General features: G+C 44.6%; 1 long non-coding RNA gene across 1 annotated transcript; it reads left to right on the forward strand.

The window, feature by feature from the left end:
- The first annotated feature begins 17,224 nt into the window (after positions 1-17,224).
- Positions 17,225-31,690, forward strand: LOC134558115 (uncharacterized). Its single transcript, XR_010082284.1, has 3 exons — positions 17,225-17,534; positions 27,072-27,194; positions 29,706-31,690. It is a non-coding gene; the product is annotated as an uncharacterized LOC134558115 (long non-coding RNA).
- Positions 31,691-72,089: the final 40,399 nt, after the last annotated feature.

Raw genomic sequence — 72,089 nt, forward strand, 5'->3', positions numbered from 1 at the left:
ATTACAAATCCCTGAATTTGAAGTCTTTCCTTTCCAAACTTCTATCAATTTTTCAGTGTTCGTAGGCTGTGCTTAGGCAGACAGATTCTGTGTCCATAGTTTCAATGTTTCATATACTGAAAAGTTTTAGTTCTGCCTTTCACACAGGGAAGAGACTCAAAAGGAAACAGAGCACTTTTAAGTGGCCACTGCATCTGTTCTCCATGAACATCTGAACCAACACCAGGACTAAATCTAGGCAAGGCACAGTATGCTCATTTTCCCTGCAGGCTGCTCCCAACTCCTGCAAAAAATTGCAGTGCCAGCACTTGGAGAGCTGGACCCAGTCTGAGCTTCACACGTGAGCTACTGCCACATTCAATGTACTTGGTAAAATAAAGAATTCATAATGGTACCTCTTCCACCAAAGAAGAAGCAGAAGTGACCTGAAGACTTTGATCCTATAGTCTTTGACAGCTGTTTAGAATCAACAAATATGCCTGGCACTTTGGTCCCTGATAGACTTTATCCAAACTTCAGAAATCGGCTCTGAATATTGATAGGGAGGTTTTAGTGGAAGCAGCTAAAAACAAGCCAGCAAAAGTGAGGGATAGAAGGGAAAGAAGGAAAAGAAAACATTAGAAAGGGTCATGGCTGGATTTGCTGAACAAATGAGCTCTCTGGTGACTATGAGATCTCATCATACTCCTCTCAATTTTGTTGTAGGAAGCAGTATAAGACAATGAGTGACCTTCAAATACAGTGTGGAAATATGCAGGCTGACTCTCAACAAGAAAACCCTCCTAAAAGGGTATAATCAGATTTCCCCACAGGAGATCTTTTTCTATGCTGCTGTTTAATCTCTCCTACCCTATAGCTGTGTGTACTTTTAAAATAGATCGATCATGCATTTAGAAAAAGGAAGGAAAAACAAAAAGGGAGGCTATGTGAGGAGGTTTATGCCTGCAACATCAGCTGGAGTGGAGAAAGGGACTGATCAGAGGCAGGCACAGCTGGCCTATCAATTCCTCGAGCTGTGTGGGACAGGAAATGCAGGTATGAATATCCAGGCAGGCAATAAATGCAGATCCACCTGCTGAACATCCCAGCAGCTCCATGCAGCCAGCCCTCCTCACCCCTTAACGTCTCATTAATGTTGTGCTTGCTGTAACCACACATCGAGGCCACAAGGGACTGGAGGCTGCTCAGGAGGAGGGATGAGGAAATTCCCCTTCTGCTCTCAAAACCAACTGAGCAAGTGACACTGAGAAAGAGGGAATCAGCCCTAGTTTGGAGGGAGATGCTTCACCCTCAGGCTGCAAAGGTGATTTATAAGAAACTACTCAGCCAGTTCCTGTTCACTTCTGCTCGGATTTAACTACTCAGTTTTAAAATGGCTTCAGACACTCAAGTCAGAGCAGGGGACTCATTCCCACTAAAGAGATATGCAGAAGAATTTTGAAGCTAAATTTACCTAAGCCCAAAATCATCTGAGGTCATTTTTCTCCAGGGTTACAATGTCCAACCCCACAAAGCACTTAGAACATCAGGTTCTAACCCTGAGTTCCTTTCCCTCAGCAGGAAGCCTTTTACCTGTGTCGCTTAGGGTTTAACTTTCACCCTGATTTTATAACTAAGGAAGAGTGTGGGCTGAGTCTCTATCAGATCTATTTTATCCACTGTATCCACCCTGACATAAAGACAATATGTCCCTGAACAATTGAAAATTAAATTCCAGACTAGTCAGTGCAGGATCAGACACAGATAGAGTCTAACTTTACTCACAATGGTTTACTTTCTTTTTTTTCTTGTCTTCCTGCAAACAGGTCCCTGGGCTTTTTGATTTATACTTTACTATCTAAAATGCATAAAAGATGTGGTGCTTTTGCTCCTCCATGAATCTACTACCATTTTGTTCAAAATTTTACTGAAGATGACATGACAAATTACTGCCCAAGTCAATTTGTGCTGGAGGAGGGCATCATTAAAAAAAACAGAACACTTGTGACACAAAAAAAAGAGTGAAGGGGGGTGGGAGAAACAATGAGCTCACGACCTCTTTGAATACGCCACACTCTCAAAGCAGTGCTACCAGGATGAGACTGGCAGACTAATTATCCACACAGCAGATTTGCTGATTTAGGGGATGTGGAGAACTCAAAAGCTTATTTGACCCATTCAGTAGGACTGCACTATTTCTTGTTATCAATTTTGGAGAGAGCAGGGGAGCAGAAGGAGGTAGGCTAGTTCAGAGCATCACTCAGGGCTAAGCTTCTACAGCCTTCCCATGTCTCCATTGCTGTAACTGTGCCCTGGTCCCCTCCTCTGGCAGCCCCTTCTTGTTTCCTCACCTGACTCTAACCCCAAACTTCATGGGCAGATAAGAAATCATTTGATTATGGCAGGTACTTCCTTGTTTGCACTATATAAAGAATGTTTTGTCTTTGGTGCAGCTCAGAACAGTCAAGTAACAACAGGTAATTTGATATAAAGAGCAAAATAAATGTATAACATATTCATTTTATTTTCCCAATGAAAAGCACCATGGTAAGCAGTATTATTATGAGTCATGTTGCCACGTGTTCCTTCTCACACATCTTTCAAAGGTGCTGGAAGGAGAGCTTGTTTCTGTAGTGAATAGTGTCCCTGGAGTTTGCTACTGTATCTTGTTTCAACACTTTCTGCAGACAGAAAACTTGTATCCCTGTTGCAATCCTGGGGACACTCTTCTTAATAAACAGCGATTTTCACTACAAATGCCAAGGTATCAGCCAGGATCAAATTCTGAAATGCTTGTGAAAATATCTGATTTCACACATGGCTGCTAGCAAAGTAAATATTAGCTAGGTTACCCACAGACCTGGGTAGCACTTGGATCTGGTATGTCTGGTCTGTATTGGTCCTACAGGATTTTTACCCTATTTATTTTCTGTACTAGATCCATAGCCATTCTGAAGTGCCTAATGTCACATTAATTTAGTATTTCAATTTCTCACCTAGAACTGATTTATTTCAGGAGTGACTTTATACCTTGCTTTTCACTTCCTAAGAAAATCTGTCACAAATGGTGCTTTTACACACAGATTACACACTACAGCAATTAGAAGATCCTGAGTATTATTTCTGTTTACACATGGCTTAGTGGGAAAAGAAAATGCAAAAGAACACATGGGGTTTAGCACAAGCAAAATCCAGTGATCTTTTAAAATCAATGCACTAGGCTTAACAGATGCACCCTGCCTAGATGCACCTGGAGTGCTGCTGAATTTACAATACACAGAATGTTTGGTTTAAAATTCTTCTATTTTGGGTACAGTGACTGCAGGACACAGCTGCTGTGCTGGCAAACATACCAAGTGCACCTTAATGGGCATGGTCTGCTATGCACCCAACCTGTGTCCAGGTTGGCTCACAGCCAGATCCCCTCCAAAGGTGTTAAATTGAAGCATTTACCCAGAGGCTGCTTCCATGGAGGCTCCCTGTGGAAGGCCCTGCAAGGTGTGTTGCATCCTAAGCCCACCTGGAATTCATGTGATCTAAAGGAATTCCCATTAAATTCCTCAGACCTTTCTAGTACACTGCTAATTTTCAGAGGATTTCAGTTGGAAAGGGCTTCCTGAATTGTTGAGTCCCAGACCTCTGTTACTGCCAGCACCATGTCATTCAGCCTCATTGTCCCTTCTGAAGAGGAGGTGGTGACATAACATGGTGGATCTAATGATGAGAACATCTTAGTTGTCACCCTAAATTTACCTGTTGGGACTTGATACCCTTTTTCCTATTTGACAGACATTTCTAGCACCTGTATATTCCTTTACTCAAGACTGTTGATCCCCATTTCAGTGTTCATCTCTCAGACCTCTTTTACCCCTCCTGCAAGAAAAGAGCAGCCCAGCAAACAGAGTCCAATGGGAAATCTGGGACTAATAGGGAGAGATTTTACCCTTCTTTCTTTCACACCTGGAGAGAGACAGGCCCTGGGGACAGAGGTGCTGTCTGGAGAGGAGAACCTTCCCAGAGAAACTGAGCAAGCACAGATGTCAGATCACCCAGACTTTCTGATGGCTGCTCCTCTAAGGGGGATGTTTTGGATGCAGGGAAGAGTTCTGCACCTTAAGGCAGTGCCTGGGAATGCTGGGACAGAAGCTGAGAGAGACATCAATTAAACTGGTCCCCTTTTAAGTAGGAACCACCCATGCTACTGCAAATCACTGTCAGCAAAAGCCAAGTCCAGATGCATGAGTCCAAACAGCTGGAGGAAACAGCAGCATCACAGACCTGCACAGGGCAGCAGAGTCCAGTGAGAAAGCAGAAAGGAGAAATGAGGTCCTTTTGAAATCTGGCCTCAGATGAACTTCTAGATGGCACTTGGGTTAGAGCATTGCCCCCCCTGCATTTGCATCTAACAGCTGGTCTCTGCACATACCTCCACTTGACTTGGTCCTTCCCCTCCCCAATTCACCTTTCTCCATTTTTAGCTGTCTCGCAGCTGAACACAGCATGCAATCCATGCCCTCCCCCTCCATTATTTCAAACAACCCCTTCTCTCAAATTCCTTTTTTTCCATGAGCAGCAGCTGGAGACACAGATTGACTGAAAACTGTGATGCAGTATAAACAATACCATAAATAGACTTCAAATGGCCCAACAGGAGCCTGGTACCCCTGAAAGATCAAAACCACTTTTCTTACTTCTTCACACAGAAAAATCAGAAGCCACCTGCTCTCACATGCCTGCAGCAATCACTGCCTGATGGGGTTCTCTGCAATGACCTCCCCATTTCCTTACTCCAAAGCTTCCCTTCTATCCACCTTCAAGCCCTTGAGACTCGTGCCATGTCCATATCTTTTCTGCTAACCTGGTGATGGACAGCACTGCCTTCAGAATCTTGGATGTGTATTCACTTCCCTTCCCTGCTGTCACTGGAGGGGGCTGTAATTTTCCAGGGTTGCTTTGTTTTACTGGAAGTAATGCTCCCCATATTCCAAACTACTCCTAGCTTGGTTTATCTATTCTACACACATGCTGCTCTCTAATAACAGTAGTGCAAGCCCAGTAGCAGATTTTGTCATCTTTCAGGAGGTAGCTGATAAATTAGATTGGATGTTCAGTCCCATCATGGAACAGCAGACCTGCAGGACCCTGAGTACACAGGCACAGTCCTCATTTAACCCTGAGTCTGTTTATACCTTCCTGTGTAGCAATTCCTGAGCAGAGTAAGCTATCCTGTTAAAACAGCAACAAAATCTGGCATTTGGCAGTTTTGGTTACCCTGAGCCCAGCTGAACTCAGAAGAATTGCCCTTTCCAGTGCCCAGTTTCATACACGTGGAAACTGGGCTTCAGGAAAGGACAATATTTTCAAGTCTTCTCTTAAAACAAGAGATGCTTAACAAGTCATCCACTTCTTTCATCTTTAGCTCCTTTCCTGAAGGAAGACATGGATTCTGTGAATTACAAAGTACCTGGGGGAAAAGGCTGTCCAGGAAGGCTCCTTTTCTTAAGGTTTATACCTGAAGCATCTAAAGAAATTCAACAGTAATAGGACCTAGCCAGCCTGCCAGGAAAGAAAAGCACTTGGCAGACACCACTGCACAGTCCAGATGATCCCATATGCCTGGGCTCAAATTCATGCCCTGCTCCAGAAGTTCAAGGGTATTGAGATCAGATGTTTTGATTGACCTCATTATATATAAAGGGACCATCTGCAAAAGCTCAGATCTGGCTCCAAGCTTCTTCCCAGTCCGGGTTTGGAATTTGGATTTGAACATCTGCCTAACTCATTCAAACTCTGCCAAGGGCACAATGAAAACATGGTGCAAGATACCAAGAATCCTTTCTTGGATCCAAGCTGAGCTCAGCTCCTACTCTAGATCCCTAATTCGGGTCTGCCTTTCATGTGTGCCCACCATCCTATGGCTCCCCTGCAACCCACAGCCTCTCCCTCCTTGCCTATTTTACATCTATCTGCCACACTAAGGAGCCTTTCTGAATGCCTATTAATAGAGTATATAAACCTGAAAAACAATGAGGAGTGAGTAGTGATGCATATACGAACTGTCTCTACTTGCAAAGGTATGTGGCAAGGGATCCCTTCCAAAGCAAATGTGGAAGATCAACAGATTCAGCACACTCCCAGAATCCCTGTAGGTCTCACAGAGGCAAAACATTTCATAAACAGTGAGCAGCTGTGACAAGAGACCTTTTCTCTTTCTTTTATTCCCGAAAAAAGGATTGCATCTTTGAGATCCCATTGACAGCCATTCTCCCTTAACAATCTGCTTGACTCAACACAGGCCATGCTCTTGAGACTTGTTAAGGGAGGGGTGGGAAAGACATCTCTACACTGTTCTCTTCTTTCCTCTTTTCTTTAATCAAAGAAAGAAAAAGGGGGGGGGGGGGGGGGGAGAAAAAAAAAAGGAAAAAAGCAAGGAGGAGGGGAACCAATAGCCCCTCCTCCCAACTCCTTGGCTTTATCCCCTATCTTCCTGGCTGTCAGACACTCTGACATTCCTTGCACGTAAGTGTTTTGCTTCAAAAGTTAGAGGACAGGGAGAAAGCGAAACTGCATTGCACAGTCCCTGTTGATAAGGTTCAAAGCAGACAGAGATGCCTCAGAAGCACATGTGGTCTCTCCCTCTCTCCCTGTTACAAGAAAAAAAAAGAAGAGCTGAATTCCATGGCAGACTTTGCTTCCTCCTGCTGCTGTTATCTTTCCTTGCACACAGGCTGGAGGTAGGGGAAAGATAGAAAAGGTCCTGTTTACCTTGCAATTTCTCTCCACCCCCAGCCCCCTTTGAAATGTCATCTCTAAGCTGCTTTTTCAGTCCAAATTTTTAATGGCATTTGTAAAAAGAAAGAAAAATTTTGGACACGTTTATTTGCCAAGTTGTTGTTTACCCCCACCTCCTCACATTGTTTCACAATTTTCCAGAAGTTAGGGTGAGCCCAGATGAGGTTAGTCAAAGAAAAACTCTGTCAAAAATCTTCCATAGTGTTATTATTTCCCCAACTTCATCATTATCTGACTTTCCCCTTCCCCTACCCCTTGATAAATCCCTCTCATTTTTCCTCCCTGCTTAGCACTGGAGTAGAGAGGAAACACTACAAAGTCACCACCACATTACTCACTTGGGGAATCCAGCCAAAAGTGCTCTGGCCTAGCAAAATCATCACAGCCATCTGTCTGTCTGTTGTGCTGGAGGAGAAACAAGCATGCCCATATACTAAAAAGAAAGAAACCCAAAAGCCATAAAAGTCAGAAACTAGCCACCAGAATCAGCAATCACAGAGAATACTAAAATAGAGTTTCAGTCACTTCACTGGTATTTCAGATGAGCCTGGTGAACTAAAAGCCATCACCTTATGACCTTCAAAGGGGAATTAAGAGAGCTAAGAGATTGGAAGAGGAAAGCCAGTAAAAGTTAAAGAGCTCATCAGGCTGCCCTCTCACTTCCCATCAGTCTAATAGGAGCATCAACCTGCTCAAGGTGGAATATCCCATTCAGGGGCATCTTAGGACAGCCTCAGCTGCCCTGTGAGGTTAATTTATGCTTTCTGGTTGAAGTGGTTTGGGCTTAGGTGTTGGGTGGGTACCTTGGGATCTACAGGTGAATTCCATCAGCTCCTGCCTCTGTCTGGAGCCTCTTCCCTCACAGGTGAGGTATATAGAGACTTTTGAGCTGGTCTTTGTAACCACGATCAAGAAAAGTCCAGCCTGCTCCTCCTTCTCTTTTCCTGATGTTATAAATGCCAATTTTATTCCAATTAATAAAATACAATTTTATTAATTAAAGAATTACAAGGCAGAAATTTAGGCAAAACCAACAATTGGAAGTACAGCGCCGATACCTGGGATCACCACTGGGTGAACCAGTCACAGCCCCTAGTGTGCTGTAGCCCCCTTGTTCACAAATTGGTATGTTTCAAGGTCCTGGTTTTATACAATTTATTTGGCCCGTGGCAGATGTTATAAATGCCAATACAATATTCCAAATAAAATAATAATTTGGTTCATTAACAAAGATGGAATTACAGAATTTCGGTAAACCCACCAACAGCAGAGATACTTGACAGTCTTTTTCCCGGGAAAATGCCAAGGGTGAACCGTGAGACACAGAACCTGGCCGTCTGCTGCCTACCCTTCGGTTCACAAATTTGCCCGGTTCGGGCAAGTTTATATAAATAAATAAAAGTTTATACACTTAAATAAACTTAAATAAAGTTTATACACTTTATTCTGCCCTTGGCAATATTTCCCCATATTTCCCTTTGTTTCCCGGCTAGCTATTCAAATCCAAGGGTGTCTCTGACCTAGGCTGAAAAGAGTTCTTTCTCTCAGTTCGTGTGTTTGTCCAGTTTCTATAGATCTTCCTGGCTGATGAATGGTCATATGAGATATGGATGATGATGCTTGCTGATCTGTGAGGGTGTCAGCAGAGGTGTGGATAGCTTGGCCGCCTTATCTTGATGGGTCTCCTCCCGGTGATTGAGGAGACTGCTGGTTTTCCCGTAAACCTTTTGTCTCTTTCTGAATGTGAGCTCTTGGGGTGGTGCCTGCCTTTTCACGATTTGGTTTTACCATCTGCTACAAGGTATTCTGAAACTTATACATTTATACAACACACACATATATACAGTTTTATAGTTTTTGAATTTATCATTAACTATAAGAACATGAATTAATCATTGCACATTTTTCACAACAGAGGATTTCCCCACAGTTCTTTGTGTTTGAGGTGACTTTCTCAAATTCATCTCTGCCCATCAGGCTGAATGGGGCTTCCCCTTGAAAGGATGGATGTTCATTTCTTTCCTTTGTTGTATGAATGGGAGAAGAATTTCTGAATGGAGAGAGTCCCCCTGATAGTATCTCTGGTGATAACTGAGCAGTTCGAAGTTCTGCTGCCCCGGGAAGGCTGATTTCGACCTTGATTTGCCTTTCATTCTGATGTCAATAGCAGAGTCCCGGTTCCCAGCAAGCCATTGTCCTTCCCTGAATGGTGGTTCCTCGGTGTTGCCCAACTTGAGATTAGCTGGTTTCGTGCCTGACCTGCTTGCAGTTTTATTTTACAGAATATATTTATATTTTACATACATCAAAACATGAATTAATGTACCATATTTATTACACTAAGTAGGAATAAGGCTTTGACTGTCTCATCCCACTATGACTGATGAGGGCAAAGGTTTCATCTCTGGGAGCTGCTCTCAGAAGAAGACGTCTAAGTCTGCATCCTGCATGAGTTCTTGCATGCTCTGCAGATGCATTACATCTGCAGTTGTCAGAGAAAAGGTGGCTGGAGGTAAGAACTCCTGCCTGCAGAGGACTGGACATGGTGAGACAAGAAGGGATTTATCTCTGCAGTAAGTATCAATATATTTATCTTCCTCTCCTGTTGTTGCATTAACTGCCTGAGATGAGTTAGCAACTCGGCAGTGGCATTTGAGGAGCACACAAAATGGTTTTCTCAAAATATGAATGATAAGAAAGGCCCTTAGTGTTATCAGTGTTTACTAGGGAAAGCTGACATGCGAGGAAAAAAAAAAACCTGACTTACCCCAGGATGTTAACTAGATCCAGGTTTTCATTAAGTTAACAATTTATACCAGACATTAAAAATTCTCTTTCCTATACAGTAAGGAATTCAGGCTATAGATGGAGAATTCAGGCAGTCACTCCAGGAAGGTGCTGGAGGCTGCAGACCGTTTTTAGCCTGTTGCAGAGCATGGCAGGGAGGAATTTTGACTGAAAGGAATAAAATAGTCCCTGTTAGCTGGATTTTGTGTCAGTACAGTGGAAAAACTCTTGTCTCCTTTCCTTGGTGTTTTCCTGCCAAAAGACAAGAAATTTGGAAAACTCTGAAAAGTGAAGACACTGTCGAGCTTCTATTTGGTCTGAATGTCCAAAGACAGAAGAGCTCTACTCATTTAAAAGATAACTGGTGTTGATGCTATTGAGCTCTCTTCATCCTTTTGATGAAGAGTGTCACATATTCTGGTTGATATGTAATGCTTCCCTATCCTAAACTGTCCTGGAGGTGCTGCTGAAGGATGACTTTACATGGAAAGCAGCTTCATAATTCTTCATGGAAAATCTTTGCAGGAGAAAGCACTGACCACTCTTCCCCACCAGCCAACTGAACATGCCGCATCAACATGCTTCATGAAGATAACTGGCCCCTATCCATAACTATGCATTTGTCCAGTTTGGCTGGGAAGATTTATCTGACATCTGAATGATGAATTCCTAGTCTGAGGATCAATATCCATAGTTGAGACCTTCAAAAACAGCCCAGGAGTGTGGCAGAGCTGAGTGCTCTGGGGTTTCTTTGTTGCCCCTACACTGAACAGTCCTTACTGTGGGTGAACATTTCACTGCACCTTGTTCAGTCCCTGTGCCAGAAAACATCCTGTTTACTTCATCATCCTCTCTTCCTCATCACACACAGCACATCTTGTTTCCCAGTTCCCAAACATATGTAATGCCAAGGAATTTTTCTGTAAATTACAGTCATCAAGAAACAGAGTAAGTAATTTACCCATGAAGGCAAGACACAGTGGGAAAAGGGACTAGTCTGTGCTAGGGATGGCTCTGTGCAGCCTGTGGTGACAATTCTGCATTGCAGTGAGGACATTTCACTGCCAGAGGAGCACTACTCTAAAGCAGCAGGACCCTTGCTTGGAAAGTGAGTCTGAAATAATTTCATAGCTACCTCCATCACTTCCCTTTTTAGTTCATAGGCACAAGAGTGCAGATGCAAACTTTAAACTGGTAATGGAGCAGTTTGGGAACACCTATATAAGCTGCAATTCAGGACCTAGCTCCCCAAGTGCACATTTCAGACTTTGTTGCTGTAAAAGAAACATTTGGGGCAGAAAACAACTTACCGCAGAATAATAAAAGCCAGAGACTTGGACTTTATAATTTGTTCTGAAGAATGTGAGTTCACTTACCACACAGTGAAGCAGCAATAAACTTCCCAGTAGGTAGGAGAAAACCCATGCTAGTTACCACTGTATATCACAGCTAGCCTCACCTAGCCTATCTTGCTTCAGGGCATGAGATCAGCTTGTTCTGCAAATCACCTGCACTTAATACAAAAAAACTTAAGTTCCTGCCCATAACATCTGAAGCAGACATTTCAAAGTTCCATATCCAGTCTGTTTTCAATTTTTCCTTCAAATACCAGAAGTGATTGCAACACATTATAGACTAATCACCTGTCAAATTTAATTTCTTAAGATGAGGCTGCTTTAGAGCCAAGTGACTGAAAAGGAAAAAATATCCCGTCCCAACCCACCAAGTTGTTATTTTTATGCCTGTATAGTTACCCGAAAATTGGAGCTTTTCTTTAATCTTTTGTTTTAACTATATGGCAAACACGTTGCTGTCAGTCTAGGGCATTATATGCAAAATTTGATCATCCAGTAGGTCTTCATATTTAAACTGTAATGAAATTAATTTCATTGAAGTAGCACAAGGTCCAGCAAGGGGCAAAGCCCCTTTCTGTACTTACTACTGAAGATAAAACATAGACCTTCATTTTCTCTTACTTGAAGTGTCTGCACTTCTGTTGGGACAAAGCTTCTCACTTTATCTATGTTGTGGCCTACCTGAAGGTCTCAGAGCCATAAAGTTTTGCTCTTCAGTCCTAGGAAGGTGCCTCACCTCACCAGCACAATGTGCTGTCCACCATGGGATGATAACCACTGTTGGCACAGAGAAAACTGAGCCCTGTGTGTGGATTTTGGTGCAAACCTAAACCCAAGCTCTCATCCCTCACCCTATTGGAGGACAAATCTCAAATTTTGACAGGAGGTTATGGTCTGATACAAGTTCACACACATGTAGAAAATATCTCAGAGAAGGTCCCATGTGCAGACCTTTGGTGAGAATACCTTGGAGCTCACCTGCTAAAACAGCAAAAGTTTGGTTTTGAGAGTACCTCAATGCCTTGACCCTGAGACTATGAAAGGCAGGACAAGGATGGGGGAAAAGGATAGCAGAGACATTGAGGATCTGGGTGGCAGAAAAGGAGCCTAAAACCATCCAAGGAAACTTTGATAGAACCAGGGCAGAAGTAACAGCAGGGGCTCCCAGTAAAGATTATAACTCTACTGCTGTCAATAGCTAGGACATGCCATCTGTGGAGGCAATCTAAACTTTTCAACTCTCCCAATTAGCCAGGTAGGCTATGCAGTTTTGGTGGAGTTGTTTTGTTTTGTTGTTTTTTGGGGTTTTTTGGTTTGGTTGGGGTTTTTTGTTTGTTGGTTTGGTTTGGTTTTTTTAGAGGCTGCTTAAGAAAACACAAAGCTAGAAAAATACTTGAATGGAAACATCACTGTCTAAAAGAAAGTTACTTTGGACAAATGCCAAAAGGAGAGGTAACCAAAAATTAAGATTGTCTGTGAACCAGTGGAAAACCTTTTGAAGTAACTACAATCATTTTTGATGTATTATCAGAGAGACTAAGTCCAGCTCTGATCTGCTAGTGTTTTTCATCTGCAGCTTCCAGCATGCTTTATAGCCTGCCTCTGCCTCCTTTCTTATAGGAAAGCAGAAGAGAAATTTGTTATGGCTGAGTGCCTCGGGTCACACAGCCAGCCAGTGACTGGCAGAGATACCAAGTCTGCTGCCTCCCAGAAGCAGTGTAATTTATTGATTTTCCTCATGTGGGTGTAGACTGTTGCTAATGAGAAGAAAGAACAGTGAACAAAAATTCCCAGCACCTACTACCTACCAGAAATATCCAACCAATTTTGTCAATGGCTGATTTTCCCCAAAAGTCTCTCTCATTTTCACCTTGCATATCCTGGTTGGCTCAATCCTCTCTCCTCACCAATGATTTCACTGCCCTACATTGTGCTGAGGATAATATCAGCCCTTTCTGTAGCTAGAGGTTGAAATATTTACTGGGGAACAGGGTGTTTCTGAAATGATAAGAAAACTTGTAAAATACATAGTTATTTGTGGAAACTATCATCAGTAAACAAGTTACCAGCCAAGAGTTTCAATTTCTAGTTAAGCCATGTTGAGATGGCCAGAAAGAAAGGTTTGAGGAAATTTTACCAAGCTTCTTCAAACTTTTTAAGTGATAACACAGTGATTTTACAGCACACACATAAACCCACACACGGTGAGATAAAACTTTTGCTCTCATATTGGCACACCAGAGCAAATGGCTGGCAATTCTCCTGAAGTCTCTTGCTAAACCCACACTTTTCCTTGGTTCACATTGATTTTATGTGCAGCTCATCAGCACAGAGGAGCTGAAGGAGGGGAACGTTACTGACCCCTCCTCCAATGCACTGAAAATTTCATTCTCACAGCCTCCAGAGGCTTTAAAGGTGGCTGAAGTGGATTTGGTAGTTGGCTGTGGTAAAGGGGAGAATGGTGTCTGTTCATTTCCATGTTCATTCAGATCTCCCACCTTTGTGGCAGCCAGTATAGTTTTCATGTGGATGGATTGGTGCTGGTACCTAGGGCTTTGAACAGCTGCTGGCAGGATTTGAGACGGAAGGGTTGCAGTAGGAAGGGCAATGAGTGATGGTGAGACATGGCATATCCACAAATAAACGTGACCATTCCCCTCCCCCTGGTCTCTGCCTTTTCTATTTCAATATACACAAGTAATGATGTTAATAGAGCTGACTTCAGAAAGGCAGCAATCACAGCAAGCATGAAGGTCTGGGTATTAGCCTGGAAATAAGATGAACAAATAGCCTTGGGAAACTGCTTACCTGCTATCTCTCCAACCACAGCCCCTTGCTTCTCTAGGGAATTGGTGCTCCTCCTACAGACTGGTTACACTACTGAACTTGTTTTCCCAATCTGTCTCATGTCCATCCTAGTGTCTGTGGTTCTGCAGTGCTCTTCAGGGGCCTGATGTCCAGGGCAGACCTCAGACACCTCTTAAATCTCCACCCAGAGCCATGGTGCTTTCCTCATCCCTGCACCACACTGTTCTTAAGAAGGAAACCAGGGCCACAGGCTGTGCAGGAGCCATGGTTCATTCTGTAGGTCTCCAAGGTGGACAGCCAGGAATGGAGGTCTCACTGTAGGAGATACCTGGCCCTCCTGATGTGAACACATCCAGAGCCTGTTTTCTCTTGGCTGGGTGCCTCTGCAGGTTTAGAGCCAAACACTGGGAAACATGAGATAGTGGGCGCTTGGGTGGAATTTGTCCTGGCTGTATCCAGCCCATTTAATGTGTCCACAGAAGCTCTTTATTTTTTTAGAAGAGACACAGAAAACAAGGGATGATTCTCCATTGTTCTGCACTTTACTGGCAATAGAAATGGAAAATATTTTTGTCCAAGCCAAGAGCTGCTCAACACTTTTGGGAATAGGGAAGTGTAACAGTTGTCTGCCAGCTGCCTTATCCCTTCTTCCTGCTCTTTAGTCAAAGGATGGGATTTATTGTGCAGCCAACAACTGGATGTCTCACCTGCATCTGCTCTCAGCCATGCTGTGCAGTCCTCTCCTCTCCTCTGCACAGCACTGACTTGCCCATGAGCTGCCTTGGGGAGCTAAACAAGCAGAGAGGTATTCACTTCTGCTGGGTTGCTTCTACTGCACTGTGCTGGAAAGTTTACCCCCATAAATCAATAGGCTACAGGAGGTCTCTGATCTGCATGTGTGTGATAAGTGGTCAGCACAGAAGCACTGCCCATCCTGCTCCCCTCTACAACTCCTCTGAGAGGTCTATCCTACTGAAGGGGCTGAGAGTCATGTTGGAAGGCAAAAAGTACAACAGCCTTTAAGACAGTGGCTTAAAAGTTTTCAGGCTCCCAAGCATAGAATCATTAATGTTGGGAAAGGCCTCCAGGGTCATTGAGTCCAACTTTTGACCAAGTATTCAGATAATGGAAATACTGGCAATCAGACAGCATCAGAGAGGAATTGCTCTAGAGAAATCAAAACTTGGAGGGTGGATCAATGGCAACAGCTCCCATCTTCAACAAAGGATAAATCCTCTGAACCAACTTACTCACCTGTGCAGTAAAACTGGTTCTCAAAAGGCTGGTGTAAAAGGATAGGGAGGGTGGGGATGTTCTTTGTATGAACCTAAGCATCCTGCTTGAGGGTAACAGAAACACTTCTTAGCTTCAAAGCCTGGGTTGTTTGTGTCTTCCTTTGAGAAAAGAGAGCCCCAAGGAAGCATTTGTATTTAGAAGGCCCCAGAGAGACATTCTGTACTGAGTACAGAGGAGCAACAGGCCAAAAACCAGCTTCCCTGCTCATGCCAGCACTGTAGTTAGGGGAGGCTGGGTCTTGTGTGGGAAGGAGGTTCCTGGGCCATTTGCTAAGGGATTGGAAAAAGTTGCCACAAATACACTGCAATAAGTAATCCCCTGCTAGATCACAGATGACTGAGGGGGGTGGGGAGACTCAGACATTGAAGTTGATACCTAATAGGTCTTTTCCACCTCTGATTTCTATGATGTGCTATACACAAAACAACAAGCAGCAGCTAAAATCAATGCACAGCGAGAGCCAAGTGTAGAGGTTTTAATCAATCTGAGAAGCCGTTTATTGTGAGGATCCAACAAAGCCACAGAGATTATCATTACTACACATGAAACAGGGACAGGGAAAGCAAAAGGGAAGCATTGAGCTCCTGCTTTGTGGGGACTGAAAATTGTACCTACTGCTTCTGTACCTGTCAGACTTAATAGTGGCATAGCAAGAGTAAATAACTTGGGCAGGGGTGTGGAGAGAGTGGATCATTAAATCCCAGGTATTGATCAATGCTGAGCTTAGAACAGCAATAGCTTTTGACTACCTATGCTTGGGAAGGAAAGCTGAGCCCGCAAGTTAAATTATGTTTTCCACTGACACATCTGGGTGATGCTGTGGGTGAATTAAATTGAATGGGACAGTTGTGGGTTGCTGTTCGGTGGGGTTGTTCGAGCTGGGTTAGTGTTTGGAGTTTGGGTTTTTCACTTTGTGATGAGTGACCACCAGAGTGGTGAGCTAAGAGGGGATAGCATGAGGGAGCTTCGGCCGGAGGAGTCAGGTCATGGAGGGCTGGACTGGCACACTGCAGCAGTCAATCACTCGACAGAGTTGCAAAACGGTTGGACAGAAATACACTGTTGGGTTGGAGCAATCAGGACCCCTAGACAGGAGCCAATTAGAAGAGGGATGATTTGGATGCACCTGGAGGCTCTAAAAGGACTCCCCGGGGAGGGGTAGGGTCCTCCGGAGGTACTTGTGACCAAAGGATCACCCAGCACACGTGCTGTCTCTTTTGGATTCAAGTCTGCTTTGTTGCTGGGGACCTTGGGCTTATCTCAGGTCCCCATTTCCAGTTGTTGTTTTCTTTATAAAAAACAGTTAATCACTGTGACTAGCTCCTTTGTTACAGGTGAAACATTGAGGAGTTGTGAACAGACTGTCTTGTGACTGAAGGGACAATGTATATGAAGGCAGATCTTTGGGACTTGGAAAAATCAGTAAATAAATATCCTGCACACCCATCTCCTTTGCAAGTCAGAACTGGCCATTCCTCTTTCTCTCTGCAGGGTTTTAAGAGGATGGAGTATGTCATGGAAAATGCCAATAACTGGCAGCAAACAGTTGCTGTACATGGTGCAGAGACAGGTGCCATGCCCTCTGAATGCTCTTGCCTGTGGAAAAAAACCACCTGTGACTCCAGAAAGAGGATCTTGTCTTTGTTTCTAGGTACATACTAGATGCCCAGGTCTAAATCTAGCAGATTTAAAGTTAAAATTGGATCCAACTTCCAAGTCTGGACCAGTTTTCTTCTGAATGTAAAACAATAGGAACTTCAGGCTCAGGTAAGAGCAATTGCTGTGTTGTGCTGGTGGTGACAGAAGTCGCCCTGATGTTGAACAGCAAGGCACTGTAGTTCATAAATGATGACCTTATAAAGTATATTCGTACATCTCAATATGATTACCACGTAGATGGTAATTAAACTTCAGCAATTTCAGGAACACAATAATTTTCATTACACAATATTCAGAGGGATTGTACAGGTAACAGAAGGAACTATATAATTGTTGTTGTTTAACGTAGTTTAGTTTTTAATTAAGGAAAAAATCCATGAGCTGCAGAAGTGGTTCATTGTAAGGACCATGGCAGCTTCCTTTGGACCTGACAAAACCAATCAGCTGGCTAGTTTTGACTATTGACACCTTGTTAAACCACTTAAGAAAGCAGAACACACCTCTGTGAGATTCACATTTAAAAACGAGCAACGCCTGGAGAAAGTTGTCTTGCTTCCAGCCTTGAACAGCTGACTGGGCGCTGGCCGGGCCTGCGGGGCTGGGCCGGGCCCTGGGCCAGGCCCTGCTGTGCTGCAGCGGGGCTGGGCATGGTGCAGCTGAAATTCTGAGTTTTGCCAGCAACGGCCAGGCAGGGGGAGAGGAAGCCACCGGCCCACAGTGTGCTGCTGCTGCTGAGTCCTAGCCTGGCTGCTCAGATCCCAGCTGCCCGTCTCGCCTGCAGCGCAGCCGCCAAAAAATCCTCCACTGTGAACAGCTCCGGCCACTGCCCGGCAGGGATGGCGTGACCAGCAGCGACAGGTAAATTCCTGATGCAAGGCCCGGGTAAGATTATCTCTTTCAGCACTCTAAAACTCCCCAAACAGATGAAACTTACACACATCAATCCTCTCCCAGAGAGGAAGATAATCTTAGAGATAGTTGAAGAGAGCCTTTGCTTCTGAACAGCTCATCCTTAAAAGTTGTTGGGGGTTAGATTTGTTTGTTGTTTTCTTTTTTTTCTCTTCACTTACAGAATTTTTTTCCCATAAGTTTCCAAGAAGCCTTAATGACTACTTAATCAGAACAAAAGGGAGGTCCTGCCCCCTTCCTAGCAGATATCTGTCTTTCAAACCAACACAGATTTTTGGTGCCCACGTGGGGCTTGAGGGCATTGAGAGGAAAAGGAATAACAGTTCTTAAGTGACCTTGTGCACTGGGTATAGAAACCTCCCTAAATAGCATCATGTGGTCTAGCTTACCTTGGTTTGGGTGGCATGTGGTTGTGGCTGTGTTTCATCCATTTGCAGGCCCTTATTTAAACATGGGCCCTATAACTAAGGCTACTGTGGCTGTTATCCAGTTTGCACTATGGGTTAATAAGGTGAGGAATTCATGGATTTTTAACTTCCTCTGGAAGGCGGGCACATGGATACATGGCTATCACATTTTAAGTGTTTGTTTGTGGGGTTACTTTAACAATGGTACCTACTGTGAGGAAATGACACCAGGGGAAATTTTTCCCAACACTTCACTCAGCTGTTTGGGTCTATTCCACCAGTTTTTGAAGGGTATAAATCTTCTCTAAATGCTAATGATATCATACAGTGGCGGGTGCTGCTGGTATACCTGTTCTGTTTAGCATTCAGAGACACGGGGAGATTGACCTGGATAACCACCCTGATACCTACCCCAGAGAATAAGGATACTGCCCTAGAGACTGAGGGTGCTGCCATGGAGCCTGACACTGCCCCACAGGCTAAGGATGCTGCCCCACCACCTGACCCTGCCATGAAGCCCACCTCAGAAATGAACCACCCAGATTGTGTGGGAGTTCTGGTGAAGGAGATGGGCCAGATGCTGAAGGAGCACCTTTGCCCAGCTGGTGGCAAACCCTCCCCCTGCCCTGAAGAGGGAGAGTCTGAAGGTGCAGCAGTGGAACCCACAGATGTTACAACTGTCCAGGTTCCAGCTGAACCACAGGGGCAGTCACAGCCAGCAGCAGTTGCCCCTGTGGAAAGGAAGAAATATAATGTGAAATCAGAGCACCCAGGTGATAAGGATAAAAAAAGGAGGGCCCTCACAACTCACAGGAGAGCCAGAGGTTGAGATCATCACTGAGTCCCTGTCATATGAAAATCTCTGTAGTCTGCAAAAAGATGTTGCACAACGGGAATGTGAGCCTTATACAACCTGGTTACTTAGGGTCTGGGACCTTATGGGTAGAGGTGTGCAACTGGATGGTGGTGAGGCAAGGAATATGGGACCCTTGACCAAGACTCAGGTGTGAATCAGGTATTTGTAAAGGAGTAAGGACCCCTTCACCTTTGGGAGCAGCTTTTAATGAGTGTAAGGGAGAGGTTTGTCCACAGAGACAGAATGCAGGAGCACCACATTAGCATGCGCTGGAAGACTGTTGAGGAAGGGATCCAACAGCTGACAGAAATGGCAATACTGGAGGTAGTTTTTGGGAGGGATGGACAGCATAACAATGACCCCGACAAAGTCAGGTGCATAGGGCAAATGTTGTGGAATCTAGAAACGAAAGGGTCATCTGAATACAAAACATTCATGTCGATGATTAATGCTGATACAGACATGGGAAGGTGGGATGGGAAACCCACTTCTGCCCTAGCAGCACGCGTGCGTGAGCTCAAAGAGAGAAACACTAACCGAGGAGGTTCCACTAGAATGAAGGTAGCCTCAGCCTCCCATGACCAGGCTGTCAGGTATTACAGAAATGAGGATGCTCTGTCAGACCCCCTTGAAGGAACCTCTACTGTGATGCACAGGCAGAGAGTAGTAACCGGTGCTAGAGGGGCCCTGCCCCTAGCCAGGAAGAGGCATGGGAAAACCGAGTTTTTTGGACTGTGTGGATTCGATGGCCTGGCACATCAGAGCCACAGAAATATGAAGCTTTGGTCAATACTGGTTCGCAGTGTACCCTAATGCCATCAAGACATGTGGGAACAGAACCCATTTCCATTGCCGGTGTGATCCGGGGGGATTACAAGAATTGACTCTGTTGGAAGCCAAGGTGAGCCTGACTGGAAAGGAGTGGCAGGAACATCCGATTGTGACTGGCCCAGAGGCTCCGAGTCTATGCCCAGAGTACTATCTCAGGAATGGCTATTACAAAGACCCTAAGGGGTTCAGATGGGCTTTTGGAATAGCTGCTGTGGAGGCAGAGGGCATTAAGAAATTGAACACCTTGCCTGGATTATCAGAGAACCCATCTGCAGTAGGACTCCTGAAGGTAGAAGAGCAACGAGTACCTGTTGCCACCTCGACGGTGCATCGCCGGCAGTATCGAACAAATCGAGATGCTGTGATTCCCATTCACAAGATGATCCGAGAGCTGGAGAACCAAGGGGTGGTCAGCAAAACCCACTCACCCTTCAACAGCCCCATTTGGTCTGTGCGCAAGTCTGATGGAGAATGGAGACTGACTGTGGACTATTGTGGCTTGAATGAAGTGACTCCACCGCTGAGCGCCGCTGTGCCAGACATGCTGGAACTCCAGTACGAGCTGGAGTCCAAGGCAGCAAAGTGGTATGCCACAATCAACATCGCTAATGCATTTTTCTCCATTCCTCTGGCTGCAGAATGTAGGCCTCAGTTTGCTTTCACCTGGAGGGGCGTGCAGTACATCTGGAACCGACTGCCCCAGGGGTGGAAGCACAGTCCCACCATCTGCCATGGACTGATCCAGGCTGCACTGTAAAAGGGTGAGGCTTCAGAACACCTACAGTACATTGATGACATCATTGTGTGGGAGAACACAGCAAGGGAAGTATTCGAGAAAGGAGAAGATCATCCAGATTCTCCTGGAAGCTGGTTTTGCCATCAAAAAGAGCAAAGCCAAGAAACCTGCTAAGGAGATCCAGTTCCTGGGAGTAAAGTGGGAAGATGGGCGGCGTCAGATTCCCACTGAGGTCATCAATAAGATCACTGCGATGTCTCCACCGACCAGCAAGAAGGAAACGCAAGCTTTCCTAGGTGCCATAGGCTTTTGGAGAATGCACATTCCTGAGTACAGCCAGATTGTGAGCCCTCTCTACCTGGTTACCCACAAGAAGAATGATTTCCACTGGGGCCCTGAACAGCAACAAGCCTTTGCCCAGATCAAGCAGGAGATTGCTCATGCGGTAGCCCTTAGCCCAGTCAGGACAGGACCAGAGGTGAAGAACGTGCTCTACTCTGCGGCCGGGAACCATGGCCTGTCCTGGAGCCTTTTGCAGAAGGTGCCTGGTGAGACTCGGGGTCAACCACTGGGATTCTGGAGTCAGAGCTACAGAGGGTCTGAAGCCAACTACACCCCAACAGAGAAAGAAATCTTGGCTGCCTATGAAGGAGTCCAGGCTGCCTCAGAAGTGATTCTCATGGAAGCCAAACTCCTCCTGGCACCCCAGCTACCAGTGTTGGCATGGATGTTCAAAGGAAATGTTCCCTCTACCCACCACGCCACCGATGCCACATGGAGCAAATGGACTGCCCTCATCACTCAGCGCGCCCGTATCGGAAACTCAAATTGCACTGGGATTTTGGAGATAATCACAAACTGGTCAGAAGGTGAAAACTTGGGTCTCACTGATGAAGAGCAAGAGCAAGTGACATGTGCCGAAGAAGCTCCACCGTATAATCAGCTGCCAGCAGAAGAAACGCGCTACGCTCTTTTCACTGACGGTTCCTGTTGCATCATAGGGATGAACCGGAAGTGGAAAGCAGCCGTATGGAGCCCCACATGACAGGTTGCCACTGAAGGAGGAGGTAGATCAAGTCAACTTGCAGAACTCAAGGCTGTTCAATTGGTCCTGGACATTGCTGAGAGAGAGAAGTGGCCAAAGCTCTACCTCTACACTAATTCATGGATGGTAGCCAATGCTCTGTGGGGTTGGCTGGAAAGGTGGAAAAAGGCCAACTGGCAGCATGGGGGAAAACCAATCTGGGCTGCTGATGAGTGGAAAGACATTGCTGCTCGGGTAGTCAAGCTACCTGTAAAAGTCCGCCATGTAGACGCCCACGTCCCCAAGAGTCGGGCTAATGAGGAGCACCGAAACAACGAGTAAGTAGATCAAGCTGCCAAGATAGAAGTGTCAAAGATAGACCTAGATTGGCAACACAAGGGAGAGTTGTTCCTAGCTCGATGGGCCCACAACGCCTCAGGTCATCAGGGCAGAGATGCCACCTATAAGTGGGCACGAGACCAAGGGGTGGATCTAACCATGGACAGCATTTCTCAGGTTATCCATGACTGTGAGACGTGTGCTGCAATCAAGCAGGCCAAGCGAGTGAAGCCCCTATGGTATGGCGGGCGGTGGTCCAAATACAGGTATGGGGAAGCCTGGCAAATTGACTACATCACCCTTCCCCAAACCCGCCAAGGCAAGCGCTACGTACTGACCATGGTAGAAGACACCACTGGATGGCTGGAAACCTACCCTGTAGGTTTAGCCTCACGCTACTGCCCGGAACACCATCCTGGGCCTGGAAAAGCAAGTCCTGTGGAGACATGGCACCCCTGAGAGAATCGAGTCAGACAGTGGGACCCATTTCAAGAACAGCCTTATAACAACCTGGGCTAGAGAACATGGCATCAAGTGGGTGTACCATATTCCTTACCATGAACCAGCAGCCGGTGAACAGTGCAATGGCCTGCTGAAAACCACCTTAAAGGCGCTGGGTCGGGGTACTTTCAAGAACTGGGAGATTAATTTAGCAAAGGCCACATGGTTAGTGAACACCCGAGGTTCCACCAACCAAGCAGGCCCTGCCCAATCTGAGCCCCTGAGAACAACAGATGGAGATAAGGTTCCAGCGGTACACATGAGAGGTATGCTGTGAAAAACCATTTGGATTAATTCTGCCTCCAGCAAAGACAATCCCATCCGTGGGGTTGTCTTCGCTCAGGGACCAGGATGCACCTGGTGGGTGATGCAAAAGGATGGAGAGACCAGATGCATACCTCAAGGAGACCTTGTTTTAGGATGAACTACCCACATCATGTGTCTGTACCCATATCTGTATGTATAGATGTATATAATTTAGGTAGTGCATATGTAGTGTATATATTTTTAAAGTTTTAAATGCAATGTAATAGGTTGGTATGGGAAAAAAATCGGGGTGGATAATGTTGGGGGTTAGATTTGGTTTTTTTTTTTCCTCTTCACTTACAGAATTTTTTTCCCATAAGTTTCCAAGAAGCCTTAATGACTACTTAATCAGAACAAAAGGGAGGTCCTGCCCCCTTCCTAGCAGCTATCTGTCTTTCAAACCAACACAAAAGTGTACCCCATTAGACAAAGATCGAGCCCTCGAAAACAGTTGTGGGGAAAGCTGTAATTCAAGGGAAGGGATTTTCACATGACAAGCAGGTTTCCATTTCCCAGGTGGCTGATTCACTGTGACATTGAAGCCATGAGAGAACAGTTGCTTGTGGAGAAGTCTCCATGGCATGGCAAGAGAGACTCCTTTCCCTAAGAGAACTGAAGAAAGACTATTTTAGAGGTGGTAAACTGACTGAAAAACCCAGGTTTTGTCTCTTTACACTGTCAGTGGGAAAGAAAAGAGGACGTGGGGGGAAGAAAAGTATTCTGAAGGTTTTTCTGATTTCTTAACTTTTTTCTTTTAATTCTGTTAACAAAGTTTTTCTTTACACTCTTTAAAGTTTTGAGCCTGCTTTTGTTCCCTCCTAATCCTTATCTCACAGCAGAAAATGAGTAAATGATTCTAATGGGTGCACGGGTGTTTCGGCCAGCATTAGACCCACTACATTAATTGGTGCATTTTCCAGGAAACTCAGATTGGTGAACCAAACCCACTACACTTAACTGGTGTTTCTTCCCAGATTCAAACCAAAACCACTACAATCATCTAACAGACTTTTGCAAGACCTTTTCCATCTTCATCTTCTTTGATATTCTAAATGTAGAAACTGAGCAGAACCGTCACTCCAAGCAATAAGGAAAAATACACATTGTAACAGATGTTCACAGCTGCCCAGAAGAAAATGGTAGGATAGCATAGACTTGGCTCAGTTCTCTGTCCCACCAGGAGAAGCCCAGGGTTACCTTCCCTGGCTCCCAATTCCTTCAGACATTTCACTCTCTTCTGTTAGGACACCTAAAGTCTTCCTACTTGCTGCCACACTCAACTCAGGATCAAAGTTGCTGAAGTGGCTGCACAGGGACAGGGGACACTGAACAATGTCACACATGTGACAAGGCCCACAGTCTGGCCTCACTGAGGGTTCTGATCTTCCCATTCCATCCCCACACAACTCAAAGACCACAGCAGTTGTGGCCAACTGAAAGTTGGCTTTCAGTTGACAAAGATCAGCATGGGTTCAGGGCTTTTTCACCATCAGATTTTTTCCAGAAGTCTGCTGTCCCCACAGAGCCTCTTCAGCTCTGGCAGTTGCCATGTCTTTGGTATCCAAGAGATCTGGTTTAAAATCTCACATGGACAAGGCTCTGGGGCAGAGCTACCTCTCAGTGACCACTTCTTTGTATGCCTTACTGCAGAGCAGGTTCTGAATTCCCTGTGCACAAGCTGTTTGAGAAAGCCATGGCTGAGTCCCCATTCATGAAATAGCAAACAATGCAGTACAACAAAAGCCAATTTTTTGCTGCTCTTTAGCTGTGTCACCATATATGTCAGCATCTGTGTATTTTGCATCCCCTTTTCATTCCAAAACTTTCAGTGCCATGGCCATGAGAAACAAACATGTAGAACAAGTGCCCAAGAGCCATACAGAGGAAAACACCCAAACAAAACAAAACATTCATTAAGCTCTCTTTAATATATCTTCTTCCCTTTGCCTCCCCATAAGAGGAGATGGTGAGGGCTAGCAAGGGGGAGGGACAATCCCAGCAGAACAGCCTAACTATAAAAATATGAGTACAGTTGCTAAAAGCCCAATCTATTTTCAAATGATGTGCTCTAATGGAATGTTGCTGTACATCTTTTGATGAGACAGGAGTCTATTTAAAAAGACAGGGGCTTTCGAATGTGCTTTTAAACCCCGTCTGTCAATTAGAACAACATCAAGGGTTCAGTGGCGGGGAAAAAAGATGACAGTAATGAAAAGCTGGGAGCACAGCAGAAGAAAAGAAAGATAAAGACCAAAAAAAGTGGGAGGGGGGAAAAAGACAGGAGGAAAACAAAGAAAGCCATATTAAAAAAAAAAAAAAAAAAAAAAGGAAGTGAAAGTAGGACAGAATAAAGATTTATAAAGAATAGCAGAGAATAAAGATTCATGAAACAAGATTGCACTCTTTTAACCTCCAAATATATATATTTATTGATTGCCAAGAAGGATGCTGAGTACAGAGAAAGCAGAAAATGCAATGTCTCTTAAAATTTGATTCTCTGTGTTACTCAGCATCTTTAAGTAAGGGAGAAGAAAGGGTTGCTCAGCCTTTCCATGGGTGGATCCCATGCAGGGACCTCTTCCTGCAGCTGTGCTACAAACCTGAGCAAATGTAGGAAGGTAATTTAATCTTTGAGAGGCACTAAAGTGAGGATCTACTATAGGAAAAAGTCCATGAAGAAATTTATAACTGGTATTAAGTGCAGGATGCAGAGAGCAGTAAGTCACTAGGCCACAAAGCAAACATGGCAGAAAAAAACCCTTTGGGCTGGGTTCTGCCCAAGGGAATGGTCCCTCATCTGCACACTGGAGGTGTCAAGAAAGGTGAAGGTGGAGGTGGACACCTCCACCTTAGAGGTGAGTACTGTGCAAAGAAAGTAAAAATCGTATGTGGTTTTAGTTTAGTCTCCCAAGCCCGATGCCCAGGATGCAAGACTCAGAGGTCTAAATGCTCCCATAAAAGTCAGTGATAGAGTTTCTGTACCTCAGTCCCATCATGCAGACAACTCTGACATGCAGGGTCTCCTGGTGCTCACCTGTAGCAGGGAGTCCATATCCATGCCACACAGTGGTACCTGAAGCAGCTGCTGTCCTGCAGGCAGAGCAGAGGTTTTCACAGAACAAGATGTGTTTCACCCCTTTTGCCCTGGAAGGAACATAAGCACTTGCCAAGAAGCAGTCCTGAGCTCTCACTCATATTGTTGGGATTTAGAGACTTTTGTTTTGTTCATTTCTACGCCTGCACATTGTTTATGCCCTCTGTTGCAGTGCGCCTTAAAAAGTCATAACATTTAACATATCCAACTCCTCGAGAAACTAAATAAATCCTCTTCTTCAGATTCCTTTGCTGCTTGTGGAGCAGTTCATGAAGGCAGGGCACTATTTCTCCAGGTTTAATTGCAGGCCCTCACTCAGGTTACAGCAGAGCAGGAGGGCAGAGCAGGAAGCCATGGCCAGGGTTAATACTGGATGCCTTGCAGGAGCCCACAGGCATCCTGGGCTGTGCTGGCACTTGCTGTGCAGAGCTGTCTACAAAGGTGGAGAGAAGTTAAACCAGCATGATGAGGAATCCTCTCTCTAGATTAGACCCAAGTGGATTTACACATCTTAATGAGAAAAACTGGAGGTTTTCAGAGTCTTTTCTCACACGATATTTGAAGAAGGGGATGTGCAATCTCTCTCATGTGGCAGTTCAATTAGGCAGTGTAATCTGCAGGGAAGGAGGTAAAAAAAGCAGCAAGCTAACTTGAAATACTTCATATTTTTGCATCATCTGCTGATGTATGGTGACTTGTTGCCTATGCTGGTATTTCCTTTTATATCTCTATCCTATTTCTGGACAAAAAAGTGCTTGTTCAGCCAAGAAAACACTTTACAAGCATCAGCCATGCAAAGACATTAACTGGGGATAAATACTGGAGCTGAAGTTTCCCACATTAGACAAGAGAAACAAAAGCCCCAAAGGCTCTTTTATATAGCTCCCTCAGGCATTACTCCATATATATAACAAAAATACTACAGGGAAACAATTAATGGCAGAGCTGGTTGCTGCAGGAACTTCATGGCCACAAAAATAACAAACCTCTTATCAGGCCTTGGCACCCACAGGCATTCTTCTGAATTCAGTGCAGGCTTCCTTGTCAGCCCTTATATTCCAGTGTGGAGGTACTGGTTTAGCATAACAAAAATAGAACTCCCTTACACAGAGGTTGGTCAATATTTGCTGTCTCTGAAGCGACAAGTCTGTGTCCTTCATCCCTTGAGGACCAGGCTCTTCCTCTCTGTGTAAGGAGAGGCACAGGATACTGCCAGTGCTGGGAGTGCAGAGAGAGTTTGGTGTGGGCATAGGATCACACCAAAGCTCCCATCTGTGCTCAGTTCAGGCAGCAGCACCACAGGAACCATGTCTGAAGGCAAAATAATTAGGGTTTGGGGGCTGGGGTGGGTCAGGGGTCCCCTCTCTGCCAGTTCTGTTTTCCTCCCCACAGAGACACCTAAACTCCACATGCTGAGATAACACCCTTCCCTGTTTGGAGAATAAATGCACTGCAGTGTGTGAGGTGCTTGGAGACTGTGGAAGAGAGGTCTATGCAAGAGCCTCCATCGAGCAGGTATGTTTAAGCAGTCACTACTCAGATCTCCAGTCATCATTACCTAGGGAAACCAGCTGTTCTTCTGCTATTTATGATCTCCCCCTTAAATCTACCCTCCCTATGACTCAACCCACAGGCTTTAAAGTGTGCAGTGTATTGACATTTATATAGTACATTTCATACACTTCCTCTCAAAGCTTTTTACAAAGCCATGAATTACATACCTGTCACCCACTGAATTCATTCATCCAAGAAAGCAGCAGTCATTACGCACTCAGCAATAAGCCTCATAACACTGCCAGCCATTGAGTTTGTATATGTGTGCACCAAAGAGATAACGTTACTTTAATGCCATCTCTTCTTTTAATGCAACAGGGAGCAAGGGAGGGGAAGGATGAGGAGAGGGGGAGTAAATGATGGGTGGGAAGGTCTGGGTCTTTCTCCATACCTAGATGTAGAGATGTAGCATATATTAACTGCCTAAGAGGCTGCAGCTGCAGGAAGGTAATTGTATGAGTGGCAAGGTGCCTCCCTCCTGGTCTATAGGAGAGATATTAAAACAATAGAATGCTTTGCATTTGTTTTGCTCCTTTCATTCTGGGATCCCAAAGTGCTTTTTAGACAGTAATTAATTCTCACTAAAGAAAAATATATATAACACCACCACAACTTTGCAGCGGTTCTCATTTAGGAGATGGAGGCAATGATGAGTTTGCAGATTTTCTGCAGGCTGCAGAGAGAATTATAGCAGAAATAAACCCTACCATCTTGGTTCCCAGCTCACTGGTCCACCTCATACACTCACCTCCTCTTCGTCTATTCCTATCAACCCTGGTTCTTTTTAATCAGTATTCCAGTGGGATGACATTCGTTGCTGAGAAAAGGCTGCTTTAACTTTTGTCTCAATGAACCAAGCATATGCACAGCATCTAATTAATATCTCTGGACTTGATTGCAGGCAGGAAAAAACCTTTCTCCAGATTCCAGTGCTTTTAGCATGTATTTTCCACCAGCCCTGTAAAGCCCATCTGTGTTGAGGGACTGGAAGCAATCAGTTCAAAACAAAAAGACTGAACTCAATCTGCTGCATCCTGTACAACATCCTGTACAAGTCCTGGATTTGCCTCAGAGTAAACCCTGTGCTGCTTCTGAGCCAGCTTTTACCCAAACATTAACCCTAATTCCTCCTCCCCATACAGTGCTGCAATGACATTTTTGATTGCAGGATTCAACAGATTCAGATTTGATAGTCCAAAGCTTACCCCAAACCTCAGTGGAAAAGGGCTACCCTTGCCCAGAGCAGATGAAGAAGAACTGGGAGGGTGCACAGCATAAATCACCTCTTAAGACATTTATTTAGTTGATGGACGGAAATTGAACTGTTGTAAAATGACAGCTTCTGGTCTCACTTGAACTCTCCAATTTCAGAAGAATTCAAAAGCAGGGCTGAATGAGAGAATTCACTAAATGGGGAAAATTAGTTAAATGGGTTTTTTTCTTTTTTGCTAGTCCTAATATGGCTTTTGTAAGAGGAAGTTCCTCTTCAACCCCCAGGACACCAAATGCATTAAAGGTGTTGCTCTGGAAAAATAAAAAGTAGAAAACAAGGTGTGAGAAAAGAAATGCTCTCTTGCTGAAGGCTGCCACCACCTTCATCTTTCCTGTTCCAAGAGAAGCCAAGAGGAAAATGGTCTCCCTTTTTCCCTGATATTGCTATTTCAGACTCATTTCCAACAGATGAATTTCATTCTAGAAGGGTGGTAAGAGATTCACCTTCAGCAAAATTCAGTCTGGAAAAACTCTGAAAAACCACTGACAAAAATATGCTCAGCCCTGATTTCCAGTCCATGAACCATTTTCTGGACTATTCTGTCAGTGGTTGGAAAGGATGAGCTCATGTCAACAGATGCTCATAAAAACTGTCTTTGCCCAAATCCTTCTCAATTCTCTTACCAATTACTGCAGTCACCAATGAGGAAAGTCATCCAGATTATCAAATAACCATGAAAATTTCTAGTCAGGAATGAAGGAACCAAAACAGCTGTTCAGGTTTGTGTTTTCTAAGTGTCTTCTTGCTCAGGACACAACTTGCCAGGCACTGACAGCTTCCAGATGACACCACCACTCAGCCCATGATGAGTGGTTAGAAAGACAGATAGATGGCCAGAGGAACAGAGAATACACTGATACTTATTTGCACCCCATCCAGGGTATTATTGCCTGCAATGAGGTGTCGTCACTCATTTCAGAGGGGTTTCTATCCTCTATGCCAGGTTGATGAAGCAAGTGCAGGTCATTTGAGGCCTTGCTGTGGTAGACACTGACACAGATTGTGTAAAGCTACACTGATGACAGACCCTTTACAGAAAAATCTCCTGCCTCACATAGGGATGACGCAAGCACAGAGTTTATAAACCCATTTGTAAACAGTGTGTGGTTTAGCAATGACAGCCTCTTTCTTATTTCAAGTCATTAATTTAATTGCATATTTGTAACTTAAACACACCTCCCTGTATTCTTTTCCACCAGGCTCTGGCCACAGAACTGAAGGGTGCCACACCAACATGCAGAGTGTGCTTACAAGGCTGGGAAATTCATCAGGGAATCAGACATGTCAATCACCAAATGGCCTCTCTTCAAAACCTGAAGGCCTCCAGGGAACAGGCAGGATCCAAACCACTGAACCTCATGTAACGTTCAGAAGCAACAATACCTGTCTGGAGAAAGAGCTTCCCTCTGTCTGCATTGACTAAAATACACAATAGTGGAATTCTCTTTGCCTCTGTTTTCACCAAATCATAGTTCTCAACGGGGTTTAAATATGTTCTCTCAATTGGAGATACGTTCAAAAATCCCTCTACAAATGGCAAAATAGAATTTAAAGCAACAAAAAGGGCATTGCTTTAAGTCTAGCTAGATTGCAGTTATTATGAAAAAAGATATTTTATATTTCTTTAGTAAATTCCACAGTAAAGCATTTAGCAGCCTACCGCAATATGTTGGATCATATGCTTAAGACCCACTAATTTAAATGAAAAATAGAGATAGGCATTTACATCTCCTACATATTCCATCTCTCTCTTCCTAGCACACATCTTTGCAGACTCTTGAATGCACACAGAAATCCCTTTGGCCACGTTGTGGTTTCTGTAGTTGTACTGCTGAGCTGATTGTTTGGAAAGACCAATGCATTCAACTGGCAGTCAAGAAGAATGAGTTCTCAAACTGCAAATGAAGGGAAAAATGGAGAAGAAATCCCATTTTTACTCACAGGGTGTGGAGTGAGTTATCAACCATGCCGGAAAGGGGAACCACAAATTCCTGGAGTCAAGATGCATCCTATTTTTCATCCTATTAGAGGAAAGTGCTAGAGGAAAAGAGTCCCCATCCTCTGTCAGGACCCTCATCTCAGCCATGACCAGAATTCCAGCTGTTACATCCATGGATGGTGCCACAGAGGTATTCCTCAAAGCCTGTCTCATATTTCAGACCAGGCTAATCTCACCTGTGAGTACACTGTGTATCAAGTGTGTCACAAAGGAGAAGACTGCTACATGAGACTTCGGGTGTTGTAGATGAGGGCAGAGTGGGCTGAAAACTGTAGGAAATTTAAACCTAGTTCCAGTTCACAGTGATGTCAAACCACAGGAAATGAAAGCAGAAAGTGGAGATTTATGAAAAAAGTGGCAGGAGCCATTACTATGTGTGCACTATTGATTGAAGAAGATCGTGTTGCCCCCAAATTGAAATGGCTTTTACGTGTTTGGGCCCATCCTGACAAAAACACTTTCTTCTCTGTTGATGAGGCCATGTTGCCATGGAGATGCAGGGCTGGATGCTTGGCAAAGGCACGTTTCGATAAGGCAGGTCTAATGGATATATTTTTACAACATTCACAGTTCCTTTCTGTTCATTTTCTCCTGAGCAGACTTGTCCACTTCTTCCATTTTGCCACTTGATGAAAAAATATCTTTTTAATCTTTTAATTTAGCTTAGATTTCCCTCCCTCCAGCACCGAATTTGCCAATTAAACTACTTATCTGAGATGCTCCACACCAAGGCCAAGTGCTTGCTTTTCATTATCAGGTTGGGTGGCTTCTTTTCACCCTCCCTGCTCCATGTCTGAACCTCTTTGCTACTTGCTGTATGTTATAGATGTTGTGATACAAGATGTGAGCTTAGAGTTTCATGCTAGAGGAAGAGGCCATAGGTCCAACTTTTCTTTAAGGCAGCCCTTCTGAAGTCCTTAGGACAACAAAACAATGTTGTGGTGGCTGGTACACGTCTTGGAGCACACACTGATGCTGCCTGGCCCAAAAGCAGGGATAATAATACAGCATCACCTAGAAAAGAGGCAGAGTTTACTTAAATGTTTTTAATTCTGGGTGTCTGTTTATCTTTTTACTATAAGCAAATTCAAGTCTCTTTTAAACTAATTTGAATAAAAGAGCAATATCTGTGCTTATGCAGGTACACAAATACAAGCATTCCTACACACAGATAAATAACTTCACATCCAGTTCCATTCAAATATGTTTTCTGGGGTGGGGCGGGGGTGGGGTGCAGTTGTTGGGGTTTTTTTAGTGTCTTTGCTAGAATCTGGGTTTCTTCAGCAGGAATAACCAGCAGGCATATTGACTAGAAGGGATGCTTACAAAAACAGCCTATTTGAATGGAAACAACAATCTGAAAGAATACTTTCAGTCAATGAATTGAAAAAATATATATTCATTCCATAAAATGCATTTATGCCATGTGGCCTCTGTGACCAATTAAAATTAGTGAATTCCTTTTGGTTTGGGGATACTCTTAATGAACTTCTCCTAGAGACTAGAGCCGACCAAGGAGTATTTGCATCAGCAAACAATTTCAAACAACCAATTAGCTGGAGAAATCAACACTGCAAGCATAGAAAATTCACAAAGAGAAAAAGATACAAACTTCATCCAATAAATTATTCATCATGAATTATTTGTCCAGTTTCCTTTAGATCTGGCCAAAGTTATTACTCATTAGTTATGGACACCTTTACCTACTAGGGCAGACTTGGTTGAGAAGTGGAAAAAACCATTATCCATAACAGTGATTTGAAGGCAGCTCCCAGAAGCTGGTAACTCAAAGCTTGCATCACCAAGGGACTCTTACAAGCTCTCTTGTTCCAGCTGACAATAAGAGAGGCTGATTTTCAATTGTGCCAGTTATCAAAGAGAGTATTCATCTCTTTCCCCCCAAGTCAGGGCTAAGGCATGCTGTTGGGTCAATATTTTGGAGGCGTAATGGTTCGGCACATTCAGAAAGTGCCCAAAGGACTGCAGACACCAGGGCTGTCACTCAGACATTTTACAGAGATTGGAATGTTTCTTTGTCCTTTTGTACATGCCAGTGTTCTTGGAAAAAGAAAAGAAGAAATGAGATTTAGTATCACAGGATTCCTTGTTTCTTTGGCTTTGCCTCTGTCTGGGCTGTATGTCACATAATAGGGCTTTGGCCCAGGACGTGGGCTGTGAGATGTGAGGCAAATGGGGCAAGGGAATAATCATCCAATAAGCAAATTCATTTCATCTCCTCATGCTTCAATTTTGCCATCCACAAGACACTGCTAATGACACTTCCCCTACTCTGAGATCTTTGGATGCAAAAACCCAGCATTAACTCTTTAAAAAGGCTAATCCTCTTTGTCTGCTTTAACCACAGAAGCATGCAAAGCTCATGTTAGATGTGCCTCTGCAGTGCAGAGCAGCTATAATTGGGAGCTCAAAAAGGTATGGGGGAGAAGGGGCAAAGACAGCCAGAGCAAGGCACTGCTTCAGTAGGAGGAGACACCAAGCAGGATCTTATGGATCCTGAGAGAGGGATGCGATGAGGTCTGTGGGACCACAAGAGGTGGGAAGGCAGTGAGCAGGAGCAATTTTTCACCATGTTGCATAAAGAGTGATTCGTTAACACATTTAAAACATGTAAAACACAGTCCTTTCCACACCATTCCTAGTGACTCTGGGATTGTACCCAAGAGCTTGTTATCACCACAGATGGAACTGTTTTTTAACAGCATCCCTGACCGATCTACTGACTCTGAGGAGAATCAACAGACTTCCCCAACACCCTTGGTATAACTGTCAAATTTTGCAGGGTTTTGAGGACCTGTGCACAATCCTGTCCTAAGCATCAGAAGATTGCAGCCACATGGATGTAAATGCCCTGAGTGGGAAGATATTACTGAAAGAGAGAAGGTATCCTATCAACAGGATGTCTGCATCTGCACAGAGCCACGTGCAGCCAGTAGACGAGCACAAGGCTTACTTGGTTACCTTGTTCATCTGATTACAGGATGGGAGATCAGAGAGGAGGAGGTCTGAGTACACAATGCCTTCCTTGTAGATTTTCTCTGTGGAGTTTTCACATGGTCACGCTTCATTGATAAAATGAGTCCCAAGAAGGTTTATTCATTTTACTGCTTATTGTTTTCTCTAACAGGTGCAATCACTATAATTAGGTCTGTACAACAGCATTTTCTTGTTACTCAAATTCCTTCTGTCTTTCAGATGTTCCTGGCTATAGCACTACAGTGCTGCTTAGGGAATGAGTAAAAAGCAGTTATTTTCTTTCCCTCCTTTTTCTTTCTTCATCCATATTAAGACACAATAAATACATATAAAGACACACCCTACATTTCTCACAGATAATTTCTTCCTTTCTTTCTCGGGCTCAGCCAAAGATGTTACCAAATGCCCCACCCACTTCTGATACCAGCATCTTCCTTGAAAACACAGCAGAGACCCACACCAGGGACAGATGCAAGCACCAGAGCAGAGCATAGTGTAAGAGGAGAAGGAAAAAAACAAGGCTGTCCCTGGGGAACTGCCCTTGCCTTCAGTTTTGAATGGAGAGAGACCACGCAGCTCAACAACTGACCACTCATGGCTCCTGCAGGAATAATGTTGGGCAAAGACTGATATCCAACAGTTAAACACATGTCCACTACATCTTTTCCTGCTTTATAGGCCATGTTTCTTTCCCTCCAAGTTAATGCACACAAATACATAACCCATCAGAGACATGGTGTAATACTCAGGAGTGTGTGGATGCATCCAGTTTAACCAGGAAAAAAACTACCTTTTGAAGCCACATCAAAAAATGCCTCCTCTCCCAGGAAACATTGAACTTGCCTAGAAAACAAGGGAAAACACATCTCTGTTGGCACTGTACAGAAATGGGATGTTATCCCTGTCATTTTCTTGCCTCATTATATGATGTGCCAAAAATGTAAATTCAAATAGTGCATTGGAGTGGGGTCTTTCTGGAAATGATGGGGTTGCATGTTGGCAGAGGCCTCAAGGCCCAATGGGTTGGAGGCTACAAGAAGCAACATTGCACTCAGAAAATGAGGCTCTCAGGATAACAACTGGGGGGATGTGTGCTGCTTTCAGTCAGTCAAGCCCAAACTCGGTCACAGAGTAATCAAGCTCAATTCAACTGACTTCTGTGTTATTATTGTTATTATTTATCACTTGAATTACTGAAGCACCTTGAGGACCCAACTGAAACGAGAGGAGAGAGCTGCTGCTGCACAAAGATATAATGGGAGTGTGGCTGTAAGGGTGAACACACAGGCTGCAGAGAAAAGGCTGGCAACAAGATGAAGAGAAATAGGATATTTGCAGTGTTCGTCTGCTGACCCTGAGGAGAAGCCTGCACCTCGATTTCAGACAGGCTGCTCAGCATCTGGGAAAAGCTCAAGACTCCCTCCATAGCTGGTGGCAAGAGAGTGCAAAGCTCAAGTCTGACACAGATGTGCAGAGCTGCATGGAGCAGCAGGTTTGGGCTATCATGCCGCAGTAGTCCATCAGAGCTTTCATCTTTCCCATGCTTCCTCAGATAGGAGCTTTCTCATCTCACTGAAGTCATTGGCCACTGCTTGCTTCATCCAGCCCTTCTCTCAGCACCCAGTGCTCTCAGCAGAAAAGCTGACACATCCATTGGCATGTCAGCTGAGATCTGTCCTAATGAGACAGGAGTCAAGTCCTTCCCCTCTGCCTAGCTGCTGAGCTCACACCAACTGTCATCTGTAAGTAATATGCTAGACATGTTTCTTTTTCAGTTAAAAAAAAAGTAATTTATTTTCTAATTACAAAAAAATATAGGATGGGGGGAAAAAATGAAAGAAAAGAAATTATGACTACCAGATGGCAAATCACCATTTAGCAGGAACAGGCAAAGAGAGAACTCAGTCAATCACAGGGTAAGTGATAAGACACCAGAGGGAACTACCGAAAAGAAAGGCAGCTCATTACACAAAGCACTAAATTATTCTTAGTGGGACTTCTCCTCCTTCTTTTCCCCTTTCTATTTTTTATTCTAAGCCATAAGTAATTCCACTGAGGCTCTCTTTTAAATGATTAACATTTCCATTTTAACTTTTGTTTTTGATTGTGTCCCTGCCATTAATCTTCCTGTCTTTTTCTGTGCCCTGTGTTCACCTCATCTTCTAACTTTCTAATTCCCTTGGCCCATCCCGCACACCCACAAACGTATCCATAAGCTTTGCCGCTGTGGGAGCCTTGGATGGATCAAACCAAGTTCGGGGATGTCCCAACACAGCATCACACAAGACCCCAGGAGCATCCTGGCCCATCAGCAGAGTCACCGTCCCTCTAAAGAGACACCTAGTCCAGACTGCCTTATTTGCATGGATGTCCTGGGGCAATTTAGAAATCCCTGGTAAAGAGATAATCCTGAGATATACCTTGCCAGCAATCCCTGCCTGACTGATAATATCTTAAGCTGATGATATCCCAGTCTGGCTGAGATCTCTTTCTGGCTCAATTCTTTTCCACTGAGCAGGTAATTCATCAGTGGGATGAAAAGTTTTGGGCAGCACAGTGTTTTCAGGCAACATCACAGTAACATCTGTCTTTGCTGTTTGAGGAGGCAGCTCCCTTTCCCCAGGGAAGACACTGGGGGAAAAGTGGCAAGTCAAAACAGACTGTTGTCCATTTTTGCACGTTTCTGGGTAAATAGGAAAATTGAGGGAGTGTTCATTATTCACTGGTTGCTCTCACTGTGCCACGTGTCCCAGAAGAGCTGAGAGTTGCTGGGCTGAATTCCTGTCCTGCCTTTGATCCTGGTCTGTGCTGGGACATTCCCAAAATCTCCTCCTCCCCCAGTCTCTCTCTGTTGCCAGAAAGGGAAATATTATTTTCTTCCTTTGCAAATCCCCTGTAAAACACTGCTAATGTGCAGGGAGGGCTCAGGTTTTAACAGCTGCCTCCTGGCACAGACAAAGCCTGTTCCCCTCAGTAGGAGTGAGCCAGACATGGGTGTTGCTATCCCATAAATTCCCTCTCACTATCAGCCTGCTGGCATTGCTGGCATTTAAAGCTTGTTCATGTGTTTTAGGAGTATTAGGCAAAATACTCATAGCCAGGCATTTTATGATTCATATTTCTCTGGCCTTAACAACAGAACACAGTGCTACTTGCTAATGAACTGGGCTGAAGCAAATGTGTTGGTGGCACTAATTGAAGGGAAAGGAGTGAAACTTCACCTGCCTGCCCCCTCTGACCGCCGCCAGGGTGTGGCCATGAGTGTGTTACTGGGAATGGTGGCAGCAGCCAAGGGCTCCCATGCTGGGCCATCAGCTGGGGAATACCCTCTCCTTGGCTATAAAAGCAGCGGGGCTGGAGCTGCACCAGAGAGAACCTGGGGGAAAGGGGCTGAGGAAACTCCAGGGCCTGGCACAAAAGGACTCCCATCGCACTCCAGGCAGCCTCCATCCTAGAGAGGAGCTGTTAAGTGATGCAGTTGATTTTTTCTAGAAACACACAGGCGAAAATGAGAGGTCTCAGTTGATACATGAAGTACTTTTTAGCAAAATGGGAGAACTTCAGCTCTGAGCAGCACAGGGGCTTCCGTTAACTGTGGCAGCTTCAGTATGGGCACTCACTTGTCAATGAAAACCAAATTATGCGCTTGAAGCAAAAACAAATTAAAATTAATTAATCAGTGGAAAACACTTCATTTGAACTGGGAAGAGCAGATGCAACTAGCAGTTCTAGGTGGACAAACAAGATAATCAAATCAATACTCACACTTTTCTCACTGGCTGGCAGCCACAGGCTACTAAGTGAGAGAAGAGGTGTGGTTCTGCCTTGTTTTTATCAGCCATCAGCTGGTTCTGTAATTAACTGGAATTCAGACCTGCTGGGGGAGTTATTACCCCATCCTTGGGTGGATTTGGTCTGCACACGGCAGTCAGCTTTCTCCTGCTGCTGGTGTCTCCTGAATCCCATCTTGCTTCTGCACAAACCTTGCTCCCTCCCTCCAAACCAGCACTGCCTGTGAAATGTGAAGTGTAGGAGGGTGGTGGATACTGGAGGGATAAACCCAGTTCATGGCTGTACCAGCTAATCAGTGCCATTGTCAACAGGAATAGCTGTAAACGAGTAGGGCCAGGTGTAGGGCTCAGTTAATAATGCTGTAATTGAGAGCAGATTATCGGGCCCTGTCACAGGAGCAGGGCTGTGGAGAGATTTTCTTCTCTTTGTTTTTAGCTGTGTTTAACCATTTATGAAAGAAAGGCTGCTTAGATTTTGCAGATGGCAGTGATGTTGTTCGTGTGCCAGGACTGCATGTACCCTCTGTGGGGACAGCCCCCAGTGCAGTTGTGGCTTCTGTGGGTGATTCCATAACGGGTTACCCATGGAAATGACTAGGAAGAGAGCTGGGTCCCCATTCCTATCCACCTGGCCCCGGGGGCAGATTGTGTCCTGAGGGCTGAAAGCAATGCTGGTGCCAGTTAAAGATACCCTGTGAAATTTGGGCTCTAACATTTGAAAAGCAGGAATCAGCAACTGGGAGTTTCCCTGTCTCTTACTAGAGATGGCCCAAGAGCTATCTCAGCTGAAGAGAGGAAGACTTTTATTTTCTTTAATTACATTTGTAATTATTATTTGATATTTTCTTTTTGCTAGAAGAAGCAGTCTTGGTCCTAGAACTGGATAGTGAGAAGTCACATAAATATGCATTTTAAACTGCTCTAAATTAATTCCAGAGCAATTCAGTGTGGTTTTTGCTTCCCACAGACATTCAAGAGAAGAAGTTTTGCTAGGTGAGGCAGTAACCAAAAAAGACAAAATTTCACAGAAGCATTGAGAATATTTGCCAAACTACCCCCTACCCCCTCAAGTTTCTCACTTTGAAATCACAGGCAGTTTCAGTGGTGATCAGAGTAGAGCATGAAGAGTTAGTTTCATCCTGCTGGGGCCAAGAAACATGTGGTAACACCTACATACTCAAGCCAAAAGGGGCACACTGCAGATTTCAAGTAGCACCAATGACTCATAGGTCAAACAAGTGGATTGGAAATTCACTCAAATATAGTATATTCAGTAAAAGGGGGGGGGAAAAAAGACAACTCACTAGCAAAACAGGAATGGTTCTCCCTAGACCCATGCTTCATTGTTAATGAATTCTTAGATCGTCTCTCCTGTACACTCAATACCTTTTTTATTGTCCCTGTTCTTAATTTTGCATTAGTTACACATGAAGCTTTTTGTTTAGGCAACAGAGACATGTATTTACCTGCAGCACTTCTGTGTTCCTGAGATGAACGTGGGTCTGGTTTAGAGGCTGGGAAAAAATCATTACTCTGAGTTTCAGGGTCTGTTTGCTATTCCAAAAGCTCATGAAAGATGAGTCCCAATGATCAAGATTGCCTGTGTGTGTGTGTGTGTTTGCATTCACACCTTAATGTGCATCTCAGTGGTTTTGTTCCTCCCTCACCCCCCTTCATCCACCCAAGGTCTAATTAAAACAAGAATGCACCAGGCTGCCTTTTCCTCTGTTTCATCTCCTGATATTTTTTTGTTAAATCCACCAAGGAAATCTCCTGAAGTCTTTGAAGTCTTGGGGTGTGTGAATAAAGATGTCACAATGGTAGACACAGGGCTTCTTAATGAGGACACAAGGTTTGATGTCAGAACACTTCAGTGCCCAAAGGAAAGAGATGCTCACCAACAGGCCCTCCCTTTCTCTCCTTCCCTCTGTTTTTTTTTGTATTCTTGCTGCAAGGGCCTAACATTTTTTTTTCTCTTTTGTATTTTTTATTCTGTCCTCAGCTTTCAAGGAGGAAAGGGATAAATGAGAGGAAATGTAGGGAAAATGCAGTTTTACAAATCCTATTGTTGTTGATGTCACTGTTTCTTTGTCCTATTTAATCCCAGTATCATCTGAGGTATCAGCCCCATCCAGATTCCTACTGCCTCCTTTCAAGTCTGGCCTGAGGTACCAGACCCTCTCTCCATCTCTGCCTCTCCCCCAGCCAAAATTCTGACTCAGGGAAAGAAAGTTTGGCTTTATCAAGAGGAGAAATCAATTTCATATAACTGAGGGGAACATCTGATCCCTAGAGTAAAAAATTCATTACCACAAGCCCAGTCAGTGTCAACAGCTTCAAATACTCCCTGGGACTTTGACGTGTTTGAGGTAATCTATGTCTGCTTTTAATTCACCTGCTGGACCCTTATCCCTATTGCTTTCCCCTGTTGCATCTGAGAAGTCAGCTTGCAAAATTATGGGCAAATACAAACCAAGGAAACTTATCCCATGATTCTCCCCCACATCTAACCAGCAGAACAACAGGATACCATTAAGGCAGGGCTGAACATCCTCTTGAGCATGTCAGTTTTGTGGTGGAGAAAGCTCCCACATTTCGTGGCAAAAAGATACTCCTTACACATGGGAAATGCCTCAGAGCCAGGTGTTCCCATCCCTTTGCTGTGTGCTTTCTTCTGAGGGAACTGCTGGCTCTCTTGTTGCTAACCTCTCAGGCAGGGTCTGGCAGGACAATGTCCTGTCACAAGTAAGCAATGTCTCATTGTCAAATATGGGATCCCTCCTTTGAACACTGTCCTTAAATCCAGACACAGCATCCTGGCTGATTTGCTCCCCATTTAACTCTCATCACCGTGGGTTTCATGGTGGGCTCCTCCCATGTCCTTCTCTCCTATGGGCTGTTTGAGAATCTCTCCTCTTCTCATCATTCTCATCAGCGGGGTATACACCTCATCCTCCCAGTCTCTGATCACCTTCCACAGTACTCAGCACACTCCAATGCAGAAGTGAGCACATACAATGCAATCCTCCCAGACACAAGGGACCTTCAGTGGTAGGGATGTTGTTTTGGTGCTGTTTAAGTCTGTACAGGCTTCTGCTTTCATGCCCTGGATCAGTGAGCCCCTGAAGGAAAACACTGGAGCCTTGAAGCCTCAGAAGTTCATGTTTTCGTGAGAGGTGGTGGGGAGTACTTTCTGGTTCGTAGCGAGAAAATGAAGTTTGGGGCAATGTTGAAAATCCAACCTGCTGGCTGCAGAAGCCAGTTTGGCTCCTAAGGATACTGCCTGTGTACTTTTTCATTAAGCTCAAGCATAGCTGGAGTTCCTGCTGCAAACCTCTGAATTTCAAGCTCAGCATGAGTCAGCCCTAAAGTGCTGAAATATTTAAGGTTTTTTTCCACTCAGGAGCTAGATTTATTGACACCAAATAAACTGCATCATTTTTCAACTAAGAAAACCCTGAAGTTTGGGGTTGATAGTGATGGCGATTGTTTGAAATGAAACCTTTTGATTGACTGACCACATCTGCTCAGTTCTACCCTTTTCAAATACGACACAATCTTCCTTCACCATCAGGATTCCTCCTCAAAGCCTATTGTCTTCCAGCCCCCTCGGGCGATGTTAATACATTTTAATAGGGACGTGGGAGCACACTCACCTCCTCAGTTTGTACTTTGATTTAATTGTCTAGACCTGTGGGCTTTCGTTCCCACTGCTGAGAGATGTCTGGAAGAGGGAGGTGAACTGTGAGATCCCAGCCTACCTCCAAGGGGCCTGGCACAGCAGCTGAGCTGGAGGGCCCAGGCTGCAAAATACCTGTGCAAGTGCAGGCTGGATGGTCTCATAGCAAGGGGAACATGAGTGTTTTTGCTTTGCAATTTTCTTCAGAAGAAAAGGTGGGAAGTCAGCCCTTTCCTTCCCTCTCTAAGAAAGTCACAGCCATTTCTTATTTCTCTCAATAAAACAAAGTACATAGATCAGGTGATTCATTTTAATAGTATATGTTGCACAAAGAGGGGAACATTTGTGCTGGAAAATAAAAGGGCATGATCTGAGCTCTGGCCCTTATATTTACTGCTCCAACCTGCTACAGCAATCATAGGTGCCCACAGCTCCCCTGCCAAAGGATGTGACCTCCAAGGCTGAGATTTGGGTAAGATGTTTCTGCCTGCACTGTGATGCTCTCCATTCCCCAGACAGTGATTTATTATCAGACTCCACACTGACAGAATAAGTTAACACAGAGGCAGTGAGTGCTTATCCCAAGCAAAGGGGCAGGGAGACAGCTGGGTTGGTAGCCTGTTACAGAGAGCTCTGCCAGAGGCTGCCTGTCAAAATGAAGCCCCTCTCTGCCTGTCGAGCTCAACACTTGTTATAATCTGGTCTTAGACCAGAGCTCTGACTCTGCTGTGCTGGAGACTCTGAAAATTCTGCGGAGTATCAAGTTATTTTCTTGAGGGCTGGCAATTTTTGAGTGTTAACAAATTTGTTATGTGTATGCTAAGAGCTCAGGTTGCCATGTAGTTTTATCTATTTACCATCCGCTTTGCAGGCTATGAGCACACCAAAACCCTGGTCTGTAAACCCAGAAAAATCCCAGAGGAGTGCAGGGCTAAATCCCAGTTTACCAGCACTGGCCAAACCTCATCTCTGGATCTGATCATCCTTCACATCAGAGAGGTGAAGCCACACAGATCCCAAGCACTGTTACAATGATTGCATTGCTTCTGCTGTCAGACAGAGGATTAAGTCCTGTTCAGGTTTAAGGTCACCTCCTTTCCCAGTCTAGGTGAAGCCATCTGGTTTTTGTGTCACTGACCTTTGTCAGTCGCCATTAATTCACAGAGGCTGGCAAAAGTGCTCCAAACTTGCTCTCTGTAGATCCATAGGCCACCTATGGGACCTAGAAGGGTAACAAAATAGCTGCTCAGTTTTGCTGTGATTTCCAGATTATCTTGAAAAATCCCCGCTCAGGTCAAATCAGACTGTTACCTGTAAAATTCCCTGTCTTTGATTCTGTTGGCCTGAGTTTCTAATCTCCATAGCACTGCAAGCCAGCACTACCACAGCCCCAATTACCAGCTGTGGTTTTTGATTTTGTCATCAACCCTCTCTGCTCTGGTGTGCCAGCCTCCTTCCTTGGCTTTTTCCATGTCCTTCTAAACTCTTTGGTATCTTTTTCCAGACACCCAGTTTGCCAGTAGCTCCTGGTCTACCTTATCATAAACCCAGGTAGTCCAGTGTCTTCATTCCACCTCATCCAAATAAAAATTTTTTGGTGAGAAGATGTGTCTGGTTTTCACAACCTGACCTACAGCCAGACTTGTCAGAGTCTGCAGGAGCACATCTGCTCATTTAATGCACCAACAGCTCATGAAAATGATCAATTGGTGCTAATTGGAGACTATAGTAGGCTGACTCTGGCTGGACACCAAGTGCCCAGCAAAGTTGTTTTGTCAGTCTCTTCCTCAGAGCAGGGGAGAGAAAATATAATAAAAGGCTTATGGGCTGGGATAAGGACAGGAGAACATCACTCTCCAGCTGCCATCATGAGCACAACAGACCCAGCTTGGGAAAATTAATTTAACTTACTACCAATCAAATCAGAGTAGGATAACGAGGAACAAAACCAAATCTTAAAACACCTCTCCCTGCTTCCTAGGCTTAATCTACCTCCTCCCTACCAGTGCAGGAGGACAGAGAATGGTACCTCCAGGAAAGAATTCAGGACAGAGTGCAGGTGGAGGGAGCATCCCATTGCACATGCCATGGCCCTATCCTGCATGTTCAGCCAGGAGCTGGGCAGGGAGGGAGTAGTGCTTTACATACCACTTAGCCTTTCTCTTGCCTGGAGCCCTGGGTCACCACAGTGGCACAAATGCCATTAAACTGCTTTAATCTGATTTGCTGAACTTCAGTGGTCCTCTGGTATTCACAAAAGAAAAAAAAGGCAGATTTTTCTTCCACTCATTCTGGAAAGCATTTTCTTTCCTGTTTTGTTGCTCGCATGATTGTTTGGTTTGTGCTGTTATTTTAAAACGTCTGTCAGGCAGCCACAGAGGAGAAAGATTTCCATGTGCCCAGTTGTATGCCATGCAGAAATACCAGTAAATAGTTGAATTAAGCAGTCTTCCAGCTCTCCATAGTGAGGGAGTCAGCCATCTGAGCTGCTCTTTCCATCCTCATGAGTACAATCCCTAGTGACGGGGGACACTTCTCAAATGCAAGGCTCTCTGCTAGTGCAACTTCACTTTGGGAAATCCCATTTGGCATGGTCATTTCTCAGCAGCCTCATACTGTGCTTTCCGCCTTCCCTGAAGTGTTATGCTGTTGAGAGGTGGGAAGGGCACTTCTCCTGGCCAGGCCTGCAGAGCTGTGTGGCTGCAGCCCATCACCTGGGTGCAGGGAGAAAGCTGTCAGAGGTACACATGGGCTGGCAGAAACCAGAGTTCCCTGGACAGTGACCAGCAACCTCTGTTACTGGAAAACAGATATAAATGGAAGGGGCTTGATTGCATAATTTATAATTAGTCAACAAAATTGACATGAAAATAAATAAGGGGAAGGCTTCTAAAGAGATGGGGAAATCCAAGTTATTCAGGGCTGACCATGCTGCTGCCTCCCTTCTCCTTTGTCCCTCTGCAACTGGATAGCTCTCAGCAGGATAGTCTGGGGTCAAAGATTGTGATATCTCACATTCTTTCTTCTATCTTGTCTTATCTTTGCCTTTGTAAGGATAGCTGTGGACTAGTATTTGGGGTTTGACTTGCAAATTTCTTCAAAAATGAAAGATTGTGGCAAAGAGCTGGGGTCTCATATCAAAGAATCTCTCTATGCCTTGTGCACATATTAGGAGATGGAATATAAAAGTAATTAAAGCATCTAAAGGTTGTTTCCTGTCTCCAATGCTCTGTGTGCAGTTCTGTTGCTAGGATTGCACGTGTAACCTTTGCCATGTGGCTCAAATTCCATGTGAACAGACACTCAGACTTCAGACCAAAGCACACCTGCTGTGCTTCCTGAGAGCAGGGATGAACCTACACAGAGACCTCTTTGGTCTTCCCAGGATCCATGAAAACAGGTGAAAGAGAAATATTGAGCAGGCCTTGAAGTGTGTGGAGCAAACCACAAAAGTGGCCCTTATATGCAGAGATTGAGTGTAGCTAAAGCCACTTGTACCCTGTCTGTGGGTGAATGCTTTCAAAACAGCCACAGACTTGGGAGCAGGGGGGATGTGTCCTTGGGCAGCATTTCAGCAGTCATAGGTTGTCCAAGGTCCTTTGGCATTGTGACCAGATGAGTGTCAATGTGCCAAACTCTTTTAGCAAGAGCTTCTCACAAATGGTGACGCTGAGATCGAGCGAGCTGGTAAAAAATGTCTTGTTCAGCAAAATCTAGCTTCCCTTTTTTCCTTTAGAAATTACTGCCATTTGAAGTATGCACAGTGGCACTGCAAGCCAGACCAGCTGTGTCTGGGCAATTAACTCAAAGTTCAGATGAGGTTTGTCCACAGAATTGGGGTTGGAGGTGTGAGTCAAATGTGATTGTCACCACAATTTGAAAAAAAATTGCAGCTCTGTAGAATTTTTATCGAAGTCCCCTTAGAATTCCCCAGCGTGTAACACAAGGAGCAATTTTACCCTCCGGTGTGATCTCAAAGCAAACATCATGCTGACACTGGCATGTGTGCAAGAATTAAAACAAGGAACCTTGCAAAACAATAAACTCACTTCAGTCATCCCCAGCAAGCAGCACAGTGAACTTCCTTGGTTGGTATTGAAGAGGACACCAAGGCCATGAAACATCTGTTCAGTATTTTTTAGAGCTGCGTTACTACTTGTGCCCTACTTGCCTAGAAATACACTTCAAAAATATACTGCCTTTCACTTCCAGCACTTGCATTTGCTTCCACACAGCAACTTCTACAGTTTCCCATTCTTCAGCTTGGCTCTGTTTTACATATCTCATGCCGGGGGTTGACCCAGCTGAAATCTCTGTTTCTAGTTCTTCTGAGTGAATCACAAGCCTTTCATTTTTTAATGTTACTGTTTTTTTCAGGAGCAGAATACTTTCAATATCCTTGGGGTTTTTATAAAACCTCACTAAGTTCAGAAGTGATGAGCTGAGACCCACGAAGTTCAAAATAGCAATACTTTGTGGAGGATGTTCCACTTGTGGGAGTCACTGATTCCCCTGATGTGCAGAACAAGAGTTTGATTGCCTTCCCTATAGCAAATATGCACATTGCCTGCTCCTGATCCTAATTACATCTATGTCAATCTGCTTAAAATACCACTGGCTGCATTGAGAGTGCAGGATGTGGGCCAGATGCTGTGCATGGCACCTGAGAGTTCCTGCTTCCTGCACAGAGATAACCCTGATTCGAACCCCTGCTCTCCATCTTCCTCCTCTTCTCTTTTGGCAGCCTGTGTTTTATGCTTAGCATTTTTCTTGCTTTGTGCTAACCTTTCTGCAACCTCTGGAAGTCTGATTTAGGCTTTCTGCAGTGCACCATTATTCCCCTAAAATTTAAGAGTGAGCTGACCATGTCAGTATGCTTGGCCTTTTGTCTGTATCAGACTGAAATAAGCAACATTCCACATTCCTGCTTCTCCGGTGAGCAAAGTTTCTGATGTCTGCCCTAGGGTTAATCATAGGGTTAACCAAGTCATGAAAATATATTCTGGGAAAATGCAGATTTCTCGCTTGGTTGGACTGAGCAATCTTTCTTTTATAAATTCAGTGTCACGGGGCAGCCAGACAGATCCCTCTTTCACTGTCAGTCTCTTCTGCTGTGGGTCAGCAACATGATGTGCTTCTCCTTCCTTGCTAGTTCAGGGCAGAGCAGAAAGCTGTAATTTGCTCTGGTCCTTTCAGGATGTCAGCTCGGTTTTCCCTTTGCTCCAACTCCAGGTGTGGGGAAGTCAAGCAGCAAGATCCAAAGCACTGCTGTGGCTCATTGGCCCAGAGATATGTATATGTCTTCTCAGAGGGGCAAAAGAGTGTTTCTTTCTGCTTTCATCCCCAATGCAGTAGTGACCAAAGACTGCTTCTCTGGAGCCAGAGTTCTCCCAGCATTTTCTGCCTGTCTTGGTTTGAAAGACAGGTATCTGCTAGGGAGGGGTAGGACCTCCCTAGGGATGGAGAATTCAAATCTCCTCCCTCCAATTTATTATGATTTAGAAAATTAAGGGGGGCTTTCAGGCAGAGGTATGGGGATAGGAATAACAGTTCTTTACTAGTATATATGACAAAGCAAACAAACAGCAACTACAGCATTAATAATAAACAGAACCAGGAACCATGAGGGCTTTCTTTCACAAAAGCCCGGGGCAGTTTGATCTCAGTGCACCTGCGGGACTCCCAGAGACCAAGCTGGAAGGGAGGAAAGTCCCGGGCTGGTGGAAGAGATGACGAGCTCTGCGCTGGCAGCTGGAGCGGCAGGGGTCTCCCGGTAGGGCTGGGCAGTGCAGGGCTACAGAGTATCAGGAGAGCCTCAAAGCCAGGCTGAAGAAGCCACAACGGCGGGACAGCCAGCCCAGTAGGGCAGGAGGAGGTGAGCTCAGAATCCCTGGGCACACAAGCAGATGAGCAGATGATGGTAGATTTCCCAGGACAAGACGGAGTGATGACAGTGAACTCTTCCTCCAGTGAGCAGCAGCCTGACTGTCCTCTCTCCGATGCCAAGAGGAAGAGCGAGCAGCTGCCCCCAGCTCCGTCCTTTACCCCTCCCAAAACTCATGTTTTCTCCCCTCTCTGAGGGAAACTCCCAGAGACCCAAAAACAATAGGTATAGCCTTGTGCAGCCATCTCCTTTGGCCACTTCTTTGTTTTAGTCAAGCGCTAAGTCATTAGTCTTCTAGCAACTTATGGGAAAAAATTCTATAAGTGAAAAAGCAAGATCTAACCCCCAACTCTGCCCCAGTAAGGAGAAAATGGTACCTCCACTGGGCTCCTGTGTCCCAGAGGGAGTCACTGAGGCTTGAGATGGTACATACACAAGTGCCATTGATGCCTCTAGTCTGAGATGTTTATCTCTTTTCCTGTGTGAGAGTCCCTCTGGGAAGATTGATTCCCCCATAAAAGGTAGTTTTAGACTATGTGTGACAGGGCTATCTGGCTCTGTCTCTGAAGTTCACTTACAGCTGCCCAAATTTCCCCTTTGCTAGGCTGTTCTGATTTCTCCTGCCCCAGTCCGATTCCTGCTCCTTCTCATTCCTTCCAACAGTCAGTGCCCATCCACAGTAAAGAGCAGTGCTCAGTCATGCTTAGATGGGCAACCTGTAAGTCTTTGTAAAAGTTTTAGGAATGACTTTTGAAGTTGCTGTTTATTCCCCAAGCCAGCTCATGTCGCATTCAGGAGGGCAGCATTGCCTGTTGCCTTTCACAGCCAGCATCCACATTTTGTTTAAAGTCTGTGTACAGCAAGGGAGTTTTGATGGGAGAGTGCACAGTGCTTGGATAAATTAGCTGGTGCCTGCATGTCACTGGCAGCCTCTGGTCACTGCTCACATGGCTCTGCACTCCTGCAGCCCCTGGCATCAGTGGGGGAGCAGCCACACTGGGTGTCCTGGCTCCAGGCTCACAGGCTCTTCCCTGCACCTTCAGGAGGTGCAAAATGTGCCAGGTGAGGGGGAGTTGAGGAGTCTCCTAAGGTGTGGGTGTCTGATGTGGGCAAGCAGCATTGAACACCAGATGCCCCCAAGAAGCTCATCAGAGTGCTCACAGGAGCTACTTCCCCATCTCCAAGGAGGGAAGAGGAGAAGAATCCTGTAACTTATAATTGTGTTTAGGCTAATATCTATAAGCCCACTTGGAGAATGGGTGAGCCCAGGACTTAAAGCCAAGGGCATGTAGAAGGGTAGAAAAAGTAAGAGGAGTAGTAACAACACTCAAATTATGATTTTGTGCATCCTGATCCCCTAATGACCCAGGGGTCTGGTGTGCTCTGCTGAGTTCCTGGCATATGACACAACTAACCTAGCCACCCTGAAGTTCCTCTGCTCACTGGGGCAGTCTAGAGATATAACAGAAAGCTGCTCCATTCCAAAATGCCTTCTTTTCAAATGGCCTTATAGTATGGTAGGAGTTGATCCTTTATATCGCTTCTTTTAAATTGCCTTCTGCTCATCAGCTGTTCTTTAAGAGATGAACAGACATCTTCATATCCTGTCCTGATCTGCTGGTGGCTCTGAGATGCTGCCAAACAGCTGCTGCCTTGCACAGCAGAGAGGACTCTTTTCTCAGGGAGTGGGGGTGATATCTGAAAACTTACGGTTTAAAAGTGCTTCCTAAATGTCTAGGATAAAAGCCACCGGAGAAATGTAAAATATTAGTAGTATTTTAAGAAAGTGTGTGGGTGTGTAGACACAATTAATTTTCCTTTTTATAGGCCTACGTGGAATATCTCCATCTCTGAGGAAGACGCCTATATCTATGGAGTGTTGGCACCCCAGAGGAGGGCACTGCTCTGTTCATGTTAACAGAAAATGCCACGGAAATTAACAGTGCAAGATCACTGTTGTGGTCAGGCTCTGTCAGCCCAATAAATTATTGTATGTGTGAGAGGAGGCAGGTTCAGAATCTCTCCATCCTTCCTGTGCTGAAACAGCTCTTGTTAAATGCACAGTGTAGCAGTCGTAGGGGATTCTTGTCATGTTAGTCCCCCAAGATCAGAGAGAAGCTGACTTGGAAATGACTGCGTGGGATTAAACAGCAGAGGGGATATGTGCTCACACACACAGGCAGAGTGTCTGCTCTCGTGCTATGCATTGTTATCAACACTCTGCACCTTAATGGCTATAATGTCAATGGCCACTTTGGGACCTTTACTCGCAGATTATTAATGCATTAGACCACAGTTTTTATGGGTTATTGTGTCAAGAGCAGAGGGGAGTGGATGCCTAAAGTACACTGGCAGAACAAGGATATTTTTTAACCAGGGCTGTGGTGTGCACTGTGAGTGCTGCATCTTAGAAATCATGTTTACTGCCCTCTCTTACCTTCTTTCAGCAAGTGGGATCTCACTGCAGCTCAGAGGACAGCATGGAAAAAATGACACTGCCAGAGAGGAAAAGGGACAGTCCAGGGAAAGGAAGAGATCCTGGCACCTGTAGCCAAGCAATTGTACATTGCTATCCCAGGCCATGAGGAGATGATTTCCTGGCACTAGCCACGTATACCCTGAAACATGATGATTAATAGGGTCTTTATTTTATTGTTAGGAGCTGCAGGTGCTCCTTTCATTTATATAAACGTGCGCTGCTTTCCTCACTGTGGGTTCAGCCCAGGATGAATCCTCCTATGGGACTGTGGGAAGGGAAACTTTCTCATGCTGCCTCTCTGCCTGAGAGCAAAAGTCACACCACAGGCTGGAACACGAGTGTGGGGGATGTCACCAGAGCCTTTGAAGGTGATGGAAGCTGCAGGTGCCCAGCACTGATCAAGGGACAGGTCCTGTCATTTTCAAGGACCTTTTTGAACACATCACAATTTGCAGAGGAAAATTATGCAGATGTAACAAGACTTTGGCTGATCTTTTCTATGTAAATAGGATGTATGTGTTTGCCAAAGCCCCGTTTGACAGGACATCATGGTTAAATCTGCAGAGAAGTGAGGAGGGCAGTATAATGTTCAGACACCCTGAATGAAGGCCTTACTACTGTGCTGGAGGAGCAGAGGAAGAAGGGGGATCCTGAAAGCAGGGTGGCAGGAGCAAGGAGAACACGCATGACATTGTAGGGTTGGAAACATCTTACCTGTCATTTAAATAATGCAGTCACTTCCAGGTCAAGCAACTCAAAGGACTGAGAGAAGGGCTCTTAACAAGAGCTTTGAGTTTATTTCTGGCAGAAATTGCCATCTTTCTTGTAATCACTGCTACTCCATTCTGTGGAGAATTGGAGAGCTTATCCTCACAGCCAAACTAGTTATTGGGCAATAAGAAACAGTAATCAGCCAGTTATAGAAACAAAACCCACATCACAGGCCCTTCTTCTAGGCATTAGCTCTAATAGATGGGCTGCAAAGGCATGGAGCAAGAAAAGAGGGATGTGAAAGGCCTGAACCCATAGCAATGCTGATTCTCCAAAATCCTAGAGGGCAAGAAATGGCACTGACCGAGGAGGGAAATTCCTTATTTCAAACGGCTATCACTGCACTTAAGGCATGTCTTTCACTTTCTCAACCTCTCATTCTCTCAGTTTCATAACTGAAGGAGGCCAAGAAATCCCCTGATTTTCCTGACAATGCTGAGTTCAGTTTGACTTTCCTTCATGTCATATCTGGCCTATGGAAAGGCCCCTGCTTTTATTGTATGATGACACAGAAATTACTGAGTAATTACAGGATTATGCGGCACCCTGTAAATTAAATGTTACCTCTTTACCTTTTATAGAACAAAAAATAACCATGTAATTACCTAGTGAATTAAACTGTTAAGGTCTCATGGTAATTATACCTGGAGTCAAAAGCTCTGAGTTCTTCTGCTAGTTACAAGTAAAGAATTATCTTTCATTTTTAAACATATGTTGCAGTTGGATCCCAAAGCCTGCACATTCTCATTTTAATAACACTATGGCCTGCCCAAATGAAAAGAGGCATATGTCTCCCATCTGAGTGTGCAAATAGAGTGAACATGTATATATAAAATAGATTGGACATATGCAAAACTGACCCAGGTTGATACCAGAAAAATGGAATACCAACAGAGGTAAAACATGATTAGCTGGATGATAACATTTAAAATTATGTTCAATTTCCAAGCACTGGAATTTGTTTTCATAGGAAGCAAGTCAGTTTGATCCTATTTTTCACGTGCTTGTGACTATATTTTGAAAACAGACAATCAAGTCCATCAGGAACTTTTGTCTCCTAAAGGAAGGCTCAAGACTTGCTGCTGTAGGTGAGTTCTGTTGTGTGTCAGCAAGGAGGGGATGACTGGGCTGGCACAAGAGCCCATGAAGCCAAATGCATTGATGGTGTGAGTTTGGTGGATGGACCTGCCTCAGGTGAGAAGGTTTTGCTGTTGTGTGCCAGCAGCAAAGGGACAGAGCTCTTGGGGAGACTGGCCTGGGATCCAGGTACTCCACAGCCAGCCACAGAGAGACTTTGTAGTGCAGAGCTGCAAAAGCAGGGGGCTGCAGATGATGGAGGGTTTGCTGCCTTGTGGCACAGCTTATTCCTCTCAAAGCACCTTCAGGAACGTTTTCCTGCTTAAAAAGTGCCACTAGAGACCTGGGTCTCTGCAGAGGTTGCTGAATATGGAATAAGCTGTAGCATAACCACAGACCATCTAGCCTCTATGGGTGGGGAGGGTCAACAAGCATAAAAACCAGTGGATCAGTGATTGCAGATCCTGAAATTCATTGTCAGATTTCTATTAAGTATGAGGATACACAGCACATAGGAATTGCCACTGTTGTCTGTGTATCCTCTGCTCTGGTCTGAGCTGGCTAAAAATGCCTTTCTGTTATTACAAGATTTGCTTTTTTTCTTTTTTTTAACTGTTTGGCATAAATTTTTCTTGTTTGATTTTTAACCAGAAGAAAATCAGACCAAAATGTTGTTTCAGGTTGTCTTCTACTTTCTTCAGGTTTTTATCTCCATTTTTTCCATATTTCAGAAAAAATTCAATGAACTTTAATCATGAAATAATAACCAACTTTGATGTCCTTTCTGTTCTAAACTAACATTTTCATAGGTCCCAAAAACAGATACTTTGTCTTCTTAACTTTAGATCCTTAAATCTGAAAAGCTTGATGTTTACAATCAGTTACAATAAGCCTGACACTGTCTAAAAGGTGCAGTACGTTCACCTCCAGCCCTTCAAATAGGTATTATGTGCATTTACTAGCCAATTTTTAAATTTGTTTTGAAATATGTAGCATGTTATATAAGAACCCGCTTTGGTAATCCTGGGATAAAACGCAGAACCAGGATAGGGAGGTGAGTTTTTATTGTAATGATGCTTAACAGTGACATTTTAACTGTTAAAATTGTCTGGTTTTGCTATCACAGACCTAACTATTAGATCTACAAGTCATCCCTAGTCCAAACAGTAACTGCTCCAGGCACAAAATGAATCAAAGAAATTAACTCCAAGTCTTTTTATTTTGCATGTTTTTATTGTTTTGCTTTCAGTATGATCAGCAATTCTCTGTAGCACTATGTGTTTCACAGTGTTCAAATCCTGCAGTAACGCTGCCTGATGAATGCAGTAATGTGCATTTATTTCAAAGAGTCATTTATATCCCCTGGTGAGCAGGTAGTCTTTGCTTTAGAGATGCTGGGGTGTTTTGATGCAAAGGGGATTTTTTTACATGTGTTTGTTGCATGATTTTTTTCCCCTCATGTCCATCACTTGTATCACTTTGTAGTTGATATCCAGTGAATATTTAAAAGTCCCCATTGGTATTGGATCTGAAAAAGTGGGGGAGGGGATGGGTGGAATTATGCTCCATCTCATTCCTCGTCTCTTGCGTATCATGCCTTCATTCTGACACAGATTACTGCCAGCATTGTGCTCACCCCATTCCTCTGCCCTAATAGCCTTACGTCTGGTTGGAAGTGAGATCAAAGACACAGAAGTACCGAAGGGCTCACATTCAATTAACAGGAAAGGGGCAGGCTTTAGACGTGCTCAGCAGAAGCTCCGATTGCACCAAACTGCTGACTGCAGATCGTGTACCAGAGCTATCAGCGCCTGCAACGCCAGCCTTTCCCTGCCACTCTGAAAGGGGTCGGGAAGGGAAATGGCACTTTCCTGCTCTTCCCGGCTGTGTCAGGATGGAGAAAGCTGGAGAAGCCCGGGCCCCTTCACGGACATGATCAGAAATAAGAGGAGGAGAGGGTGTGGGGGTGTCTACCTCCCACTCTGTTCTTTTTTTTTCTCAGAGTTGCAGCCTGAAAACTCTGTTAGACCTTGACCAATGCATTGGACAACTTGCATTTTTAATGAGGAGTGATTCCCACTGCTCTTCTACACAGATCTCGGAGTTAGAGGATTAGCCTGCGGCAGTCAGAACTCCTAGGGCAAAAGCTGAGACTTTTGACCCTTTCTGTATATTTGGAGTGTATCACAATGAAATAAAGCCCCTTCCAGCGTTCAGAATAAACTATCTGCTTTTCCCTTCTCCAGGTATTTGTGACATTGAGATAAACTGAAAAGCTGTGTATATGAGAGATAGCTTGCAATTAGGAGGTATCTGGACCAGCCACTGCTATGGAAAACACAATACTGGGAAGACAAGAGACTTGGCTTGCTGTGGCAGTCTGGGTTTAAAATTGCTTAATTTCTCTTAATGAAAGGTAGAGGCAAGAGTTGCAAAACTAGGAACTGGACCATAAACCTGGGGAGAAAAAGTAGAGCATAAAAAAAGATGGGGGATCATCATGAGTTTATTTTTTGAGCATTACTGAAGTGAGAGAGCATCCCATCCTCTACACACCCAGTGCTCATTGCCACTAACTCCAGTTATGTTGAAGCCTCACATTTCCTGGGGTTATGCATGTGACGTTTGGAAAAGACATGAGTCCTTAGCTATGCATTATTGGTGGAATTTATTTTAGCATTATTTTTTAGAGCCCTGAGAGAGCATGGATCCCTATTTGTATTAAATCTCTCTCTCCACTGAGCTGATTGCTGAGATAACCTGCAGCCAGAGCTGTCTGAACTTATATGACCTGGTTCCATCTGTGTACAACCCTAGTTTGCATTCTCTTAAATTTACTTCTAATGCAAACCTTGCAGAGCAGGATGTTCCTGCTACACATACACAAAACATTCCCTGTTCCTAGGGACTCAGTACCTGCTCTTGCCAGGAATATTTTCAACTATTTTAATCTTTTAAAATTTTCTGCATTACTATGGGAGATGACCAATCCTCACTCTGCTCACAGGTTAACAGTGCTTTAAAGAGTGCAGCTGGTCAGTGGAATCGGAAATCACTGAAAAGGTCAAAGCATGCAAGTATTGCAGAGGTTTCACTCTAAATGAGAGTAGCCTGTGACCTTCACTTAACCCTTACTTTAAATGATTGCAAATTAAGTTGGGCAACATAGCCTGAGCTCTAAAAATCTAAATGTATTGAAAGATGAAACTACATGAAACAGCTTTCCATCACTGTCAGGCAGTGTTCTCTGACACATGTACACCAGATAGACATTTCTGTCTGTGAGTCTCACTTACCCACTGAGGTGCATTCAAATAAAGCCCCATTAACGTGCCCAGTGCTGAATGACATCCATGCATTTTTACCATCTTGCAGCCACCCCTCTGAACAAAGGCATATCCAACCAAGGATCTTTCCAATAAGGTGTTTTTTAATCTTCTTGGCATATACAGGACTTAGAGATATAATGTACGGTGTTTGCATAGCAGTCAAAACAGAGTTTTCAGCACTGTGAATCCATCACCTGCTTCCCATCAGCCATGCCAGAGCTTCCTTCAACTTCAGCAGGCAGTATCCAGTCTCCTGGGCTCTAGGAACCAAATGCCTGACAAAATGACCAAATGTCAGTGATTAAATACAAAGAGAAGAGCACTGCAGCAAAGCATCCTGTGACACTCCTTGTCTTGACTTCCTCCATGCTGTGACACCAGAGCAAAACCAGAGATGGGGACCGGTGGTCCTCAGGGAGAACCATGCATGGGGGCCCCTGTGGGGTCACAGCTTCTGAGCAATCACCTGTTCCCAGGAGCAGCAGAGCCAGTGACACCTGCCAAGGGCCAGGGGATGGGATCCCCAGCTAAACCATCAATATTCCTTAGTCAAAGGGGGAGCCCTGAAAAAGACTTGGCATTGGACAACACTGTCAGGTCTTTATTGTTGTTCTTTAATTTGGCCTTTTTTTCTTTTATTCCCTGCTTAATTACCTGACCCTTTTTTATTCCACAGCAACAAATGTAGAAGTAAAACCATTTACTAAGCTGCAAACTCAAGAATTTCTATTTTTTGCACCCACATAAATCTTTATCCCAATAACAGGAGCTGAAGACACACCTTCATAGAAGCAACCCACGAAACAAATTCTTTACTTCAGTAAGAACCCAATTCTTCATTAAATTAGTTGACATTGAGAGAGGGAAATAGTGGTGGAGAAATTATATATCCTGGGAGCAGCTCAGATTTGTTCAATGCCATGGCCAAGTAATGGCTGCTCAGTGACTGAATTACTGGCCAAGAGGATACTGTACTTTCTGAATTCCCATGGAGATGGCCTGATTTCCATAGCAACTGGATTCTTTCTCTTCTCTTTCCCTTTAACAGGTAGAAACACACTTGAATCCTGAAACGCTAGATTGTTCTGAGTATTATTGTATTTATGGACACTAGAACACTTCTTGGACAATATGTTGAAATACAGGCTCCTTAATGAAAATTTTTTGTATTCTCCTTTAGAACTGGTGATGTTATCTTCCATCTGCTCTTAAGTGTCCATAAGGCAATCTTTCTTTCTTTCTTTCTTTCTTTCTTTCTTTCTTTCTTTCTTTCTTTCTTTCTTTCTTTCTTTCTTTCTTTCTTTCTTTCTTTCTTTCTTTCTTTCTTTCTTTCTTTCTTTCTTTCTTTCTTTCTTTCTTTCTTTCTTTCTTTCTTTCTTTCTTTCTTTCTTTCTTTCTTTCTTTCTTTCTTTCTTTCTTTCTTTCTTTCTTTCTTTCTTTCTTTCTTTCTTTCTTTCTTTCTTTCTTTCTTTCTTTCTTTCTTTCTTTCTTTCTTTCTTTCTTTCTTTCTTTCTTTCTTTCTTTCTTTCTTTCTTTCTTTCTTTCTTTCTTTCTTTCTTTCTTTCTTTCTTTCTTCTCTTAATCTTTATCATTGTTCCAATTTTTCTATTGGGCAACCTGCAATGCAGGATGATGACTATTGAAGAAAGTTCTTTGGAGAAAGAGAGCACTGATAACACTAACTAATAGCAATATTCATAACATACAAGATATATTTCTAGAGAGAGTTCAACCTCTACCCCAAAGATGGATTAAAAATTGGTGTCATTATTCAGTATGTTGGATAGGAGATCATGCCAGCAGTAAGTAAATACATCATTTTTTGCCTATTTATTGAGACTTTCAATGGTTTTAGGTTTTGATTTTATATGCTAACTTGAAGTGTCTCTTTAGGTCTCTCCTTCCTCAAATGCATCTCTTACTGCTTCTCCTTTCTAGACTACAGCCGAGTAGAAGGACTAAAATCAACCCAGAAGAAGTCGTGGGGTAAACTATGGGGTCCCTTATAACCACTGTGAAGGAAATAAAAGTGGACAGACCCTGCAAACCATCTCCTCAAAGATTTGCAGAAGACACATACAAGATAAAAAGTTGTAGAAATAGGCTTTTGGATAGTAAAAAGACATCAGTCTGGTTCCTTAAGGAAATAAGGACCATGAGCCATGTCTGTGAATTACAGGGTCTGAAAAGGTGCCTAAGGTGCATTTGTGAGGAACCATAGAGGTGATGTTCTCTGGAAAGCACCAGGGTTAGGACAGTCAGGACCACCCCAATGAATGGTACAAAAGCTTCTGCATGGCAAGGGGCGCTGACACAGTCAAAGGAAAGGCAACAGGAGGTGATGAATGCAAATCTTTTGTCTGCTAGGATGGATAGTTGGTGAAAGGTGTTTCTGGCAAGTGAAGCCATTTGGGAATCCAGGAAAAGCTGTAAAGTGCGTGGGTTGCAGAGAAAGTGAGAAGTGTTGTTACAGATGTGCTTTTCCTTTAGTCACAAATCACAGGAATGTGATGCCTGCATTGAGGATGAATTTCACCAATATCCCTTTCAGACAGCAGTCTGGCCCTTGCCCTAGCCCTTCCAGTTCCATCTCTCCCTGAGCACACACTGGCCTCTTTCCCCCGACCTGGCAATTAAACAGTCAATTGTGGTAGCCTGAGATGCCATGAGAGCATCCTGAGGGCTTGACAGCACTTTGCCAATTCACTGACCTCTGTTATGTTCTGAACCACAAGAGGTTACACCCGAAATCAGACTCAAAAATTGACCGACTTTCCTGTAACCCCCAGTCTGACCTTACATCTGAGTTTACATTTTTAAATCTCACCATGAACTGCCAGCTGACTCCTCCCTCTCCCTGCAGCTCCTGCACAGCTGTTCAGTGGCCACTGTCTCCCCTGCATTTTGCAGCCCCTCTTGCCCACACACCCTTGCTCTCAGGGGTTCCCCAGGTCTTCTACCTTGATAGCATCCCTATTCTCTTGCCTGCCCTCCCCTCCTTGCTCTCCTCTCCTCTCCTCCCCCCTAGCTGATGTCACAGAGGAAAGCCTAGCAAATGCAATAGATGAGAGCAGAGGAAGAAAAGGGTGGTTGGAGGGACCTCCAAGGCCACGGGAAGAGAAAGGGAGGGCGGCGCTGGAGCTGGACCTGGTCCTTGGTAGTGGCAGGAGCTTTATCACCTGTGACCTCTAGAGCACTTAGTGCTGATGAGGAACATTCAGACAATCACATTAGGGTTGTTGTGGGGAACATTCAGACCATAAGATTAGGGTTGCTGTGGGAACTGGAACGGCATGTGTGTCCTGGGAGTCAGGGTAGAGCAATGTGGGATGGCGGGCAGCTGCCTGTCACAAGGAAGGGGATCACAGAGGTGAAGGTGCAGTGCTTGGTACTCCCTCCACAGTATCTGTGACTCCCCCTGAGCACCCCAGGAGCAACTGAAAATTGTCCTTTGTGCTTTTTGGGGATATGCCCATAGAGGGCACTGATCTGTCAACAAATTTTAAAGGAAAAAAGTATTTGGGTAAGAAAGACTGACACGGAAGGCTTAGGCATCTTCCTGTGTCTCATGTAGGTGTGTTACTTCTGAGCTAATGATGGACTGCTTCTTTTTTTACTTCCCCTGTCTCTCTTGAAAATGCAAACATTGTTGGGAAGTGGGAGAAGTGGCTTCCCCTTCCATTTGCTAGAGGAGCAGATGGCCCCACAGATGATTTCTCCTTGCTTCCCTCTGTCAGTAAAAGATAGCCTAGCTCTGAGAATACCATTTCTTGGCAAAGATGTCCCTGGGAAATAGCAGGGAAATTCCCAATTCTGTACTTTTAAGCTTCTCTAGCCTCTTTTTTAAAAAAATCTTTAATTCTGCTGGTAATGACAAGGTGCACATCTGCAGCTGTGTTTAGTTACTTCAGAAGACACGTGCAGTGCTCAGCTGGTGCTGCCAGGAGCATAACCTCAGGGAAAACCCAGGAGCTCTGCCCTCCACCGAGGGGACAGCATCCACCTCCCTTGCGGCTGGCCAAGAAAACCTTTCAGGTCAGATCAGTTCACTGTGGGGCTGCTGTGTGTGCAGAGAGGTGTGGTGGAGAGAACAAAAAGCCTTGGCTGCCTTTTCTTTCCCTGTGGCTCTGCTTCCCCTGCTCCCAGCTATTCCCACTCCTCCCTAGCAGACCAGCAGGGAGGAGGCCCATTAGCAGCAGCTCTGCTGCAATGTCTCTTTAAAGGAAATGTCAGGAATAAAGATTTACCTGCAGATTTAGGAATACAATTATTGTACGTTAATTAAATATGAAATGACACTTAAGAGCATATCCATTGCCTTAACAGCAACTCTCTGTAATAATAATAATACTTAGCACTTACATAGCTCTCTCCATCTATACAGAGCTTCACACACATTAACTAATGAATCCTCACAACCTCCCTGCGAAGCTAAAGAGGCTGTTGGCATGATGGGGAGTGGGAAGAGAAGATGTATCAAGGGAATAACCTCCTCTTGGCCTGCTGCTAATGCTGCTGCTTTTCAGGCTGCTGTGGTCTTTGCTCTCCCTCCTTTCTGTCAGCATTTCCCTAATTGTGCTTCCCTCCAGAGCCAAGCAACAGGCAGACCAGCAGTGCAACGAGGTGGTACCTGTGGTCCACTGGAGTAGGCACCGGGCTTCCCTGGCTCCTGGCACTGAGCCCAGATAGCAACAAGTCCATAGCACCCAAAACTGCCTCCCATCCCATCTCCTTTTCCTCAGGGCTCAGCAAGGGAGCCTCAGTGTAGGTTTGCCTGGTGCTGGAGCATTTTGAATGTGGCTGTAAGAACAAGGTTCTAGCTTGGACATAAACATCTGTAAAATGCAGAAGTCCAGTACCAGGACTGAAATAGTCTGGATTTTTGCAAATTGGTTCTGGTGAAGCCATGCCTTTCCTTCAAGTCTCATTGGAGAAGCCAAAAAGTTTCACTTTTATTTCACTTCCCCAGAATGGAATTTTGGAGCTGAAAGCCCAGGTCTCCTGGACAACTCTGTAGGCGTTGACTTTTCTCCTGGTATATGTGCTTGCTTCACCCTCTTTGAGTTCACCACATGATGACCCATCTTTTGAGACTGCCACTTGACCCAGAGGGGATCATAGATGCTACACTAAGTCAGTGTTTCCTGACATATTTACATTTTCCTCACTACAGACACCAGTGATTGTGCAATGTCTCTGCTGGAAAAGCTGAGTTACAAAAAAGAGGATTCATTCTCTCTACAAGAAGAAATGGACCTAACTCTCCAGAAATCCCAGCACCACACTCTGCCCTCCGTTGACAACCCTCTCCTTCCTCCATTTCCTGTGGCAGGCCTGGCTCTGCCTCTGCTCTGGCTTTTAGGCAGCAAAGTCCAGTTTTACCTGTTTTTCCAGGTTTGAAAAGGCACTAGTTTCATGTCCATTCCCTCTTCCACATATGAGCTGCTTCACTCTAGGCAGGAGCCTATGACAACAGGGAGAGAAGGGAGCAGTAGACCAGATCTGTTGGGAGGGAAGAAAGTGATTATTCCTCCCTTTTCAGGGAGGGGTTTTCTGCATAACCTTCTTCCAGACTGTTTTTTTTTTTTCCAGCTCATTCTTCTTAAAAAGGTAATAAATATTCAAAACATAGTTGCTTAGATTACCAGCCATACCCTAACAGCTTCAGCACCTACAAAGCTAATTCATGTGTGTATCCACTAAGCAGTTGTCAAACTGCATTGCTTGTAACATTTAGGATTGGTTTGGAAGGAGATCGCAAGGCTACAATCTACAAAACAGTCTGTATTGGCCAAGGGGAAAAAAAAAAAGACAACATGACCTAGAAAATCTCATCATCTTCAAAGCTCACTGATTCTGCTGTTCTTTATTTAGCACTATAAGCCCACCAGATCAGTTTCTGAGCAATCAGAGAATGTTTTTGTCTTCCAGAAAGGTCTCAAGCAAACCTCTAAGTTTGAACATGCTGGTATTTTCAGATAGTCCTGTCAACACCAGTGATTTCAGCTTTTTTCTCAGCTAACTCATAGGTGGGCTTCTTGGGGTTGCATTTAGTTGTGAAAATGCCACACAGAGATGATGCTCTCTGCAGTTAGGTGCAATATCAAAGGTTACCTCCAAAGTTCAGCAGAATCTGCTCTTCCTGCACAGATCAGTTATCCTGGTTTTATTCATCACAGAGTCCTTAATGAGGCAGTGGGAAAAAAAATTAGTGTGTGAGAGCTCACCTGTCCAGTTCTAAATGTACAGTTCAATGGAAGCCTACCTCAAGTGTTTTGAGGCTTTCAATCATGTCTCAGTATTTCCTGTCTCAAAATTTGTCTTTCCTCTGCTTTTATTTTGCAAATGCAGTTACTTACCCTGGGGCTTTGGGAACTTCAGGTGATACCAGCAATTCTGACTGCCTCCTTCAGCCACAGGCAGATGACAGGTCAATTGTGTTTGAGTTCAGGTCTCCAGCAGCAGGACCACTTAGGTGTTTCCACATGAGTGTTTTCCAGGTATGGAAAGACTCCTGCCCTGTGCATGGAGGAGAACTGCATGGTGCAGACCTGCTTGTTTGCACCTGCACAGCACAGGGAGCAAAGTCCACCAGATCTAATTCACCCAGGACTCATCCTTCAGTCCCCAGGAGATTCCCTCAGGTGAAAAAGCAATTCTCCCACCCATGTGGTCTATAACTGGGATCTTTCTCCTCCTTCACAAGTTAACAAATTGGCCATTCCCTGAGAGCAGATAATTTCTTCTTAATGATAGCCATCTCTCAGCACGTACTTCGGCTGCCAGCTTTCAAAGGTAATTGCATTGTTATTTAGGAAAGTCAAAGGTGCATTCTTCCAGAGAGGCTCTGGCTGCAAGCAGGCATGGGGAGGGCTGGCCAGAAATGGCTTTTCTTGCTCCTGTTAGAGCCAGGTGTCACTGTGGGCAGCCAGGAGACAGGGGTGGATGTATATGCCCTGCCCCACTCCCCACTCTTTCCCTCCCCACAGAAGAATCTGTAAGAAGTCGTTTGCTGAAAAATAAAATTGGGCTGAAAATACAGAACACAAATGTTCCTTTTTCTGATAAGAAAGTGATGTCACAAATGACCTTATTAAAAAAAGGTAAAATGCTTGTTTACTTAAAGCACTTGTTCAAAGAGAGCAAGTGAAAATATAGCTTTGGGGTATTTTTCTTTCTCCTTTCTCTTTCCTCCTAAATGAGATTGAAATACAGTTTCACATTTGCAAGGCCCAGTGCCCTTTCTGCCAAGAAATCCATTGACAGTCCAATCAACAGACATGTTCTGGTTACAGGAATCAGGCATCAGTCAAACACTTGAAAGCTGGATCCAGCAAATGCAGCAGATAATAGTATTGAAAACAGCCAGTGGGGGAGATGAGAAAGTAATTGGAGTGCAGGTAAGAGCTGGTGTAAGCAGGATGGATCGGCATATTGCTGACACGTGGAAGGGAGGAGGCAGAGGGGGAGAGCTAATGAGAGGGGTAATTCTAATGATAGAAGTAGTTCAATGTCAGGCTTTTGTTTTTTTGAAGGCTGAGAGAAGGATTTATTTGTGCAGAGGCAACTCAGCCCATGGGATTTATACATCACTTCCAACACAAGTCCTCGCCAGCTTCCAGAGCTGGCTCAGCCCTGGGATTTTGCAGGTAGATCCACAAATCTGCTCGGCCCACAGATTTGCAGGTTATCCTCCTGTAAAAAGCTATGTCGCATCAGTGGGGAGGACTGTGGTGCTGGGCTGGCCCTGGACCAGGGGCTGGAGCAGATGTAGTGAGGGTTTGCAGGGGGATCAAGGCAAAGGCCGTTGTGTCAGCCCAGGGCAGCTACGAGCACCCTGGGGGGCTCATTACCATGAGCAGAGCAACACTGGTCTCTGCGTGAGCAGGGTCTGCATCACTAAACACAGTCATTTCAATCTCCACAAGCCCTAAAATTTCTGATTTCATCCCAAATGTAGAAATCTAAAGACAGGAGTGAAAATGAACAGAATAGAATTTGATTGTATGGATTATATATCCTAATTTATTCCTGAGTCTTTGCTAGTAAAATACCCAGGCTCTGATTAGAGTGGTGAGCGAAGAGAATTACTCACTTCCTATGGGTAACATGACGAGCAAATTACCTGAATTTCTTGTAAATCTGTGATCCTCTTTTGGGACACAGCACCATGGAAATGGTAGAGAGGGGCTGTTGATCTCATACACTGTGGTATGTACTCTCTCATACTGAGGGTGAGTTCACCCTACATACATCACCCTCCCCGTCTGAGTTATTTCTGCATATTTTTAGATTAACTTTCTCTGTCCCACTGCCCCAAGCACTTCGTTCTGTTTGGTTCAGCCCCCAGGAAGGGCTGTTTTCAGGAGCTGTGCCATTGTGTGCTATGCTGCATTGGAGGTGGCTTGGAGAAAGGGGCAGTGGGGTTGGCAGAAGAACTGAACACTTTGTAGGGACAGCACAAAATATTCCAAAGTAATTCAGATCCAACTTGAGCAAGTGATAAATGAAAACAGCATGGCAGTGACAGGTCAATCAAATATTTATAGAACTCCATCCATTAGCATTGCAGCAGCAGAAAGGAAGCAGAGAAGTCCGGGCGCTGCCAGGGGTACACATGTTGATCGGCTTCCCCAAACTCTTGAGGTGTGTGTGGATCTTCTGACTTATCCTGGAGGGGCCAGGATAGTTGAGGTGGTAGTTGAGCTAAAAAGATGTTTGGATTACACAGTAGTGTGTATTGGAATAAATTTCGGTGATGTCCTTGGGTGGATTAATGTATGTACATACTGGTGAGGAGATTCTTGTGCCAAAATGATAGGAAAGATGAGTGGCATGTGAGGGATGTACATTGGTGTGTACACACTGGGAAAGGGCACGAGGTTTTGCAATACTCTGGAAAAGCAGTTGCTACAATCAGTGAAATGCCAGAAAAGGTTAAACCACAACAGACAAGAAACCTTAAGGAGAGAACAGAGTGGAATTGGAAAGCCTATTTTTAGGATCACATGACATGATTTGATTAATATTTTAGGAGGCAGTTATCATATGCTAAGAAACAGAAGGATTATTACCAGCATCCCAATGTGCCTGCTTTGAGGGTTTTTACAAGGGAGTCCTATACAAATTTCTCCCTCCTCACCTATGACCAATTCCATAAGCCAGGGACATGGAGGAGTGACACATGGATGCACTGGAAGATACAAAGGGCTGTGGAGAAGCTATTCATTTGATTTCAGCACTTAAATGGAAATGCTACAGTGCAGCTTGTGCTGAGGCAGGAGCACACTGCAGACACATGCAGACAGAGAACTGTTTAGCTGGGACCATCTCCACAGAGCTCCCAGACACTCCAAAGCAATCCAACAGAAGGCTGGGGAGGAGAAGGATTAGCCTGGTCTCCCAAGGGGTTAAAGAAATGTCTGACTTCCAGCATAGGAAGGATTGCAGTGAAGTCCAACTTTGACCTGTTGATGACATCTGTGTGACCAGGAACTATGCCATCCTGGCCACATAAATGTGCATCCTGCATCCCTTCTCAGGGTTCACAGGGCCATTCTCATTTCTTTTGTCAGTTTGGGTTTCATTTTTGTGGTCTCCACCTAAGGGCCAGTGTGTTTCACCCCCCCCCCCCACCCCCACCCCGATCTGGGGCTTCTGTGATCACCCACCTGATGCTTTTCACCAAGAGCTGAATTCCTGTGAATAGAGGAGGAATGTGGGAAGGGAATCGAGGTCCTTCTTTTTCATTCACTGTTCTCCTGAAAGTTTCCTTCATCTGGCCTGGGGGCAGTAGGGACACCATGTGTTGGAAGCAACCAGTCAGCCAAAGGGTATGAGGCAGAGCCCAGCACTCACCAAAAGCCCATTTGCTGAAAATTGATGATCCAAAGTTGCATGGGGAATTTGTATGAATGGAAGAAAAGACAGTCAGTAATTGGGATCGGTGGGTGAAGTGTCAGCAAACAGAAGAAAGGGATACTTTGGTGACAGTGATAAATGCTAGCAGCTTTGGGTCTCATCTGGAGGAGCAAATTGCAGCAGAGACTTTGTAAGAGGAGGGAATAAAGAGACAGTGGTCTGATGGATGCTACAGAGGAAAAGGGCTCAGAAAACAAAAAAAGCAGCAGTGTGTTTTAGGGGGATGATCAGAGGCAAGTCACAAGGGTCATTACCCAAAGCTGAGGGGGTCATACTTTTTTACACTCCCAGGAATAAGCCAGCATTGGGCTTGGTGGTACATGGATTCACCAGGCACTAGTCCCTGCAGAATGTGTCATGTGCTGGGCACCATGCATGGAGCTACAAAGCCCTCAGGAGCAGCCCTGGGGTTCTCCTGGGTGAGCAGCACAGATGTGAAGGGTCTGTGCCTCTGGGGGGGTGCAGAAGCCCTGGGATCACCGCTGGGCATCAGGGCTGGAGTGCCAGGGCAGTTCTGCAAGCAGGGACTCTCAGCAGGCACCGGCACACTGACCCCTCGGGGCTGCTTTATTTCCCAGCCAGCCCAGCAGGTTTGTCTCAGGGAGGAATTTGCTTACAAAGTATGTGAAATAACAAGTGGCCATTTCTAGAGTAATTTCTCTGACCCTCACCAGCATTTCAAGACACGTCTCAAATGTAACTGGCACCTCTACACTGCCAATTTTAGAAACGTTTTGCTTTGGAGGAAGGACTGGAGCACAGAGGTGATTATCCATCCCCTCCTGGCAGCTTCAGGAGTCATGCAACTTGCAGGGAATGTCAGAGATGTATAGCATGTAAAAGATCTCCTGCAAACGTTCTTTCCCAGAGCACTGGAGTATGCCTCTGTCCTCCTTTAGACTGTGGAGGATCTTTGCCTCTTACAAGAGAAAAGATCCTGGCTGAGGTAGCTCAGACATCCATCTAACATGCCCTGAGACAGGAACACCAGTGACAGAGAGAGGGACTGATTCTGCTGTCAGCAGTGTAGGAGGGGAGCCAGTGGAGCCAACGGGAGTCTATGTTTACTTCTGTTGTGCTGCCTCACATGGACACTGATAAATGTTATGAATTTTAAAAATTGAGATTCACATTAGTTTTCTTTAACTCATTTTAGATTTTCTGCTGAGCTTTATTAAGTGGCTTTTAAAAGCAGTTTAGGCTCCACAGCTCTTACTGCACCAGCTCTTACCTCACAAACCCTGCCTCCCAGCCTGTCTTGCACCAGGAATAAAATGAATCCATGGAGGCTGGAGAAGAGCAGGAGGGCACTGGGGATGGAGCAGACAGCCCATTGTCTGGGAGAGCCTTGACAGAGCAGGGAGATGAAGGTGCAAGGAGGTGTCAGCTGTGCCTTAAGGCCAGTTTGGACAAAGGTGGCAGATCCTTCTGAGGATTGTGTCCTGAAGCACCATGCAAAGCTGAAGATCCAGAGGTACTTCTGGTCCCTTGAAATACAGATAGGGGAATCTTAATGCAAGGGTTGAGTTTTCTCTGTCCTGCAGAACAATACAGATAGGTAGGTCTAGGCATTTTCAGGCAACAGATCTGAGCTGATCTCCTGCATATTAGTGTAAATCAGGATTAGCTCCAGTGGGCTGAACTCAGCACCCTCCTGAGTTTTAAGGCCTGATCCAGCTTTCTCTGAAGTCAGTGAGAAGATGCCAGCTAACTGTTCTTGGATCAGACTCTAAATGCCTTGTTTTAATATCCACAAGCTGCAGTAAAACAATGCACATCTCCCCTGTTCCATCCTAAACTCTGCTTGCCACCTGCCATTTAATTTTTCATGACACTATTATAATTTTTAATAATACCACTGCATTTTCTTGACTAAAGAGCCTCTGGAGACCCTGTCTGAAAGAAAAGCTTTCCCATCTCCTCTCCTCCATGCCTTTAGGTGTACCTGTATCATAGCAAGCCTTTCCTAAGCATCTCTTCAAAGACATTCACAGCTTTGTCTCCTCTAATCTTAGATGCACATTTGACATCACTAAATATGCAGTTACACAGTAAACTGGTGGTGAGAGATGTGCAAGTGGCAAATCTCTGTTCTGGTGGCTAAAAACCAGTAATCCTGCCTCAGCTTTCACTGATTGACTGGAAAGAGAATCAGGGGGAAAGCAGGCCCAGTATAGACAGAAGAGTAATACTGATTTACAGGAGATAAATCTCTGAGATGGTGATTTATGCCCTTGGGATTTTTTTCTGAGATGACACCACACATCTGCAGGACTGGAACCAGGACAGATAAAAGTCTGAGTTACATAAGCAACCAAAGAGGACCAAGTGCTCTGGAGTGGGGATATGTCTCCAGGGACATAATTCTCCTCCCCTATAGGCAATCCACTTTTTTACTATTGATTATAACAGGAAGGGAGAGATGGAAAACTCATGTAATTCCCTGTCCTTGGGGTTATGGCCTGGGGGAAGTTGATGCTGTCTAATCTAATAAGGATGCGATACAGCCTGGATCATCTGGGCTCTCCTCTCATCCTCTGGGAGCTGTGTGCAAATGAACACTACAGAAAGGAATTAAAAGTCCCCTAAAAAAAAAAAAAAAAAAAAAAAAAAAGCTGATGTTTCTGCTTTCTTTTGAATGGCATCTGACTTTCCATCAATGCTCTTGTGCCATTTTGGAGGGAGATTGCCCAGCAGAAATGTAAGAGGATTAAGCTGCTGCCTTTCCATCAGGGCAGGCTGTGCTCTGGGGAAGGGGGATGGCAGGGAAGGGGTGACAGCCATGGGGGTGAGCAGGGCAGGCTGAGAGCAGGTTTGCAGCAGACAGGTGCTCTCCATGCTGGAGCCATGCAAGGGCCAGCACAGCACACTAAAACAACTTCCCCAACCCGTTGTGTGCACATGCTGTTCCTGGTGCAATGTCACACAGAAGTGAGACAGTGCTGTGACTTTCACTTGCTTCAAGCTAAACCAAGCCTGACATACACCCTTCACTAACTCAGCAAGGAGCAAAATCAGCCAAAGCAGGAGAGTGTCCCAGGAGCTGGGCTGGGTGCAGCTGTGCCCAGCCTTCACTCTGCTTCCCACCTCGCACTGCACAGCATGTTTCCTCAGAGCCCATGTCTGTCAGCATAGGAGAAGTGTGTTGACTGCAAATGTGGGCTGACATGGCAGGCAGCAGTGCCAGGTGGAAAATGGATATATTTCATCCAAAATGTATATATTGCATCCCAAGATGATGCATCTTCCCATTCAAATCAGCTCACCAGCACAGATAGCTTTATGTCTGCAGAGAACACTATTTAGATGGCAGATTTTATTCGAATGACATTTAAAAGTTATTTTTTATTGAATTTAATTTAATTTTAATTAATCCTGTTGCCAAGGGTGGGCTGAAGTGGCCTCTGCTTTTAATTTTTTCTCCCCAGAGTGGATGTCCTTAAACTTCTCCCTATAATGATATGGTTGTAGCTTCCAAAAAGACAGTCTGGATTTATTATTCTGCCTCTCACCTTGTTCCTTCTGATCCTAGAGAGAACATTGCAATGACTGTTGGTTAGAAAATTAGTTAAGTGAACTGTATACTGTATTCTCTTTCTATATAATTTCTTATTAAGGAAAAAAGATTATATAGTTCCCTCTCTCCCCTCCACTCACCCTGCATTTCATCCAGAGCTCATGTAAGGAGCATTTCAATGGACTGCTGCAGCCTGCTTGGAAAAGGACTCATCACATCTAAAAGCCCTTATGATAACTCAACTTCTGGTGCAAAGTGCAGCAAGAAGTGTCATACGTGTGGACAAAGATGGTGCTGAGATACCAAGGCAGAGGTGCTAAAGAAAGAAGCCTGTCGGGGTCGCCTCTGCACTGCACAGCAGCAGCCTGTCACCTGCTGCACGTTTGAGCTCTGCCTCTGCAGCACTCAGGATTTCACATATTTGAAACACAGAGCTGCCATTTCCCTGTGGGTCCAAATAATCAAACTCCTCCAGCTCCTTGTGCTCCATTTGGTGCATCCCAAAGCAGAGTAGTGCAGCAGCACCAGTGAGCTCACCCATATAGAAAGCTCGCATATTAAAAAAAATATATATAAATATATATATATATATATATACTTTCCACCAGCTACAGCCTGGCAACAGGAGGCTGCCCACTCCAGGTGGTCTGTGCATGGTATTTGGAGATCAGAAACATGGGAGGACTGTTAAATGGGGGCACATACAAGGTAGCTGACCTCTTTAGCAAAGCATGGACAAGACATCCTGCAGCCTGGTTAAAAATATTGTCAAAATGAAACTGAATTTGTAGCAGGTAAAAAGCCAGAAATATCTTCGTAAAACTTTATTGCTATACAGTTAATAGTAGATCTTGCTTGTTCGTATGGACTAGGTAAAAGAAGAAATTTTCCCAAATTTAGTCAATTTATTGCACAGGGGCCATTTTGAAAGAATATCTGACAAAGAAATAGATGAGCCTGTTATGAGAATAAACTCCCAGACAACTGAAAGGACAGCCCCAAGGAAGGCCAATCTAATGAGAATGGAGAGCTATTAAATGAAGATACTCTTTGTACTCCAAATCCAAATATATCTCATGCAAGAGCAGAGCTTTCTAAAACAAATCCCTATGATAGATGAAGGATTTAGGCACAGCCAGGTTGTCTGTTTAATGAATTCCCTGCATTTACCCCACTGAGGGAGAAAAACCCAAACACTGCTGTTCAGAACCTTTTTCATGTGGATTAGAGCAGCCACAAATGACAGAAGACTAACTTTGCCTTGTTTCCCTCCTTCGCAGTTCATCTGTCCTACTTTTTACTTTTAAAGAAATGAGTAATTAAAAAAAAAAAAAGCCTCCAATATTTATGGATGCTCTGGTTCTTTTACACTCACTGACTGTATGAATCAAGAGCCTAATTACATATTTTGTATGTAATTCTTTGAATGTATCAGGAAAGCCTTGACTTGGAGGGAAGAAAATGACTTGAAATGAAGTTATATGCTCTTTCCTGTACTGGGCCATGTTCTATTCTGAAGGGACATTTTTGTCAGGAGTTCTGCTCCTTTTGTGGTTCGCTCCTGCATTAAGCCTGGTCTGTTGACAGAACCTTTAGGAATTGCTGGGAAAAGAAGGCTCAGTGGATTATCTGATACATCACAGAAAAGAAGAAAAGTAGAGATCATCCAAGAGGATACCATTTGGACTGTATGGGGTGTCAGCTGCATTTCAGAGGGTAATAAGCTGAAATCCCAAATTTCAGTCATTCTTTCTTTGATTTTATTTGGAAAGTGGATATTGAAGCTCTGTACATGGAGAATTTCACAGCTGACCTCTACTCACAATAAATACCTAGCCTGATAGCTAACCCCAAGCAGTTTGTGAGGAACAAGACTCACAGGCAATTTTATTTAATGAACAGGGTTTTATTTAATGAACTGATCCACCTGGCAGTTGAAAGAGAAGCCCTTTCATCTTAAAGAGAAATTGAAAGCCTCTGTGGCTGTGTCTCTAGAAGCAGCCACAAGATGATGCTGGGTGCCTGTACCAACCCTGGTGTCTGAGCTGCCCATCTGGCCAGGCTGTGCAAAAGACACTGCAAAGAGAGTGATGTGGCTTGAGAGCTAGAGCAAATGCTGAAGAATTCCCAAATGGAGAAGTTTCCATGAATACTCAGTATTGTGCAGCCCAGACTTCTGCAGCATTTTCTGTTACAAAGGAATGCCCTCCAGCTTATCACCCTGCAGCTGTGGGGGGGCAGAACAGACATCCTATCACAGTTGGCTTCCCCAAGAGCTCCAGGAAGGAATGATGGCCCTACTGCTTGCTGACTATCAAATTCCTGCCCTCCAGGGACCACACTTCATGCAATGACCTCTTGGAAGGAGGTAAGCTCTCCAGAAAGGCAAGGTTTCCCTTAGCTTCTCTGTCTTGAAAGCTGTCTGTGGATCCCTCTGCGAGATCCCTTTGTCTTAACTGGCTTTAAATGCCTACTTTTGGCACCTGAGTCTCATCCCAAGAATCAACCATGAAAAAATACCTAAATGAATCTCCCATTAGGATTCACAGAGGCAAAAAGTGTTGGGGAACTTACTGGACTGAGTCCAAATCCAGCTCATATTTGCCTTAGGAGTAAATCTAAGCTATCTTCATCCTTGACCTTGTTACCTTTCCCTTGGCACTTAAAAATCCTTTTCCTCAGACTAAGTAGCACAAGAGGTGCCAGGAATAGGTGTTAGCAACCATCCAAGTGAAGAGTTACTTTAAATCCAGGCTGAGTTTTTGACTTCTCCTCCTGTTCTCCTGAGCCACCAGCTATGGAAGTGATTAGCTGCTGGAAATGTCAAAAAGAGGCTACAGCTGGCTGCACAGTGGGGAAATATTTCCCTGCTAGCCGTGGAAGCCGCTGTGCACCGGACCCCAGGAGAGATGCTCCACAGTCCACTGCGTACAGTGACTTGGCCTGTGATGCTGTTAATGCAGAAACACCCCAATGTGCTCTGCTCAGTGAAGTTCACCAACAGCAGCGAGTCAAACCTACAGACAGCTCAGTGGAGGGGAGGCGGGGCAGGTTTTTTCCTTTTCCTACTTCCATTTCTTTCTTCTTTAATTTTGGTAATGGATCAGAGTCAAATGAACAACATCTGGCAATTAGCACGTCCCTTGCCTGGCTCTGATCTGCCACTAAGTTCTGAGTGTTTGCCTTTATTTTTAAATCGGTGGCTGTCAGAGAGAATTAAATGGTGCCTAAAGAAGCACGCAGACGTTACAATTAAAGGCACGCCAACCTTGACAGGTAGCTGTGAGTAGAAATTTCAACTTTTCATGGAAAAAGAGGCTGTTGGCATGCGCATGTGCTCTTAAACTCCATGTGTTTTCCCCAGCTGATCTATCCCCTGATGCTTTTTATACACCCATACTTTCAATTAATTTTCTCTTTGTCTGCTCCATTTCAACAGCCATCCAGCCCAGTATTGCGAGAAGAAATGTTCTTTAGATCTAAGTGTAAAACTGGAATCCATTAGCTGTGATTGCATGTGCTGCTGTGGGACTTGCTGTTAACAAGGATAGAAATGATATAATGGAAAACAGAACAGGGAGCATAAACCTGCTCGTGTGCAGAGCATCCTGAAATCATGAAATCCACATGCCTTCTAGCTAACAATGAATGCCTGGTGCCCCGGGCACTTCCCTGCCAGGCCATGTTATTATAATCATGGTCTTCCCCCAGCTCGTTCTGCTCCTTCTAATTAAAACAGGGTCAAATCTTCCTCCTTACAATATTGACCCACCTGAATCACAAGACCAGCTGACTCTTCTAGGAAATAATGAGAGCATGGAAACTGGGTTCATCTGCCACCTGCTCAGCTTTGATCCCAGCAGTGCACAGAAGAAAAAACATTATGTTAATAGGATCTAGCCTGGCCTCACACCCCTCTTCCAAGGATTTCAGGTGTCTGAGGCTGCCAGTCCAGCATTTTTCCTGTCATTGGTTTAGGGGTGTAATTGAAGGTCACATGTGGTGTCAGGCTGTGATTTGCTCTCAGCCCTCTCTTAGGGCTGGTGCTGGTCCTGCAGAGGTGGGTAGAGCTGTATTGCTGATGGGAAGGGTTGTCCCGACATGGGGTCTCTGTGCTATCACACAACTGCAAGTTTGGATAT

Source organism: Prinia subflava, chromosome 14 (genome assembly GCF_021018805.1).
Source record: "Prinia subflava isolate CZ2003 ecotype Zambia chromosome 14, Cam_Psub_1.2, whole genome shotgun sequence".
Taxonomy (NCBI): Eukaryota; Metazoa; Chordata; class Aves; order Passeriformes; family Cisticolidae; genus Prinia; species Prinia subflava.